The sequence below is a fragment of the Callospermophilus lateralis genome, chromosome 8 (genome assembly GCF_048772815.1).
Source record: "Callospermophilus lateralis isolate mCalLat2 chromosome 8, mCalLat2.hap1, whole genome shotgun sequence".
NCBI classification, from domain to species: Eukaryota; Metazoa; Chordata; class Mammalia; order Rodentia; family Sciuridae; genus Callospermophilus; species Callospermophilus lateralis.
Window position 1 is genome coordinate 55,015,294 of NC_135312.1, and position 72,089 is coordinate 55,087,382.

Genomic DNA, 72,089 nt, shown 5'->3' on the forward strand with positions numbered 1-72,089 from the left:
TTTACCAATATGGTATAAACATTTAAACAAAATTAGATCTCTGGTCAGTGCTGTGAATGCCAATCTGCCACAACATGTTTATTAAGAGTCATTTTTGTTATTTTTTTTAAAAAGTACACTTTTCTACCTCGAATTATCAAAAAATATTTTATGGGATTCATTTTTCATTCAACATTTGACTCTTTTAGTTCAAGGAGTATACTGAAAATGATTTGTAATTCTGTATCAATTTGTAATTACAACTGAATTTATAAGACAGAAACATAGCTGACTCACATCCACATATTATTTTTATATACATAGGAAAATTACTTAGCAAGTACATCAATAGTTTTAAAAATACTCAGACTCCATTGACACATTCATTTTACTTCTATGGATCCATTCTAAGGAAATAGTTGTAATTAGGCAGGCAATTAGCCACTAAGCTACTGCACTATTATTTGTGATAGGGAAAAATATCTGAAATTATTTATATTTACAGAATAGGAGAATGTGACCGTTATTACAATTATGTGAAAGAATATCATGCAGAAAATGTTTATGAAAAGTTTATGACAACATGAAAAATGCTTATGTTATAATTGAAAAGGGTTGAAAAGAAATTTAGATATGGAAAAATTGTACATGCAATGACAGAAACTGGGGAAAAAACAAAATTCTCGAATTATCCATTCTTCAGACAATCTACTCACAACTTAATTTTATTTCCACTGAAGCAAAAAATCAATTAAACAAGTAAATAATTAGAGAGACATTTGCCTGAACAAAGATATCTAATTTTTTTTTAAAAGAGAGAGAGAGAGAGAGAGAGAGAGAGAGAGAGAGAGAATTTTAATATTTATTTTTTTTTTAGTTATCGGTGAGCACAACATCTTTGTTTTGTATGTGGTGCTGAGGATCGAACCCGGGCCGCACGCATTCCAGGCGAGCCTGCTACCGCTTGAGCCACATCCCCAGCCCCATCTAATTGTTTTAACAGCTAATATTTCAACTAAAAATAATTAAATCATTTAGTTATAGTCTACACTTCATAAGATTGTTGGGTTGTTTTTTATTAACTTCCTGAATCAATTTCAGTTGTAAAATCATGATAATAATATCACTATTTTAATAAAGTTTTTTTTTTTTTTTTTGGTGAGAACTGAATGTGTGATTGTACCTAGACTAAATTAGTAAATATTTTGTAGTGTTGAGTCACAATACAAAGTAATAAATATATACATATGTAAACATATAGCTTCCAATCAATAGGATAAACATAGAAACATAAAGGGGAAAATAGGTAATTTACAAACAGGCAAAGTTATAAAGAAAAAAAGGTTTTAAAATAAAAATCTACACTTTATAAGGTCTAAACTATCCTCTTAATGTCGTCACAGGACCTGTTTACAGTGTGCACTTTGACAACCAACCTGGGGCTTGAGAAGATTTTCAAGGATCTTGCTTCATTGGTCACTCACTTCTTCCCGTTTAATATTTCTGTCTGAAAACTAGCGTGAGGTGACGTCAAAGGAAGCAGAGAGGGACACTGGACTCATTCTCAGAGCTTGCTGCCCCTTAAATGATGCTCCCAGTTTTCAAGCTAAAAAACTACTGTGGACACATGTCGGAGACACCCTATTCCATCCAGCATAATCCCATTAAGAGTTCACATCAAGCCCAGTGCCCAAGTGCCCCTCCCTACTGGCGATGTGACAGGGCCCATGCCTCTGTGGTTAAGCTACCAGTTGTTTTGAGTAAAGACTTTTATGATGCTACAGGCTGCTGGGCCAACATAATATGGGATCATAAAAGAGGAATGCCTTCACCGAAAATCATCTCCATACAAATGTTGTGTGAGTAGCAGAGGGGAAATGAGGGCATTTCCAGTTATTTCATTAACATCAAGTCTCAAAGTGGGAGCCAATCGGGAGAGGCAGAACCTTCCAGTCCTTTTAAATGTATAATCTCAAAGCTGAACATGTACTCCTAGGAATGCCCAGAGTTTATAATGTCTCACTCTGCCACTGGACGCACTCTGTGGTGCCACAGTTGGGATTTTAAACTCTCTCTCTCTCTCTTTGTACAGTATTTGCTGGCCTTGTGGCACATACTTTAGTGCCAAATTTGGTAGAAGAGATACAGAAAAGAAGAGATTAAGTCTGGGATCTCTTTTGTGACATGTCTATGCTGGCAAGTAGGCTTTTTCTTCCTGCCATGGGTACAAACTTGGCCTCCCTCTCCACTCCCACTGTCAGGCACCTACGATGTGCTGACCTCAGAACAGAACACCACCATACTGCACTGAGAAAGGAGCAGAGCCACATGCTTTGACACAGTCTCACACTTCATGATCTCTCCCATGAGATTTTTTGACACAAGAATCTGCATGATAACATCTTTAAATCTGGATAGACATTTGGTTGTATCTAGTGAGAATTTCTTTTCTTTTTTTTCCTCTACTGGGTCAAATATAATAGAAGCTGAGTGATGGGGCAACTTAGTCATAACATGAAAAAAAAATCAAAGGAAAGGGCTTAGTGATGTCCTGGGTACATAGTAGATACTCTCAGAACATTAACTCAATAAAAACTTTATCAATCAGGGTACTAAGATATTAGTGAAAATAGAGCCATAAGCTTACTTAGTCCCTTGGGTTGATTGATAAGTTATTACATTTACTAAAAGAGACAGCCCTTTTTGACTATTCCTACTGTTGTTCCCATTTGCAACTCTAAAAATACTCAATTTACTTTACTGTAGATTTAATGAAATTGCCAGAAAGAATGTTTTATATAAATTGCATGTTAAGAATTCTGAAATTTTTAAGAATTTATATAGTGTATACCAGGAGAAGTTTGAACTCACTGAAATGGATTCTCCTCACCATTGAGAAGGGAAGGCAGGTAATCAGGTAAACCTAACAGACTACCAGTCTGGGTTTGCTTCAGACCATAGACCTATGGGTGCCAGAGCCTATGCAGAGGGAGAAGGGATCTGCCTGGGGAGATACATAGTGAGAACTGGAGAGAGAGAAGACACCATTAACAGATAGTTTGAAGATCAGCCTCATGATGAAGCACTAAGTTTTAACAACTTAAACATTAATATTATATCTTTGTCTTTTTGACCTGTATTTTGGTGGTGGAATATAAAAGGATATATATATATATATCCTATAGACTTCATGCAGACATATAATATATGTCTGCATGAAGTCTATAGGAACCTTCCCAATTGAAGAGTATTGTAAAGAGTGACTGCACAGAATTTAAGACTCATATAAGTTAAAATAACATAGCCAGATTAAGAAGTAAAAATATTTTATAATTAAATGCCCAAGACTCCCTCTCCTGGACTGAATCACCATCCTTCTCCCTTTTAATCATTATACTGAGAGCATAGCTATCATTTCCACAAAAGGCATTATGCAGCATGTAGCCTCATTATATGCTTAACTTTTTTTTTTTTTTTTTTTTTTACAGGATGCCAGGCTTTAGTGTGTTAGAATCACTTTTTTTTTCCTTTTTCTTTGTTGGTACTGGGGATTCAACCCAGTGGTACTCTACTACTATCCAACTCTTTTTCATTTTTTTATTTTAAAATAGGTTCTCACTAAGTTGCTGAGGGTCTTGCTAAGTTGCTGAGGCTGTTCTAGAACTTGCCATCCTCCTGCCTCAGCATCCTGAGTCACTGGGATAAAGGTGTACAGCACTACTGTTTTCCAATCAGCAGATTTAAACACAAGCATCATCTCATTTCCTTCTGTCTCTGCTGTCACCACTAACATAAGAACAGTGAAGAATGGCCTGATTTGAGGCAGACCTGCGACTGACCAGCAGAACACGCCCAGCGACCCACCGGCGTGGTAGACACGTCACCCCAATTGAAGGAGGGGCAGAGCAGAGCCGCTACCCTCGCTGCAAGGTAGGCAGACCTGCAACTGACTGGAAGAACAGGCCCAGCGGCCCACCGGCATGGTAGACACATCACCCCAATTGGAGGAAGGGCCCAGCTGCTGCCCGCAAGGTAGGCAAACTGCGTGTCCCAGAGAAGGGGCCCAGCGGCCCGCCGGCCTAGTTGAAAGATCACCCCAATTGGAGAAGGGGCATGGCCGCTGCCCGCGCCTGCAAGGTAGGCAGAAGGCCCAGCGGCCCGCCATCGTGGTAGACAGATCACCCCTATTGGAGGAGGGGCCCCGCTGCCGCCCGCAAGGTAGGCAAACCGCACATCCCAGAGAAAGGGCCCAGCAGCCTGCTGGCGTGATAGACAGATCACCCCAATTGGAGGAGGAGCACAGCTGCTGCCCGCCACTGCAAGGGAGACTTTGCAACTATACAAGAGCAATATAAATATATGGGGGAAAATTCAATAACACAACAGTTTCACCAAGCAGAAAAAAATGCGAGAAGTATGAAAAGACAAGGAAAGAAAGGACCATAAGCAATGCAGGTCAACTCAACTTTAGAAGAGGTAATAGCTGCAGCAGATGGAATGTCAGATAAAGAATTCAGGATTTACATGCTTCAGATGATCTGGAGTCTCAAGGAAGACATTAGACAGCAAAATCAGACAATGAAAGATCACTTCAACAATGAATTACATAAACAAATCCAAGAAGCAAAATATCAACTATGCAGGGAGATAGAGGTTATAAAAACAAACAAACAGAAATCCTAGATATGCAGGAAGCAATAAACCAACTTAAAAACTCAAATGAGAATACTACCAGCAGAGTAGAACACTTAGAATATAGAACATCAGACAATGAAGACAAAGTATTTCAACTTGAAAAGAACATAGACAGCTCAGCAAGACTGTTAAGAAATCATGAGCAGAACATCCAAGAAATATGGGATAACATAAAGAGACCAAACTTAAAAGAGTCATTGGGATACAGGAAGGTATAGAGGTCCAAACCAAAGGAATGAGCAATCTGTTCAACAAAATAATACGAGAAAACTTCCCAGACTTGAAGAATGAGACAGAATCCTAAATCCTAGAAGCCTACAGGACACCGAATGTGCAAAATCGTAAGAGATCCACACCTAGACACATTATAATGAAGATGTGCAACATACAGAATAAGGAGAGAATTTTAAAAGCTACAAGAGAAAGGAAGCAGATTACATTTAGGGGTAAAACAATCAGGATAACAGCTGATCTTTCAACACAGACTCTGAAAGCTAGAAGATCCTGGAACAACATATTTCAAACACTGAAAGAAAATAGGTTCCAACCAAGAATTGTGTATCCAGCGAAATTAAGCTTCAGGATGGAAGAAGAAATTAAAACCTTCCACGATAAACAAAAGCTAAAAGAATTTGCAGCTAGAAAACCATCTCTTCAAAACATCCTCGGCAAAACATTACAGGAAGAGGAAATGGAAAATAACAATGAAAACCAACAGTGGGAGGTAGTACAGTAAAGGGAAAAAATAATCAAAGAGGAAAAACAAACCATGTTAACTAACATAAATAAACAAATATGGCTGGAAGAACAATCCATATCTCAATAATAACCCTAAATGTTAATGGCTTAAACTCACCAATTAAGAGACACAGGCTAGTGGAGTGGATCAAAAAAAAAAAAAAAAAAGATCCAACAATATGCTGCCTACAGGAGACGCATTTGATAGGAAAAGACATACACAGACTGAAGGTGAAAGGTTGGGAAAAATCATATCACTCATATGGACTTCGGAAACAAGCAGGAGTGTCCATACTCATATCAAATAAAATAGATTTCAAGCCAAAGTTAATCAAAAGGGATAAAGAGGGACACTACATACTGCTCAAAGGAACCATACACCAACAAGACATAATAATCATAAATATATATGCTCCAAACAATGGTGCAGCTATGTTCATCAAACAAACTCTTCTCAAGTTCCAGAGTCTAATAGACCACCATACAATAATTATGGGAGACTTCAACACACCTCTCTCACCACTGGACATATCTTCCAAACAAAAGTTGAATAAAGAAACTATAGAACTCAATAATACAATTAATAACCTAGACTTAATTGACATATATAGAATATACCACCCAACATCAAGCAGTTACACTTTTTTCTCAGCAGCACATGGATCCTTCTCAAAAATAGATCATATATTATGTCACAGGGCAACTCTTAGACATTATAAAGGAGTAGAGATAATACCATGCATCTTATCTGATCACAATGAAATGAAACTGGAAATCAACGATAAAAGAAGGAAGGAAAAATCATGCATCACTTGGAGAATGAAAATAGGTTACTGAATGATCAATTGGTTATAGACAACATCAAGGAGGAAATTAAAAAATTCTTAGAGATAAATGAAAACACAGACACAACATATCGGAATCTATGGGACACAATGAAAGCAGTTCTAAGAGGAAAATTTATTGCCTGGAGTTCATTCCTTAAAAAAAAGGAAAAACCAACAAATAAATGATCTCACACTTCATCTCAAAATCCTAGAAAAAGAAGAGCAAAACAACAGCAAAAGAAGTAGAAGGCAAGAAATAATTAAAATCAGAGCTGAAATTAATGAAATTTAAACAAAAGAAACAATTGAAAAAATTGACAAAACTAAAAGTTGGTTCTTTGAAAAAATAAATAAAATCGAGAGACCCTTAGCCATGCTAACGAAGAGAAGAAGAGAGAGAACTCAAATTACTAGCATACGGGATGAAAAAGGAAATATCACAACAGACACTTCAGAAATACAGAAGATTATCAGAAATTATTTTGAATCCTTATACTCCAATAAAATAGAAGATAGTGAAGGCATCGATAAATTTCTTAAGTCATATGATCTGCCCAGATTGAGTCAGGAGGATATAGACAACCTAAACAGACCAATATCAACTGAGGAAATAGAAGAAGCCATCAAAAGACTACCAACTAAGAAAAGCCCAGGACCGGATGGGTATACAGCAGAGTTTTACAAAACCTTTAAAGAGGAACTAATACCAATACTTTTCAAGCTATTCCAGGAAATAGAAAAAGAGGGAGAACTTCCAAATTCTTTCTACGAGGCCAACATCACCCTGATTCCTAAACCAGACAAAGATACTTCAAAGAAAGAAAACTACAGACCAATATCTCTAATGAATCTAGATACAAAAATCCTCAATAAAATTCTGGCGAATCGGATACAAAAATATCAAAAAAATTGTACACCATGATCAAGTAGGATTCATCCCTGGGATGCAAGGCTGGTTCAATATACAGAAATCAATAAATATTATTCACCACATCAATAGACTTAAAGATAAGAACCATATGATCATCTCGATAGATGCAGAAAAAGCATTTGACAAAGTACAGCATCCTTTATGTTCAAAACTCTAGAAAAAGTAGGGATAACAGGAACATACCTCAATATTGTAAAAGCTATCTATGCTAAGCCTCAGGCTAGCATCATTCTGAATGGAGAAAAATTGAAGGCATTCCCTCTAAAATCTGGAAAAAGACAGGGATGCCCTCTCTCACCACTTCTGTTCAACATAGTTCTCGAAACACTGGCCAGACCAGTTAGACGAAAGAAATTAAAGGCATAAAAATAGGAAAAGAAGAACTTAAATTATCACTATTTGCAGATGACATGATTCTATACCTAGCAGACCCAAAACGGTCTACAAAGAAACTATTAGAGCTAATAAATGAATTCAGCAAAGTGGCAGGATATAAAATCAACACGCATAAATCAAAGGCATTCCTGTATATCAGCAACAAATCCTCTGAAATGGAAATGAGGACAACCACTCCATTCACAATGTCCTCAAAAAAAAAAAAAAAAATACTTGGGAATCAACCTAACAAAGGAGGTGAAACACTTATACAATGAAAACTACAGAACCCTAAAGAGAGAAATAGAAGGTCTTAGAAGATGGAAAAATATACCCTGTTCATGGATAGGCAGAACTAACATCATCAAATGGCGATATTACCAAAAGTTCTCTATAGGTTTAATGCAATGTGAATCAAAATCCTAATGGCATTTCTTGTAGAAATAGAAAAAGCAATCATGAAATTCATATGGAAAAATAAAAGACCCAGAATAGCAAAAACAATGCTAAGCAGGAAGTGTGAATCAGGCAGTATAGCGATACCAGACTTCAAACTATACTACAGAGCAATAGTAACAAAAACAGCATGGTACTGGTACCAGGCGGGTGGACCAATGGTACAGAATAGAGGACACAGAAACCAATCCACAATATTACAACTATCTTATATTTGATAAAGGGGCTAAAAGCGTGCAATGGAGGAAGGATAGCATCTTCAACAAATGGTGTTAGGAAAACTGGAAATCTATATGCAGCAAAATGAAAATGAATCCCTTTCTCTCGCCATGCACAAAAGCTAACTCAAAATGGATCAAGGAGCTTGATATCAAATCAGAGACATGGCGTCTGATAGAAGAAAAAGGTGGCTATGATCTGCATACTGTGGGGTCGGGCTCAAATTCCTCAATAGGACACCCATAGCACAAGAGTTAATAGCTAGAATCAACAAATGGGACTTACTCAAACTAAAAAGTGTTTTTCTCAGCAAAAGAAACAATAAGAGAGGTAAATAGGGAGCCTACATCATGGGAACAAATCTTTACTCCTCACACTTCAGATAGAGCCCTAATATTCAGAGTATACAAAGAACTCAAAAAATTAAACAATAAGATAACAAATAACCCAATCAACAAATGGGCCAAGGACCTGAACAGACACTTCTTAGAGGAGGACATACAATCAATCAACAAGTACATGAAAAAATGCTCACCATCTCTAGCAGTCAGAGAAATGCAAATCAAAACCACACTAAGATTCCATCTCACTCCAGTAAGATTGGCAGCCATTAGGAAGTCAAACAACAACAAGTGCTGACGAGGATGTGGGGAAAAGGGTACACTTGTACATTGCTGGTGGGACTGCAAATTGGTGCGGCCAATTTGGAAAGCAGTATGGAGATTTCTTGGAAAGCTGGGAATGGAACCACCATTTGACCCAGCTATTCCCCTTCTCGGTCTATTCCCTAAAGACCTAAAAAGAGCATACTACAGGGACACTGCTACATCCATGTTCATAGCAGCACAATTCACAATAGCAAGACTGTGGAACCAACCTAGATGCCCTTCAATAGATGAATGGATAAAAAAAATGTGGCATTTATACACAATGGAGTATTACTCTGCATTAAAAAATGACAAAATCATAGAATTTGGAGGGAAATGGATGGCATTAGAGCAGATTATGCTAAGTGAAGCTAGCCAATCCCTAAAAAACAAATGCCAAATGTCTTCTTTGATTAAGGAGAGTAACTAAGAACAGAGTAGGGAGGAAGAGCATTAGAAGAAGATTAACATTAAACAGGGATGAGAGGTGGGAGGGAAAGGGAGAGAGAAGGGAAATTGCATGGAAATGGAAGGAGACCCTCAGGGTTATACAAAATTACATATAAGAGGAAGTGAGGGGAAAGGGGAAAAAAAACAAGGGGGAGAAATGAATTATAGTAGATGGGGTAGAGAGAGAAGAGGGAAGAGGAGGGGAGGAGAGGGGGGATAGTAGAGGATAGGAAAGGCAGCAGAATACAACAGACACTAGTATGGCAATATGTAAATCAGTGGATGTGTAACGATGTGATTCTGCAATCTGTAAACGGGGTAAAAATGGGAGTTCATAACCCACTGGAATCAAAATGTGAAATATGATATATCAAGAACTATGTAATGTTTTGAACAACCAACAATAAAAATTATTAAAAAAAAGAATGGCCTGATTTGCATAATAGGACTAAATGCTCTGTTTCATGTAATTTTTAAAAAAGTTGAGGATGCCTAGGGTTAAGTTATTTTAGGGAATCCTATGATAGGAAAGTAAAATGAAACTCAGAATTGAAGTCCCAGGGGCTGGAGTCATGTCTCAGTGGTAAAGCGTCCATCCTCAGCACCACATAAAAATGAAACAAAGGTATTTTGTACATTTACAACAACAACAACAAAAATCCCTAGTTCTCTTCCTCACAGACTAAGTTAAAAAATCATTTACCTTTCTGTAATTCATTTTGGTCACACAAAATGTTGCTTCTTAAAGCACACTAAGATAGACTTTACAACTTCCCAGATTGGCTAAACCTAAAGGACCACGGAAGTGGGTTTTGCAGCGGAGGAGACAGACTGGGTTCAACTTCAAATACAGCATGGTCAAGTAGGAATTTATGGCCAAGGAGGAGGGTCAGGGTCGGTAGATTGAAAATTAACAAAGGAAACTTCAGGAATAAGGAGCTTTCTGGCTAAACTGACCCAACATAGCTTTTGCTGGAGAAAGGCCAGGGTTAATAGACATCACCTGGGGGAATGTGAAGGTCAGGAACCCAATTAGATACTCAGAAGGATCAGAAATTTAAGATGGGTGTGGTGGTTCTTGCTAGACTGATCTAGCAGGATTCTTGGTAAAACTGGATTTCACAAGGGAGAGCACAGATGGGCCTATAATAAGGTTCAGGAGCCTGACTAAGTTTATCAAACAAAGGATGTGTTGCAGAGATGGACAACATATAGAGTCCTTCCTGACTCTAACATTGTCCTTTTGATGTGCTCTTTTCCCTCTGCCTGAATGAACAAACTCATCATCCCCATTATTAAATTTTCTTCTTTTAAAGTTCTTTTCTTGCCATTTTCTTGAAAATTCAGTGAAGATGAGAATATTTCTACACATACTTCCCAAACTATAAACTAAACTTATTTTCAAAATGCATTTGCTGGTCCATTCAGTTTGAGCAATTTGTCTTAGCCTACTTAACATTTTGTGAAATCTGTGTGTTGTCCCCAGGATTGCTACTAATGGTCTGAACATATAACACCCCTTGCTGTACAACAGAAATCAGAAAGATTAATTTGAACCTTTTATAAGGCAATTATTAACCAAGGTACCTCAAAGCCCGTAGGAGTCTACCTATAAGAAGTTGTCCCAGGAAGCCACATACAAAGACATGCACGCAAGTGAGTTTATTTATGACTTCCACTCTCATAGTTTATGTCCAGTTGAAAAAAAAGGTAATAAAAGAAACATTCCATATTTGATTTCTGCCAATTTTTAATTGGAAAGTGTGAGCAAAATCAATTGATTTTGTGTGTGTGTGTGTGTGTGTGTGTGTGTGTGTGCCAGAGAGAGAGGGAAAAGAGGGAGAGGAGATATATGTGATAGTATATAGCTAGGAGAAAATGAAATAGAATTTTCTCTAGATTAAAAATGATACATTAACATTCCATTTCTACCAGTGAATGTAAAAGGTCATGTACAAGACTCTCTGCTTAGGAATACTAGATACTTGATTACTAAAGGTTTTGTGTGTTTGACTTTTCATTCATTAAATACTACTTGCTTTACATAGTATATATTATGATCCCTGAAATTAATACATTTACTAAATTTAAAAAGAGCAACATTTATTTCTATAGACTCTAAGACTGACTGACCTGATATTTCATGCTAATGCTTATTGAATGATTAACAGGTAACAAAGGGGCATTCCAAGTGGGGCATCATCCATCCATCCTTTGGGGTAACACTTCTTTTTTGTTTTTATTTTTGTTTTAATCTTTAATTAATTTAATTTTGTTTTCATCTTTAATTAATTAATTAATTAATTTTTATGTGGTGCTGATGCTCAAACCCACTACCTCACATGTGCTAGGTGAGCACTTTACCACTGACCCACAACCCCAGCCCCTGGGGTAACACTTCTTGAGCACTAAATTCAGTTCAACAATTACTAAATGCTGCCTATGTGCCTGGCACTGCTGAGATGCCCAAAATACTCATATTAAAGTTGTGTGTGTTTGTGTGTGTGTGTGTGTGTGTGCCAGAGAGAGAGGGAGAAGAGGGAGATACATGTGATAGCATATAGCTAGGAGATCTATATCATAGGAAAGTCTCAAGTGTCCCTATAAAAATAAGAGGGAATGGGGCTGGGGATGTGGCTCAAGTGGTAATGCACTCACCTGGCATGCGCGGGGTGCTGGGTTTGATCCTCAGTACCACATAAAAATAAAATAAAGATGTGTGTCCACCGAAAACTGAAAAATAAATGTTAAAAAGTTTCTCTCTCTCTCTCTCTCTCTCTCTCTCTCTCTCTCTCTCTGTCTAAAAAAAATAAGAGGGAAAATAAATTCTAAGTAGATATTTGTATTCACAATCTCTAAGAGAAGTAAACATTATATTTTGCTAAAATATTTTTGAGCCCATTCACATTTTCTCAATCTAAAAATCATACAAAAATCTAGATATTTGTTCTTAGTACCAAAGGGAGCTGGAATTGAGTGGCGTGTTTTCCTTATTATCAATCAAATCTTGACATCTTGCTTGAATTAACATATTTATGAAGAATTGTGTTTTTTTCTCTCATCACCACTTTGTGTCTAACAGATATTTAACAATATCAAACTTCTTTTAGGTTGTTTTCCTTGAGTGCTGACAGAAATAGTATTGGAAAGTGTTGGCAGTCTCTGCCCTATGAGTCAAGCTTACTAAGATACTAGCAATATATGTGAAAAATGGCACATTGCTGAGCCAGTCTTAATTTGAGTAAATCACTTCTCAACAAGTGCAGTACACTATTTCTTCCAAATTCATGAGACTTTTCATATTTGGCTTCCAAAGTCTCATTAGAATGTCTCCTTCTGGCAACCAAATTGCTTAACAATAAACAAGTCACTAGCTTCAAGAGGCTAAGAAAAGTTTGAAAGAAATTCTGATTTAGCAAAAGTTAACAGTTTAGTTTATATAATGTATCAAAGAATTAAAAATTGGTGAAAAGTTCATATTTGTGCTTCAGAAGAAGTCTATGAATAATATAATGGCTACTCAATTACATTATTCAAAATATTTTTGGATAAAATCATCTTTTTATCCCCAACCACTGAATATGGCTTTTTAAATGTACATACATGTACTGTCTCATCAGATTAATCTCTTTAACACATATGTTAAATGTCTAAAACTTGGTCTTCCCGAGCAATAATTAGATTATATATAAAAGATCTGTGGTCTTCATAACTTTTCTGTTCAAATAGTTCTGTTACTTTCTGGGATATATTATTAGGAAAGATTATATGATACTCTTTTCTAGGACTCTTTAAGAACAGAATTTGTCTGCAGTCATTTACAACTGCTGTGAAAATAATCATGGCTGGTTTTCTCTCCCTTCCTTCCTTCCTATCTTTTTCCTTTCCTTTCCCTATCCTTCCTCTTATTTCTCCTTCTTCAAACAATTATCATATGCCTGCTGTTTGCAAGATATGCTGGATGCTGGGAATGTAAAGATGACTAAGTCATGATCTCATATTTCTGTTGTGACAGATATTATAATAAACAGATACAAAATAAGAGCGACATAATAGAATTGTAGATGATAGAAACACTGTGCAAGCACCGAAGACTATAAAACAGATGCTCCTGAAGCCTGGCATTTAATAGTAACTTTCCGATTCTAGTTATCTGATTTCCAAGAGGTTCCATTAACCCCCAAATTTGCTGGGAAATCTCACCAAGATTAATTGGTCCCTGGGGCTAGATTAGAAATCAATAGCTGCAATGCTTCTCAGATTTCATTTATAGATTTTTAACAGCCAAATCTCTCCATTCTCTTTCTCACATTACCTCCCACATTCCCACGCATTCAATCTCAACCCGGAGGCCACTGTCCTTCTTCTTTTATTCTTTTATTCTTTCTGAGCTGCACAGCAGGCATGCAGAGGAGGAAGACAGAAAACAGAAAACTTTTCAGTGTGGGCATCAAGCTGTCAGGCTGTTTCTGCCATGTCACTCTCATCCACTCCTCCCTGCTAATCCCCACCACAGCACCACTTTCCACCAAATGCCAAAAAACCGGAAAGAAAACCCGAAATACAAGATGGTCTCTCCAATTAAAAACAAAACTCTTTAATGCCCAGACAATTTACTGAGAGCACAAAGGAGAAGATTGCAGGGCAACTGCCCTAAAGGGCTCACACAATCCAGTCCTGATGGAGGAAACAAGCCTCTGTGGATAATGACTACTGCACCTGGAGTGGGTGGTACAGGCCAGCTCAGTGGACTCACAAATAACTCACTTAATCCTCCTGTTGACCTTCAAGATAGGTACACTATTGCCTCCACTTTGCAGTTAACAAAACTTTAAGCACAGAAAAATTACAGTTGCCAGAGGTACAAAACCATCTCAAGTAGCAATCTGTTTCCAGAGCCCACGTTCTTAAATCTTAGGCAGAACTCCCCGTCCACTTCAATATAATGTGGTGAATGATATTCCTGACATGTGCTCAGGCTGCTATCTAATCAAAAAGCTAGAAAATATAAGTGCTACTTCAGAAACCAATCCTTACTTCCTCTGACCTAAGAAATACTCTTTATCTCAGCCATTTAGTAACTGCTATTCCATTGCACACCTTCCAGCATTATGTCTTTTTGTATGTACTTGGCCTCTAAATATTTAGAGTTTTATTGCACCTGGCAAAATTATTTGTTCCTAAGTAGCCTTCAGTCTTTGACAATTTCATGACTCCTAAATTCCTTTCCTCTATCCAATATTCATTCCACATAGCAGCTTCCTAGGGCACCAGCAGAGTGCAAAGTGGCCCCTTGGCATTAGTTTGTATCTTTTTCTTTGTACATTTATTTCAGAAGCAAAAAATTTATAAGAATCATTATAAGTATCTGCAAGATGCCAGTGATTTTTTAAAAGAGGTAGTTAGGATATGTTGCCCTTTTGTACACAGGCAAACAGAGGAGAATGGTTAGAATCATTAACGTGATTTGATTGGATTTGATTCCAAAACTTAAGCCCAAATCTGCTAATTTGGTGTGGAAAGGGCAGATATGGGATAATAGGATACATTCATGAATGCCAATTCTTGTAGCTCTCTAACTGTCTGCAGTGATTTGGTTTGGGCTATATGGGAATTATTTCTATTGTTCACACAGAAATAAAGGAGAGAAAAACTTGATAAAGCTGTTCCTATTCTGGAAAGTTAAGAGTTAAGCTTTGGAGCAGATACTCCAGTTTGATAATGCCCTCACCACATATTTGCCTGCAAAATCTGTAGCCTCCTTCCGGAAGTTAGTTTTTCCTAGTAATACCATAATTGGTTAAGTATGCATTATGGTGTATTTAATAACCGAGCCCCTTGATTTTCAGAACAAATGGTACCCATATGCTTGCTCTGAACCTTCTGAATGGCAAATAATATATGCCAGGCTATCATAAGTCATTGGTTGTTCAAATGATTTTTCCCTCCATTTGAGATCTGTTCTTCATTAAAATATCAAAAAAATACTCATATATACACACTCTAAATCATGCAAACATTTTGAAATGCAGTGGTAAAATAGGAGGGTGGTCTCCAGTAGACTTCCTTGTCCTTACAGAGGCAAAGCTAAGTATTGTGTTCCAAAGCAAGGCTGAGGCCTGCTGTAACTGTTCTTAAAACTAGCTAATCACAAGTCAGTGGTAAAATGAAGGTAAATTAGCTACAAGTGGGAGTAAAATGGCTTTAGAATTCACAAATAATTGAAAAAATAACGAACATATCATGTTATAATTGGTATATAAAGGGTGCACATTGTAAATGTTGCCAATACCAAAAATTACCTGGTCATCCTCAGTCTTTATACTAACTTCCCAAGTATGACTATCAGAATTCATGATAAAGTCTGACTCAGCTTCAGAAAAACCATCAGGCACAAATCCTCTGGAGGATCAGAAGCAAAAGAAGTGATTTTTTTTTTCACCTACTAAATAATTAACTTTTATATTAATATAAAGTAAACATATATGCATTCAAGTTCGAATATTTTGATATAAGACAAAGACATTCCATTGAGCTTGTATCCCTTATGGGAATTTCACCTGGCTTTTTTGTATAATCACACTCAAATGTTAAGATTGCCAGTCTCCAGTGTTTTAAAGGATGAAGGAACTTAAATATTTTGGGAAGTAAAATCATGTCAAATCCTTTTAGATTTCCATGACTTTACAGTGTTTTTCCTTAAATATCTTGCCTACACCTAATTTGACATTATTTTTTAGCTGTTCCTCTTTATTTGATTATTCTAAAGCATTTAACTTAATTTTTATACAAATATTTCTCTTCTGTTTCTTATTCATATTTCATTGATTTTCACAAATATTTAGTTAAATAATAATAATAATAATAATAATAATAATAATACAGAGAGCATAAAATATTTGGAAGCAATAAAAACTAAAACTCAACTAATGGGAATTGTCATGCATAGATTTACAAAGTGTAGACTATAACCCTGAAATCCTGAGGAAGGCACAGGACTCAGAATTAGCTTTTACAGAGGAAACAAAAAAATTTTTATTATTCCATTAAATTCATTAAGTGGAAGTCAATTAATGAAATAATTTTTTTAGTAAGTAAAGCAATTGTGGGCAATAATGTGTTATACTAATACACCCCAATACATTTTAGGAGAATTTTTAAATATTAGTTACTTTTTATAATATAGATAATCCAGATTCTAAATGGGAGTTTAAAAATAATGATTCTTTCTATCTTGTAACTTAGGAGACTTCTCAACTATTTTAATAGAGAACACTTTTGTTTACAAGTGTAAAATTTTTAAAAATTCACCAAAGAGAGGCAAAACCAGAAAGGTGTTAATTAATTACTAAGTCTGGGTTTAGGTATTTCCAGAGTCTGCTCAGTAACTTCCTAACATGACGGCTCTGGATGGCAGTGATGAGATTTCCGTGTGCTTCTCAAATGCTGGTGCAACACCAGATACTTGAGTTTAATTTTTTTCATATATTGTCCATAAATATATGCCATGTCCTCTTTTTTTTCTAACATTTTAATCTATTTCTTATTTCTACAAGTTCTTTTAACTCCCCTTCTTTTTGTAGAAAGGTCATCTTCTTTTTTTATTGTTTACCACATGGAAAAATGTTACATATGTTATTTTTATTCCCTTGATGTTAACTTTTATTTTTTTAATTAATTTTTATTGTTGGTTGTTCAAAACATTACATAGTTCTTGATATATCATATTTCACACTTTGATTCAAGTGGGATATGAACTCCCATTTTTACCCCGTATACAGATTGCAGAATCACATCAGTTGCACAACCATTGATTTACATATTGCCATTCTGGTGTCTGTTGTATTCTGCTGCCTTTTCTATCCTCTACTATCCCCCCTCCCCCCTCCCCTCCCCTCTTCTCTCTCTACCCCCTCTACTGTAATTCATTTCTCCCCCTTATATTTTTCCCCCTTTCCCCTCACTTCCTCTTGTATGTAATTTTGTATACCCCTGAGGGTCTCCTTCCATTTACATGCAACTTCCCTTCTCTCTCTCTTTCCCTCCCACCTCTCATCCCTGTTTAATGTTCATCTTCTTCTCATGCTCTTCATCCCTACTCTGTTCTTAGTTACTCTCCTTATATCAAAGAAGACATTTGGCATTTGTTTTTTAGGGATTGGCTAGCTTCACTTAGCATAATCTGCTCTAATGCCATCCATTTCCCTGCAAATTCTATGATTTTGTCATTTTTTAATGCAGAGTAATACTCCATTGTGTATAAATGCCACATTTTTTTTTTATCCATTCGTCTATTGAAGGGCATCTAGGTTGGTTCCACAGTCTTGCTATTGTGAATTGTGCTGCTATGAACATGGATGTAGCAGTGTCCCTATAGTGTGCTCTTTTTAGGTCTTTAGGGAATAGACCGAGTAGGGGAATAGCTGGATCAAATGGTGGTTCCATTCCCAGCTTTCCAAGAAATCTCCATACTGCTTTCCAAATTGGCCTCACCAATTTGCAGTCCCACCAGCAATGTACAAGAGTACCCTTTTCCCCACATCCTCGCCAGCACTTGTTGTTGTTTGACTTCATAATGGCTGCCAATCTTACTGGAGTGAGATGGTATCTTAGGGTGGTTTTGATTTGCATTTCTCTGACTGCTAGAGATGGTGAGCAGTTTTTCATGTACTTGTTGATTGATTGTATGTCCTCCTCTGAGAAGTGTCTGTTCAGGTCCTTGGCCCATTTGTTGATTGGGTTATTTGTTATCTTGTTGTCTAATTTTTTGAGTTCTTTGTATATTCTGGATATTAGGGCTCTGTCTGAAGTGTGAGGAGTAAAGATTTGTTCTCAGGACGTAGGCTCCCTATTTACCTCTCTTATTGTTTCTTTTGCTGAGAAAAAACTTTTCAGTTTGAGTAAGTCCCATTTGTTGATTCTAGTTATTAACACTTGTGCTATGGGTGTCCTATTGAGGAATTTGGAGCCCGACCCCACAGTATGTAGATCATAGCCAACTTTTTCTTCTATCAGACGCCATGTCTCTGATTTGATATCAAGTTCCTTGATCCACTTTGAGTTAACTTTTGTGCATGGCGAGAGAAAGGGATTCAGTTTCATTTTTGTTGCATATGGATTTCCAGTTTTCCTAACACCATTTGTTGAAGATGCTATCCTTCCTCCATTGCATGCTTTTAGCCCCTTTATCAAATATAAGATAGTTGTAGTTTTGTGGATTGGTTTCTGTGTCCTCTATTCTGTACCATTGGTCCACCCGCCTGTTTTGGTACCAGTACCATGCTGTTTTTGTTACTATTGCTCTGTAGTATAGTTTGAAGTCTGGTATAGCTATACCACCTGATTTACACTTCCTGCTTAGCATTGTTTTTGCTATTCTGGGTCTTTTATTTTTCCATATGAATTTCATGATTGCTTTACCTATTTCTACAAGAAATGCCATTGGGATTTTGATTGGCATTGCATTAAACCTATAGAGAACTTTTGGTAATATCGCCATTTTGATGATGTTAGTTTTACCTATCCATGAACAGGGTATATTTTCCCATCTTCTAAGATCTTCTTCTATTTCTCTCTTTAGGGTTCTGTAGTTTTCATTCTATAAGCCTTTCACCTCTTTTGTTAGGTTGATTCCCAAGTATTTTTTTTTTTTTTGAGGATATTGTGAATGGGGTGGTTGTCCTCATTTCCATTTCAGAGGATTTGTCGCTGATATACAGGAATGTCTTTGATTTATGCGTGTTGATTTTATATCCTGCCACTTTGCTGAATTCATTTATTAGCTCTAATAGTTTCTTTGTAGACCCTTTTGGGTCTGCTAGGTATAGAATCATGTCATCTGCAAATAGTGATAATTTGAGTTCTTCTTTTCCTATTTTTATGCCTTTAATTTCTTTCATCTGTCTAATTACTCTGGCCAGTGATTCGAGAACTATGTTGAACGGAAGTGGTGAGAGAGGGCATCCCTGTCTTGTTCCAGATTTTAGAGGGAATGCCTTCAGTTTTTCTCCATTCAGAATGATGCTAGCCTGAGGCTTAGCATAGATAGCTTTTACAATATTGAGGTATGTTCCTGTTATCCCTAGTTTTTCTAGAGTTTTGAATATAAAGGGATGCTGTACTTTGTCGAATGCTTTTTCTGCATCTATCGAGATGATCATATGGTTCTTATTTTTAAGCCTATTGATGTGGTGAATAACATTTATTGATTTCCGTATATTGAACCAACCTTGCATCCCAGGGATAAATCCTACCTGATCATGGTGCACAATTTTTTTGATATGTTTTTGTATCCGGTTTGCCAGAAGTTTATTGAGGATTTTTGCATCTAGGTTCATTAGAGATATTGGTCTGTAGTTTTCTTTCTTTGAAGTGTCTTTGTCTGGTTTAGGAATCAGGGTGATGTTGGCCTCGTAGAATGAATTTGGAAGTTCTCCCTCTTTTTCTATTTCCTGAAATAGCTTGAAAAGTATTGATATTAGTTACTCTTTAAAGGTTTTGTAAAACTCTGCTGTATACCCATCCGGTCCTGGGCTTTTCTTAGTTGGTAGTCTTTTGATGGTTTCTTCTATTTCCTCAATTGATATTGTTTTGTTTAGGTTGTCAATATCCTCCTGACTCAATCTGGGCAGATCATATGACTTAAGAAATTTATCAATGCCTTCACTATCTTCTGTTTTATTGGAGTATAAGGATTCAAAATAATTTCTGATAATCTTCTGTATTTCTGAAGTGTCTGTTGTGATATTGCCTTTTTCATCCCGTATGCTAGTAATTTGAGTTCTCTCTCTTCTTCTCTTCATTAGCGTGGCTAACAGTCTGTCGATTTTATTTATTTTTTCAAAGAACCAACTTTTAGTTTTGTCAATTTTTTCAATTGTTTCTTTTGTTTCGATTTTATTAATTACAGCTCTGATTTTAATTATTTCTTGCCTTCTACTTCTTTTGCTGTTGTTTTGCTCTTCTTTTTCTAGGATTTTGTGTTGAAGTATTAGATCATTTATTTGTTGGTTTTTTCTTTTTTTAAGGAATGAACTCCAAGCAATGAATTTTCCTCTTAGAACTGCTTTCAATGTGTCCCATAGATTCCGATATGTTGTGTCTGTGTTTTCATTTATCTCTAAGAATTTTTTAATTTCCTCCTTGATGTCTTCTATAACCCATTGATCACTCAGTAACCTATTGTTCATTCTCCAAGTGATGCATGATTTTTCCTTACTTCTTTTATCGTTGATTTTCAATTTCATTCCATTATGATCAGATAAGATGCATGGTATTATCTCTACTCCTTTATATTGTCTAAGAGTTGCCCTGTGACATAATATATGATCTATTTTTGAGAAGGATCCATGTGCTGCTGAGAAAAAAGTGTAACTGCTTGATCTTGGGTGGTATATTCTATATATGTCAATTAAGTCTAGGTTATTAATTATGTTATTGAGTTCTATAGTTTCCTTATTCAACTTTTGTTTGGACGATCTGTCCAGTGGTGAGAGAGGTGTGTTGAAGTCTCCCATGATTATTGTATGGTGGTCTATTAGACTCTGGAACTTGAGAAGAGTTTGTTTGATGAACATAGCTGCACCATTGTTTGGGGCATATATATTTATGATTGTTATGTCTTGTTGGTGTATGGTTCCCTTGAGCAGTATGTAGTGTCCCTCTTTATCCCTTTTGATTAACTTTGGCTTGAAATCTATTTTATTTGATATGAGTATGGACACTCCTGATTGTTTCCGAAGTCCATATGAGTGATATGATTTTTCCCAACCTTTCACCTTCAGTCTATGTATGTCTTTTCTTATCAAATGTGTCTCCTGAAGGCAGAATATTGTTGGGTCTTGTTTTGTGATCCATTCTACTAGCCTGTGTCTCTTAATTGGTGAGTTTAAGCCATTAACATTTAGGGTTATTATTGAGATATGGGTTGTTCTTCCGGCCATATTTGTTTATTTATGTTACTAAACATGGTTTGTTTTCCTCTTTGATTATTCCCCCCCCCCTTTACTGTACTACCTCCCGCTGTTGGTTTTCATTAATATTTTCCATTTCCTCTTCCTGTAATATTTTGCCGAGGATGTTTTGAAGAGATGGTTTTCTAGCTGCAAATTCTTTTAACTGTTGTTTATCATGGAAGGTTTTAATTTCATCTTCCATCCTGAAGCTTAATTTCGCTGGATACACAATTCTTGGTTGGAACCCATTTTCTTTCAGTGTTTGAAATATGTTATTCCAGGATCTTCTAGCTTTCAGAGTCTGTGTTGAAAGATCAGCTGTTATCCTGATTGGTTTACCCCTAAATGTAATCTGCTTCCTTTCTCTTGTAGCTTTTAAAATTCTCTCCTTATTCTGTATGTTGGGCATCTTCATTATAATGTGTCTAGGTGTGGATCTCTTATGATTTTGCACATTCGGTGTCCTGTAGGCCTCTAGGATTTGGGATTCTGTCTCATTCTTCAAGTCTGGGAAGTTTTCTCGTATTATTTCATTGAATAGATTGCTCATTCCTTTGGTTTGGACCTCTATACCTTCCTGTATCCCAATGACTCTTAAGTTTGGTCTCTTTATGTTATCCCATATTTCTTGAATGTTCTGCTCATGGTTTCTTAACAGCTTTTCTGAGCTCTCTATGTTCTTCTCCAGTTGAAATACTTTGTCTTCATTGTCTGATGTTCTATCTTCTAAGTGTTCTTCTCTGCTGGTAGTATTCTCATTTGAGTTTTTAAGTTGGTTTATTGCTTCCTGCATTTCCAGGATTTCTGCTTGTTTGTTTTTTATAACCTCTATCTCCCTGTATAATTGATCTTTTGCTTCTTGGATTTGTTTTTGTAATTCATTGTCGAAGTGGTCGAAGTGGTCTTTCATTGTCTGATTTTGCTGTCTAATGTCTTCCTTGAGACTCCAGATCATCTGAAGCATGTATATCCTGAATTCTTTATCTGACATTCCATCTGCTGCAGATATTACCTCTTCTAAAGTTGAGTTGACCTGCATTGCTTGTGGTCCTTTCTTTCCTTGTCTTTTCATACTGCTCATGTTTCTTTCTGCTTGGTGAAACTGTTGTGTTATTGATTTTTCCCCCTATATATTTATATTGCTCTTGTATAGTAGCAAAGTCTCCCTCGCAGGCTTTGGCGGTGGTTCTGCCCCTCCTCCAATTGGGGCAATGTGCCTACCACGCCGGCAGGCCGCTGTGCCTGTACTTTCGGTGGGCCTGTTCTTTCGGTGGTCACAGGTCCGCCTACCTTGCAGGCGTGAGCAGCGGCTCTGCTCCTCTGCTGGCTGCTAGGCCTGTTCTGTCTGTCGGTTGCAGGTCTGTCTACCTAGCAGGCGCTGGTGGCGGCTCTGCCCCTCCCCCAACCGGGGCGATGTGTCTGGCGGGCCACTGGGCCTGTTTTGTCAGTGGTCACAGTTCTGCCTACCTTGCAGGCACGTGGGGCAGCTGTGCCCCTCTGCAGGTTGCTGGGCTTGGCCTGCCGGTGGGTGGCAGGTGCGCCTACCTTGCAGGCGCGGGGGTGGCTCTGCCGCTCCACGGGTTGCTGGGCCTGATCTGCTGGTGAGTCGCAGGTCTGCTTACCTTGCAGGCGCCCGGCGGCTCTGCCCCTCCCCCCACCGGGGCGATGTGTCTGGCGGGCCACTGGGCTTGTTTTGTTGGTGGTCACGGTTCCGCCTACCTTGCAGGCGCGTGGAGCAGCTGTGCCCCTCCTCAGGTTGCTGGGCCTGACCTGCCGGTGGGTGGCAGGTGCACCTACCTTGCAGTCTTGGGGGGTGGTTCTGCCGCTCCGCGGGTCGCTGGGCCTGATCTGCTGGTGAGTCGCAGGTCTGCCTACCTTGCAGGCGCCCGGCGGCTCTGCCCCTCCCCCAACCGGGGCGATGTGTCTGGCCGGCCGCTGGGCCTGTTCTGTCGGTGGTCACGGTTCCGCCTACCTAGCAGGCGTGTGGGGCAGCTGTGCCCCTCCGCAGTTTGCTGGGCCTGACCTGCCGGTGGGTCGCAGGTCTGCCTACCTTCGATGTTTTCTTTTAAACAGAATTAATATGCATATTCAGATTTTGTATTTTCTGATATCTAGAGTGTATCTATGTAAACTCTCCCAGAACATGTCAATAACTTAAAAGCTTTTACTTTCCTTATTTGTTCATTTTTAAACAATCATTACTTGAGAAAGATAAACAGTAAGTTAATATCAGTTGTTTGTGGGTTTATATTTTGAGACAGGGCCTCACTAAGTTGCCTAGGGCCTCACTAAGTTGCTGAGGCTGGCTTCAAACTTGTGATCCTCCTACCTCAGCCTCCCCAGTTGTTGAGATTACAGGCATGCACTTACAATCATTATTTATTTCTCTCATTCAATTATTTTCTCCTGGAGTCATCAAACTTTATTCTGGAGTATATTTTTTAGATTTTTAATAGCTCTCTTTTTAATGCCTGAAATATATCATTTCAATATCCTAAAAGTCTGTGAACACTCTTGACCCTAACATGCCTATGAAAATACAAAGTACTCATTACGTGTTGGTCAAATGCAAAAATGAACAATGAATGAATGCCAAGTTTTATTCTAAGTGTGTTGCATGAGTTTTTATTAAAATTATTTTAGATTCAATATTTTGTTTTTGGAGTTTTTCAAGATTGAAAAATGATGATTAGTTGAATGCACTAAGATAATCTTAGTTGAGATTGTTATTTTCAGATATTAAGCTTATTAAGATATTTTCCTTAGCTGAACATCTAGGTGTAATTTATTGTGCTAGAAACCAAACTTTGGAAATTCTAGAAATGTCGAAGTTACTATATGCTATATTTAAGTTTTGAACACAAGGGAAATCAATTTTATAAGGAGTCATTTTTTAAGTGACTACAAAGCTTAAATTTCAGTGGAAATGAAAATGGGCAAAATAGCAAAACTGCAAATTAATTGCAATATCTTTCTAGATGTTGCTATTGCAGTAAGGTCACCAAGATAAAATGGTGATTGCTGATTGCTCTCCAAAAAATCATGTTTCTGATTTTTCCCAACATATGAAGTAAAATAAATGCTGTATACATTCAATCTAGAAATAAAAAAAATCTTGTGAAACAGAAAGTAATTTATAAATATAAAAGAAGAATTTATTTGAGTTAATTGGAAAGGAAAAAGCAATATAGTAATAATTATCCCAAAGCATGTATGCTCAGGTCTATAATAATCCCAAAGTGTGTATGCTCAGGTCTATAATAAATCTACATAAAGTCATGAATTTATTGTTTCCCACTTGGTATCATTTCTAAGAGATCGTGTGTCTGTCCTGATATTTTATGTGTTTCTTGCACATGTGATATTTTAGTTAAATTTACCTTATGATTTTGCAAAAATAGAGATCACAATACTAACAACTTCCATTTAAATGCAAGATCTGCTCTTTTAACTGGAAGGCTATTTGTTAAAATAAGTGTGAGATAGGTTCCTGTGATCTGCAGTGTAGCAGTAAGGACCTCAGTTGCCAGTTCCCAGTTAGGGATCACTGTATACACATTGAAATGAACATACTTGGAAATTTGAAGAACCACTATATAGTTAGTTCCGTGACCTATAAAGAACTATCTTAGTGGTGAAGGCTAAGTGGATATATCTAAAACTGGCCTGCTCCAATAAAACTAGTACAAAAAAAAAAAAAAAAAAAAAAAAACCTAACCATGTTCTGAGAATAGTAGATAATAATTCCACATTTAACTATTTTTTAAAAGTGATAGTGGTTCCTATCATAATTCATGAGTCTGACCCTTACAATACCCAGATGGATCATGAGAGATAAAGATGGATGAATGAAAGCTTAAGCAAAGTCACTCGAATTTTGTTGTACTAAACACGGTGTCCTGATGAGAACAAATTAAAACAGCTTTAGCATATAATATCCATCCATTCATTCTTTAAATTTGCTTTATTCCAACCCTATCAGGAAAGAAGATCAGAAGTAGTTTGTGTTCATGTGAGATGAACAAGACTATGCACCTATGATTTTGCCCTAAGGCTGTACTAATTCTCTTGCCCTCTTTTTAAATATAGTCAAAAGGATCTAGTTGTCTGAACATTCTTAGAATATTATATGATCCACTTAATAATGACTACACATTAAACCAGGCATTCAAGATATATATATTTTAAAAGGTAGGCTTCATTGGTCGGTGATGTTCCCTACAAAGTAGAGAACAAATTGTCGCACCTCACTCCTCCCTCTAAAAAGAAAGTAACAAAGTGTTGGTAAGCTTGTTGACTTCATGGAATAGTTTGTTCTATATTGGAGAACACTGCTCCAGACCACTTTCTGAGTGACTGAGAAGGCTACCAGCTTTGACTAAGGCCAGACAAAAACAGAGCTGTTAGGTGTAAGCTGTGGTGTGAACATCCTGATTGTACAGGCCAAACAACGAACAGACTCTATGGTACCAGAGGTATCCTTTGTGGGAAAAGATGCTTTGTGGAACTCATAACAAGCCCCGACAGGAGAACCTCAACATAGTCCACACTCTGTTCTGTGACAATGCCATGCCATCTGCAGCAGAGAACATGATACCATTCCAAAATCAGCTTCTGGGCCATGATGGAGAGGGCGCATCTTCCCCACCCAGCACAGAAACATCAGTTTCCCCATGCATCATTTCCTTCTCTCCTCAGCTCACTGCATACTCTCTCCCTGGTTTATCGACCACCTTATCATGACTCATACTAATACCTTTGTGCCCATGATTCTGACATCTATATTTTCTGCCCCTACTTGTCCTAAGAGCTCTAAACTTGGTTAGGTACTTTATTTAATTTGATACATGATCTTCTACACAATATATGCAAAACAATTTCTAATATAAATCATATTTATGTGATTAAATGTGGACACACACACACGTGCATCCACCTCTTTTGATTAATGATAGTTGCCCAAGTAAAAGAACCTGAGAATGATCTTGAATTTTTCCATTAACCCCTTTTCCCCATGCCATAATGACCAAGGGATTTTTGCCTAAGTTCTTTCATATTCTTCCTTCTACCCCATGTGCATATCTGCTGCCTTAATTCAGCCCCTTGTCCAGTGGTGGTAGTAAATGTAAAAGTCTAACAACTATCTCTGGAAAAACAAACAAACAAACCTTGATTTGTATTATTGGCCATTTTCTTTGATGCGAATATATCCGCCATAGTTAATTTCAAGCCACTAACATGTTATCATGAAAATTTGGAATTAGGATGAGAACATCATTTAACACAATGCTGCTGTACTTCTTAGCATGCTAGAGATACAGATATAACAGATATAAATAATTGCTAAAGTATAGAAGATAATCAAATATAGTAAAATAATTAGAAAGAAGTGAATTTTTAATGCTTACCACCTTGTTTCAAAAATCTTAATTATAAGTTTATATCATTTAGTTTTTTAAATATTATGTGTTTTTAACATGATTTTAGCTTGCAAAATTACCAAAACTTTACCAATGCTTGTGAATTGGTTCTATTTGACCTGGAATCATTGGCAGGGAGGATTACGTTGCCTTCCTTACCCAAGGGATAGTCATGGCAAGTGACTATATTAAATACCTTCAGAACTGAAATGAAAAACTCTAAGGCAATTGTAAATTATGCCAATTTCTTGCACTCTGAAGAAAATAAGAGAAGTAAGGGAAAGAACCAGGTGGACAACCAGGGGAAGAGCAGGTAGCAAGCAGCAAGGTCCTGCTCTGGGCTCTACATCTGAGAGGCCCTCAGAGCAGGCAGTCCCTCTCCTCTCATTAAGCAAGGAGTCTATGGGGCAAGCAGAAGGCCAATGGCACCCACAACTACTTCTTGGAGGCTATGTTTGGTACACAGATGGCCCTGAGGATTGCCCTGCTCCCCTAGGTCAGATGGTTGTTAAGAGACCACTGGTACTTAGTGGAAAAGGTAACGATGGAGCTCGTATTTTACAAGCTAGGTGTCCAAATGCATGTATACGAGATCCTTCATAGTATGAGATAGAGACCGGGGTGGGGGGGCGGGGGCGAGAAAGGGATGAGCCAAAGACCAGTCTCTATCTGTAGTCTGGCTGGGAGCGCCAAATATTAGAGTTGAGGCTGGGAAAGAATATCACAGACAGTGATATCAGCAAGTGGAGAGGTTCCTGATGTTCCTGTTCCTGCTGTCAACACTCTCAGCAGCACCTCAGAAAACATGGTACTTTCTTCCCAGATCCCATAGATCAGCAATATTTTCTACTTCTGCGATCAATGAGGAGAAATAGTAGGATCACAACATACCCCAACCTTCCCTTACCAATCTCCTGCCACAGCTACTCTTTGAGCAGCCAATACTTAAGAAATTTTTTTTCTTTTTTTAATCAAATTTGCTACTGAGGGGACTTCTGTTCCACATATGCTCATGATTAATTAGTTGCCTCTACGGGTTCAAGTTTCCTTCATACTCCTAGTGAAGCCCAATTCCTTTGGAAATTCTCATCTTGCTTCATCCTGAGTTAGTGTCAGTGACAACCAGCATTCAGTTCCAGGGCACAGATGTACCCTGTCAATGTGCATTTTTTCACACTAAGCCTGACAGGAACCCCCAGGGGCATCAGAACTTGCTGCCACAGCCAAGAAAGAACTGATCCCAGAGTCACTATCATCCTTATGCCACTAAGAGCCACTGATGTGTCTGCCACTGCTTCAGGCAGACCATCTCCGGTTGTCTCATCACCAGGCTTAGTTCCCTCTCACCAGGTTCACCATCGCCTGGAAACAAGAAGCAGCAAGCCTTGTTGGGCTTCCCCTGCAAGATGCCTTAACTTTCATCTTAAGTTGCTAAGTCTCCCCAAATCTCATGTTTAATCTTCCTTCACTTGGAAAGCTTCACAGACTCAGAAAGGAAAGCGATTAAAAAAAAAAAGTCTAGAGAGCCATTATACTCTAACCTTAATAGTCTTTTTGAGAGTAGATGACTTCTCGTATGAAGATGTGTTTGTGTGAGTATGTGAGGGAACATATTGGAGCACAGTGGGAAAGAAAGGCATGAGATTCCAGAGGGAGAACCTTTGGGGTGAATCAGAATAAAACTCATTTGCATTCCTTCCTGACAGAGAGCTCAATGCATGAGAGTGAAAGCCATCTTCAGGAGCAGAGCTTTGAGAAGTCTTGTTCCGGGCTGGGGATGTGGCTCAAGCGGTAGCACGCTCGCCTGGCATGCGTGCGGCCCGGGTTCGATCCTCAGCACCACATACCAACAAAGATGTTGTGTCCACCGAAAAAACTAAAATAAATAAATAAATATGAAAATTAAAAAAAAAAGAAGAAGAAGTCTTGTTCCACCGCTCCCAAAATTGTCCTCCCTCTTTGGTGACCTCTTTGAAATGACGGGTGACTGTCCTCTAAAAAGACATCTTTCTCACCTAATACTTAAGAGTCAGGATCTCAGCCTGCCTTTCACTGGAGTCTTCCTTAATATCAATTCCTTGAGGAATTCATTCAGCTAAACTTCAGTATTCTGCAGGGGCAGCTGTGTCTCTTTACTATGTTCTTTAAAGCTTCTGTTTAAATAAGGGGGCTCTCCATGGGACCTTACTGTCACGAATTGCCTCTGAGTTGTAATCATCTTTGAAGGGAATCATCTAGAGCGCTTGGTTTGTTTTTCTCTGCTTTTGAACAGCATTCATCTAATCCCTCACTTATTTGGGATTGTGGTGTTGGGGTATTTTATGCTATCGTTTCTCCTGCCCCAGACAAAACTCAGTTTAATAAATAGTCAGGGTTGATTCACTTTTTTAGATTCCCATTTGTCCTGCTGATGTTGCTTGTAATTTTTTTGTGAGCAGATTGCTTATGTCTCCCTTTTTCCATTGTTTTAAAATAGACATTTCAAGTGAATAATCACCAAATTATAGCCTCTCCCTTTGTTATTCTGAAATCTAAGAAAAATTAACTTGCTCTATCTATCTACCTGCATTACTCACAATAGTTAATGAGGGTGGAAATAAAATAATGTTATCATGTTCACATTGACTGGTTTTTACTAACTATTTTAACCAAAATATTGCACCCAAAACCTCTAAACATCATGGGTTGAGGGAAAATGTGAGAAACAGGTCCCAACCAAGCCAGTCTTCTTCTTTCAACTCAGGAGTGAGACTCACACCAGGAGCAGATCTTGAGTGGAAGCGATGAGGTACTCTCTGTTGTATAAACAAAGAGGGCTCCAACTTCCAGATGGTTCCTGGAAAACTTAACTACGCCATGCCCACTTTCTACACGTGTTGGACAGCACCCTCCCACAGCAATGCCCCACTTGACGACAAGACATGCTCTGGCCAATGAACAGTACAAACTCTTTTCAAAGAGACACTTGAAAAAGATCCTTGCACATTTCTTTTTCCTCCCTTGGAAACTTGTCTCTGATATGAGAACATATCAGGGCTAGCCTTCTGGAGGGAAGTGAGAGGCATGGGGGAGGAGTCATCTTGGCCACCGCTAAACAACTAGCTTCAGCCCACGTAACAGCTAATTGGAGCTCTATGAGCAAGCCTACCTGGAATTAGTTAAACCCATTCCAGACCTTCAGAGCCCACTAGCTACCAATCCCCTGTTGGGGGAGGGTGGGATTGTTGATTGCAACCACTAAGTTTGTGTGTGTATGTTTTTTTCCCTCAAAATGGTCTACTTCACTAATCTGAAAGTTGCTAGGCAGTAGTCTCTCCCTCTCTCAGTCTCTACTTCTGCCCCTTGGACAAATGTTCCAGAATAATTTTGGAGACTTTTGGTCAAGTTTTCCTCTTTTTTTCCCCTTATACTCCAACCCACCGTTCTCTGTTTGGTTTTCCTGTTATAAGGTCTATATCTTTTAATCTTATCTCCAAGGCAATTCTCATTTTAGTTTTTTAATAGATCTTGATGGCACATTATAACCAAACCCAAATAATTAACTGCTCAGAAGCTGTCTTTCCTTGAAGACAGAGACAACTTAATTTTCAAATGTTCCAAGCAGCGGGTGTGGCTCAGTTGGTAGAGTGTGCCCAGCATGTATGAGGCCCATATTTGAGCAGAGGTGGTAGAAATATTTTCCTCCCTACTTCTGTCTCGCATCCAGACACATGTGTACTGCCAAAGAAGACCTTTATGTTGTCCCAAGGACAAGGTTTTGCTTAAAGTCCCTCTTTCCCTAAGTCTCATAAAAGGGTCCATGACATTGTACCAAGTGATAAATATTTACAACAGGTATCTTGCTGTCATCTGCATGCCCATTTTGTCCCATTATCCTCTTTCTGTCAGTCAGCTTCTTCCCATGATAATCAAGTCATACAAATAGATCCCTTTAGACCACCCACTATATTAGTTCATTAAGCTTTCTTGTGTTTGCATGAATCCCAGTGGTAGATGCAACTTGAGTTTGAGGAGGACTAGGAATCTCCCTCCCCGTTACATTGCCTTAGGAGGGTTCTACTACACTGCTACTGTTGACATCACACCAGTACTGTTCTTTCATCTTCAGTCTTTCACCAAATGATCAGATCATCATAGAAGTGGATAGGTCTGAATGGTTTCCAATATCTCATTAAAACTTTTAGTCATCAGCCCTCTAGGCTTAAACTGGGAAGGGATAAAGGAACTCAAATAACCTCCCACATATCCAATCCCCAACAAACCTACCATGTCTGCACAGTATCTGGCAAGTGGAAAGTGCATAATGATGAAGGAAGGAATGTGCAAACACCTACCTACCTTTTTACAAGTTCACATTTGAGGATAACTAAAGCATCAGAAGTGGAAAAAAGAAAAGAAAAGGGAAAAGGAAAGACACACACACACACACACACACACACACACACACACACAGAGAGAGAAATAATGGTTTGCAGAATAGCTAGCTCAAGTTACAAAGTGTCCAGAAACTTTGCACACTTCCAAATACAAAGAGGACATGATTGTTGCAAAAGTAGAGCCAGAAGGCCATTCCTCTCTTCTGCACCTTAAGCTCTGTATTTCCCTCTGTTCAAACAGCAATTGCTTTGGGGGAAGGTGTCTAACCAGTAATTGCAACAAGACTTGCTCTTGTCCTATTTCCAAATTTTTATTCTATTATACTTTGTTTAGTCTTTATTCTCAACATAATCCATCTCACCCTAGTATTTATGTGTATATTATTTTTAATAGCCAATGGTAAAACCATCTTAACAGAGGGAATTAGGAAACATTTCTTTGCTATAGCTCAAAATGATGTACTGCAGAGCAAAACGACCCATTACATCTTCATACAATATAAATATTTAACTTTTTGTTAAAGTATTAGCTGAGGTCTTACAAAAAAAAAATATCAAGAGTAACTAGGTCTTGGACATAATAACAAAGCTGCTCAGGCAGCCAGGCCAGGGAACATCCTTCTGCTTCCTTTGAGATAGCCCAAATCTGTCAAAACCAGATTTACGAAAGAAAGTTCATATGGCTTCTAGCCAAGAACTCTTGAAACCCAAATCATCTTGAATATTTTTATAACCTTAAAGAGCATATTCCAAAAGGTTTTAGTTGAAAGACCTAGTTCAAGGCTACATACCTGCTTCAGATTTATAGTTTTGTGTTTGTGGATTGGATGCAAAATATCTTCATTTTCACTGTAGGAGTTAAAAAGCTGTGTCATCCTGTGTGAGACCTTGGTTAACTTAAATTGTTGTTTAGGCCATATACATATCAAAGAATCAAAGAACCTAACTATAAGCATACAATGCTCTGTGGTCAATTCTAAAGAGTTTGCGAAGCTAGTTTTGGGGGGACACTCCAAGGAGCTTGCTTTGCCAAGCCTAGGATTTCCTTTGCTTTTTATGGAAAACATTCTCTCCTCCTGTACTGTCTAATGCCTGAAACTCACTCATGCTTTCAAATCACACACTCATAATTTTGACTGGTCTGTATTTCAGGCATGGCAGCTTTCTTCATTATTTCTAAGTATACAGATCTTTATCTCATGACAACATTATGTCCTAGCTACATTAGAGAAGTAGCTCTTCTCAATTTATAGCTCCTGCTTTCTTTCTTCCTTTTTTTTTTTTTTTTTTGGTACTAAGGATAAATCCAGGGTCCCTTAACTACAGAGCCACATTCCCAGCCTCTTTTTATTCTTTATTTTGAGACAGGGTCTCACTGAGTATCTGAGGCTGTCCTTGAACTTATAATCCTCCTCCCTCCATTTCCCAAGTCACTGGGATTATAAGCATGTGCACCACATTCTTCAGCCCTCTCTCTTTCAATCTTTTACTCTCAGAAATCTGAGAAGCTGGGGTCAAAAATAAAAGAAAGGACACTTAAAAAGACAGTGTCAAAGTATTTGGAGACAAAAAATGTCTTTAATAAATATTTCAGTTCCACTGCTTCAATTTACATTGAAAACCCAAGACTCTAAATGATTAAATGACTTGTGCAGGTTATACCTAAAAAGAGAATCCATTCAATCAAACAATATGATCTTTAAGAATCCTAAATCTGTATCTTTTAATTTTTTTTGCTTATAATAATTTTTTTTATTTATTTCTTACATACATGACAATAGTGGAATGCATTACATTCATAATAATCCATTCACAGCACGATTTTTCATAACTCTGTATATAAAGTATGTTCATGACAAATTATGCCATAACTAAATCTGTATCTTTTAAACTAACTTCAGTTACCTAATCATCTGACTTAACAAATCACACTTTTCAGGTATTTCCAGAACCTCTTAGAGCAAAAAAATAAATATAAAGTAACACCTACTTGTCTATATGCTTCTTCTCATCACAACCTTGAAAATCTGAATCATATATTCTCAAAAAAACCAATGAAAAGTCAAACAAGACCTTAATGATATTCAAATAACAATTAAAAACTAATATGCATTGAAGTCTCTCTGCATCTTCTATGCCAGATATTTTTATATAAATTGTTTATGGATCCATAATATTGTTTTTTAAATTTATATATAACCACAGAATGCATTACAATTCTTATTACATATATAGAGCACAATTTTCATATCTCTGGTTAATATTTTTAAAACACAAATATATTATCTCTTTGTCTTGGTCAATTCAGGCTTCTATAACAAATACCATAAATTGGGCAGCTTACAAATTATAGTAGTTTCTTGAAGTTCTAGGTGCTGAGAAGTCCAAGATCAAGGTACCAAGCCTGTTTCCTGGTTCATAGATGGATTCTTCTAGCTGTGTTCTCAGATGGTGGAAAGGGTAAGGGTTTCTCTGGAGTCTCTTTTATAAGGGTACTAATCCCATTCATGACAACTTAATCACCTCCCTATAGCCTCCAACACCTAATACCATTATCTTAGGAGTTTGGATTTCAACATAAGAACTTGATGGGAAAACAAATATTTAGACCATACCACACCTCCATTTCACACATAAGGAAATTGAGGATTAGAGATTGAGGCTAACCAACTTGTTTAAGGTCACACTGTCCTTCAGTGCTAGTGATTGTGTGATTGATTCTAGTATTATTGATCTTGGCCTAGACTCATAATCACTCTGCAGGTAGTTTGTTTATAGGACTCTATGACATCATCACTCAGGAGTTTCTGACTTAGAGAGGTTTGTGCACATTATTTTTTGGTTGAGAAAAGATTAGGAATGTCAAAAGTAAGAGTTAGAAGCCTGTACCATGCTAATAGAAGTAAGAATGAGCTGCAAGAGAAGATTCTGTGAAGGTAGTAGTTGTAGTTGGGGTGACTTTTTTTTTTTTTTTAATAAAAAGGAAAAAGAAGTTTTATTGCTTTGCTAGCCAAGGAGAAACACAGGGGACTCCTATCCCAGAGATGTGATTATGCCTATTAGGGGTAACAGGTGATTTCTAAAGAGGTGATTCAAAGGCTGCATTTCATGTGTTCTCTGACAAAGTTGTAATTCACTTGTTAATTTGGGAGATAGTCATTTCTGAGATCTTCGTGTATCACCCCTGAAGTCTGAATTACTTCATTTCTGTGGTGGGTGTGTGCTCAAGGATAGATAATTCTGCCTAGGATGGAGTTGGGGTGATTTTGAATCTGTGAAAATATCCCCATAAAATATATAAGGCAACTTGATTGCCAAACCAAAAGTGGATGACATCTACCACAAAATTAGGGACAAGTTATCCTCCCATGAGTTCAAAGAGATAAAGTGCTGCCTGAACTGCTTGGTATCAGCATGTATGTAAAAAAGAATGGGGTGCATGGAGCAGTGAATAAGGCATATGATGTCAAAGAGACAGGAGAATCCTCAAACCAACAAAAACACAGGGGGACATTCCTCAGGACAGTGGCAGAGACAGGAAGGGGTTCTATAGGCTTTAATTCCTGGGTTAGTGCAAGGGGACTCCGTTATAACAGAAGTCTATACAGAACAGAAACTTGTTCTTTGATAAAAACCAACCACAGGAAAGGAACCTCTAGATCCATTAGCTAAGGAAGCTAACTGCTGTCATTTGAAATATTAGAAACTTGATTCCCAATATTACCACATTAAGACAGGAAACCTTGAAGAGATATCAGGCCATGAGGGTTCCATCCTCAAGATGGTTCAATTCCATTATCTTAAAAGTGGGTTTGCTGTTGTGTGAATTATTTATAAAAGGATTAGTTTGGCAGCCTTCTGTATCTTTCCCTCTCTTTGTCCTTCCACCATGGGATGATGCAGCCAGAAGGCCCTTGACAGATGCTGGCACCTCTAGTTTGGACGTTCCAGCCTCCAGAAGAACCATGAGCCAATACATTTCTGTTCATTATAAATTACCTGTTTTGTGTAATGTGTTATAGCAGCACAAAACAGACTAAGACATTACACTAGGTCACTCTCCTGTGGATTCAGAAAACTTCACCTAAAATTAAAAGGATTGCATCATATTCAAAACAAAAGTATAACAACAAAAATAAATAGATGATAGAAATAGTATCCCTACTGACAATAAAAACACAACAAGAAGACATGACAATAAGACATGTATTTGTAGCACTGTTTTTTGAAACAATTTCTTACAGAAACAAAATGATAAGCATGATAAACAAAATAAATATGAATCAGGAAAACTCATAAATGAGGCAACTAAAGAGAAGAAAGATTTAAAGAGAACTGACACACTCAGTAAAGCATTATGAATGATAAAAAATTTCAGAAATAAAGACTAAATTAGGTAGAAAATAAGAGTAAATAAACACAATGGCAGATAACTTAAGAAATCAGTAAGAAGAAAAAGCTACTTAAGCAGAATGTGTGAATTAAGATAAAAGATAAATAAAATTTGACAATGCACACACAAATTATAATTGAAAGAATATAACAAATACAACAGATACTAAAAACTATAAATCAAGAAAATATTTCTGATCCAACAATAAATCTTATTTAAAGTTTTATTTGAATATAGTTTCTGGGAAAACATAGTTTCTGGAAAACCAGCGCCCCCCCCCCCCCAATTAATATAAAAATATATTCTCTTAAAACTACTGGACTTTCATGGGAAAGATAAGCACTTTGAACTTCCAGCATCAAAGAAAAGATACACATAAAGGTAAAAAAATGATCATAAATGTATTATTAGTAGAAATTCTTTCTGCCAGAAAACACTAGCATGTAAATTTTCTAGGAAAGGAGATGTGAGTAAAGGACTCCATACCAATTGAAACTGATGTTCAAATATAAAAGCCAAAAAGCTTTTAAGAATATGCAAGAAATCAGGGAATATTATTACCATGAACCCTTCCTGAGGAATCTATAGAGAATAAGCTTCAGACTCAATAATTATATAAAGAGTAAATTTAAAAAAAGAATAGTGTTACCTTAGATTAGGTAAAGGGAAGTGAAAGGAGGGGAAGGCAGGGATGTGGGGATAAGAAAGATAGTAGAATGAAACAGACATTATTACTTTATGTATGTATGTGACTGAATGACCAATGTGATTCTACAATATGTACACTCAGAAAAATGAGAAATTATATCCCATCTGTGTATGATATATCAAGTATATAAGTGAATTCTACTGTCATGTATAGCTAATTAAAACAAATAAAAAATTTTAAAAAAGTAAATACATTATAAAGTGGTATATGTGCTAAACATATAAATTCACCATAATTATCAGAAATTGTGGGAGAATGGGAAAGCAGATGAAAAGCAGAATAAGCTCACTGATTTTATTATAGCAAATGAGTTATTCTGTTAATGCAATTGAGGACTAGGATTTCTGATGTGGGAGAAATAGGATGCTTAAGATTAATAAGGCCAGTAAAAACCCTAAACCCCTGGATGGGCTGAATGCTTATGCTTCTTTCCATTCATCTACTGATGCTCTAACAACCCAATGTTATGGTATTTAGAGATGGTGCCTTTGGGAGATAATTAGGGTTAGATTAGATAACAAGAATGGATTCCTATGATAGAATCCAAGCCCTTATAAGAAGAAGAAGACAGATATCTCTTCTTCCCCAAACTCCCATTTCCCCAAACACTAAGGGGAATCCATATGAGAACATAACAAGAAGGTGGCTGTCTGCAGGTATTTAGCAATTACTAAATAATTTTTTATTAATAATTTGAAAACAGCAAACAAAAATGAGCATCTATTGTATGCTAGGCACTGAGCTAAATGTGGTTTTAAACAAATATTCCCACACTGAATTCTCTTGAAGCCCTCTAAAACAGTAACTAGTATCGGTTTCACTTTACAGTCTAGGAAACTGGGGCATCTCTGTATGCAGTAACCCACTCTAGATGGTTGAACTGATGTTGAAAACTAGCTTGGAGGTCAGGCCAATAGACTTCACAATCTGTGCTCTTCATTACATGTTTTATCACTTTTTATAACAAATGTTATTAACGTTTTCCAAGCAAAAAGACAACATCATATTTTTACTTCACATTTTCTATAATACAACACCTGTTCAATGTACTTGAATTAGTCTCAACTCTCATAATCATTCCCTTGTGCTCTGGCCCAAGCAAGAAACTGTGACTGCTTCTGTCCCACAATAGTGGAGTTGAAAGCCAAGGGACTTCCAAAACAAAACTTTTAACAAACTAGTAAAAAGATCAGAATAATTAGTCGAAATGGTTGTTAGAGGGAAAAGGTGTATTTAATTAAGAGCTAAAGTAGGTTTTCATCTCATTGACTATTTCTGTGTGGTAAAATAGTTCCATTCTTCAACAGGTATTGATTGAAATTCTTTATAATAAGCATAACATTAGGAGTTGAAGTAAAGATAGAATGGAGTGCCTGCTTCAAATAGCCTTCAGCATTTACAGAAATATGTTATATGTCTGTGTCTGCCTTCCCCTTCACCAGGGTCAAGGTCAAGAAGCAAGGAAGTATATTTGGTTTATAAAATATGTTATGGAGTATGGTGTGAATGTTCTGTCCCCTGCAAATTCATATTTTGAAATCCTAACTCACAATGTGCTGGTATGAGGAGGTGGAACCTTTGAGAGGTGATTAGGTTATAAAGGCAGCACCATCGTGAATGGAATTATTGTCCTTACAAAATCGACCCCAGAAAGATCCCTTTACTCTTTGGCAATGTGAGGACACAATGAGATGGTACCACCTATGAACCAGGAAATAAACCTTCACTGACAATGTGTTGGCACCTTGACCTTGGGCTTCCCAGTCTCTAGGAACAAATTTCTGTTGTTTATAAGCCACCCAGTTTAAGGCATTTTTGTTATAGCAGCCCAAACAGGCCAAGACAGTTAAGTAACTCGTTGTTGTTATTATTCAGTACTGCCAATAGCTGAAACAGAACCAACTATACTTTTGGAGAACAGAGCAGACAATAATTTTTAAAGGCCATCCTCCCAGTAGGTGGAGCTATAATGCTTGCAGACCGGGATAGGCAGAATTATGACTCTGTTTCCTCTTTCTTAATCCTAGCACAGTAATTGAAGTGCAAGGTTCAGACTAAAGATGTCTTGCCCTGAATTTTACTTGATACATTTGTTCTCTCACTGTGCATCAAGATTGTGTATGTTGTTTTTTTAAAGTTTTAAATACTTGGGGGCATGCCTAGAAAAATGGGTATTTTTAAAAAGTAGACTCCAGTGGTTCTATTTTACACCCAGAGCTGAGAACCACTGGCGTGGCAGAGGAAAGAAAACACATTTCAGGGAGTAAGAAAATAAAGGTGCAGTAATATGATTAAAGCCTGTAGTTATTAAAAGCCTTTAGGAGTCTCAGCATTTAATCCAATAACACAAAACTTAATGAACTGCAAACAGTATTTCTCACTTATAAAAACATGCTTCTTTCTTGCTTAATTTTTGGAAAATAAGATATTTTATTTTTATTTTGTAAATGTTTATCCCTGCCTCATAGTGCCATTTAAAAAAATTTATTTGTTTTTTTTGTTTTAATTAGTTATACCTGACAGTAGAATGCATTTATGCACTTTGATATATCATACATAGATGGGATATAATTTCTCATTTTTCTGAGTGTACATGTTGCAGAATCATATTGATCACACAGTCACATATATACATAGAGTATTATGTCTGTTTCATTCTGATATCTTTCCTATTCCCACATCTCCTCCCTTTCCCTCTCATCACTTCCCTATACCTAGTACCCGCATATTAGAGAAAATATTCTGCCTTTGGTTTTGTGGGATTGGCTTATTTCGCTTAGCATGATATTTTCCCTCCAGCCACTTACTGGAAAATGCCATAATTTTACTCTTCTTTAAAGCTGAGTAATATTTCATTGAGTATATATACCACATTTTCTTTTTTTATATATACATTTATTTATTTATTTATTTTACATGAACTCTCATTATTATTATTATTATTAGCATTATAATTATTAATACACCTTCATACCACAATTTATCATATCTCTGATTGTATATAAGGTATGTTGACATTTTCTTTATCCATATCCATGTGGTAGATAATATGTTATTATAGTCTCTCTATTGCTCCTCAGCCTTTTCCAATAAGTTTCAGTTTGCCAAAAGCAGCAAATGACTACTGACTTTTCTGGAAGCTGTTTTCAGTTGTCTAACAAGAAGACTTCTTATTTTCGTTGATTGTTAAAAGATCATTTCCAGAGACGGTAGATCTTACTGTAAGTGCGTAGGAAGAGCAAGGGTTGGAGCCACATGTATTACTCTCAGTTTGCCACTTAATCTATGCTTATAATGGTTGTGTTAGAGCACTCAAAGTGTCATTCCCATCATGACATTGCCAGCAGAGGCTTATTTTCTATGAAGTTGATAAAATTCATCCTTCTAGGCCTCTTATTTGCACAGCCCATTCTGAGACTCCACAAGGGGCTCTAGAAACTTGTTTTAAAAGAAGATTGCAAAGTCGCAAAATGTAAGATATTTTCATTGCAATTTGCTAAGACTACGGACTCTTTCCACTCCAGCTTCTCTTCTTTCACCCTTTATCTCATGTTGGGTGGTGTTGGAAAAGTTAGGAACATTTGGAAATATGGCTAAGGAAGATTGGAAGACAGTGTTAGTTTGTTCTAGTGGCATATGTGCCCTTGGTTTGCTGTCATTTCCATGCATACTTAAGTACTGGCAGTAAGGTTCCATGTGGTAGTAGTGGCAGAGTGAGGACTCACACTACCTTGCTTGTCTAATGATTGTTAAGACTTCCACTAGCCAGATCTGCATTTGCTTAGTGATGCATCAGCAGACCTTTTTAGGATCATCTGTCCTCAGTCTCTGCCAGCTTGTGGTAGCTTTTCCCTTCTGTCTCCAAAGCTTTTGTTTTCGTTTTTCCTTTGGGTCCTCTCCTTTAAACCTGCATGCTGTACCCTACACAATCTGCACTCCTTACCTCTGTTGAAAAACACCTTTGCTCATTATTCTCTTCTCTTGATCAATGATATTATACTGATTCTTATTAAATTGGTCATTGATTTGACACAAAATCTTGATGTTGACAAAGACAACACAAAACCTATGTCACTGAAATGAGGTTTTCATTGACACATTAGTTAATAAGTATCACCAATTTAAATAGTATTTAGTCAGTCTACACAGCATGTATTTGATATGACACTCTAGAAACAGAGTATGAACTACAGTTTGGTAAAATAAATTACAGAGAAAGTATTTGAAAGTTAATATGGGTAGCTAAAAAAAGGGAAAAGAAGTTTCTGGTTTTAAAAATATCAGGAGAGAGAGAGAGAGAGAGAGAGAGAGAGAGAGAGCGCGCGCACTCTGGAGAACATAATAGGCCAGAAAGGATATTTGAAAAGAGAAAGAAGAAACTTACATGAAGACAAAGGTTCATGGCCATCTGAAAAAAATGCTAATTAAATACAGAACCCCAACAGATGTTGGATTTCGAGCAATACTGGTTTTGATTATAAAGGAAAAATGAATTTGAGGAGTAAAAGGGTTTTATTTATTAGAAGCACAAAGATATACTAAAAACCATTCCCCCCTCATTTGCCTTCTCAGACTTATTTTCTGCAGCTTGGAGTCTTTACCAGTCAAATATGATGATCTCTAAAACAAGCTCTTATGCCTTCCTTGAGTATGAAAATAAGATTAACTCTTGAAAATAAAACTCTTAAGAACAAGTGTGAAAGGAATGGCCAAAGAACGGAAGAGAGGAAAGAAGGAAGGAAGATGAAAGGGAGAAATGAAAATGAGCAAGGGAGGAAGGGATTGAGAAAGGAAGGGAGAAAAGAAGGAAAAAGAAAAGATGCCTGATGTAAGATAAGAATTCTGACAGATGAACAGACTACCTTAGAATATTGTCAAACATCAGTAATATGTCAAAACCCTCAAGCAAACTTGGGTTTGGGAAGTTCAATCTATGGCCTCAGTTCCAGAGTCTCAGGTCCTCAAGCAGAGGAGCACATCTGAGACCTGGGTGGCAGCATCTGACCCAGTAAGTTCAGGGCAAGGTCTTAGCAGTCTTGTGTCTCCTCACTTACTACAGCCTTATGAATGGCCCACCCCAGTTGACCTCTGCCAGGCAGGACAAACTCATTCAAAACACTCTAGACATGATGCATTCTTTATTATTATTATTATTATTATTATTATTATTATTATTATTATTTATACATGAGAGCGGAATGCATTACAATTCTTATTACACACATAGAGCACAATATACAAAGTATATTCACATCTATTCATGTCTTCATACATGTACTTTGGGTAATAATGACCCTCACATTCCACCAACATTTCTAACCCCATACCCTCTCCCTTTCCCTCCAACCCCTCTGTCGTATCTAGAGTTCATCTATTCCTCCCATGCTCCCTCTCCCTATCCAACCATGAATCAGCCTCCTTATATCAGAGAAAACATTCGGCATTTGGTTTTTTGGGATTGGCTAACTTCCTTTAGGTTTATCTTCTCTAACTCCATCCATTTACCTACAAATGCCATGATTTTATTTTCTGAGTAATATTCCATTGTGTATATATGCCACATTTTTTTTTATCCATTCATCTATTGAAGGGCATTTAGGTTGATACCACAGTTTAGCTACTGTGAATTGTGCTGCTATAAACCTTTGGGTATAGACCGAGGAGAGGAATAGTTGGGTCAAATGGTGGTTCCATTCCCAATTTCCAGGAAATCTCCATACTGCTTTCCTATTGGCTGCACCAATTTGAAGTCCCATGAGCAGGTATGAGTGTACCTTTTTCCCCACATCCTCACCAACACTTATTGTTGTTTGTTTTTGTAATAGTTGCCATTCTGACTGAAGTGAGATAAAATCTTAGAGTGGCTTTGATTTGCATTTCTCCAATCGCTAGCAATGACTAACATTTTTTCATATAGTTGTAGACATGACACATACTCCAAGATGGGAACCAATAGCTCATTTTCACTGTTTTGGTTAGACACTAATTAACCATTTTTGGTTGGCAGCCTTCAACTCAATTCTGCTGAACAGAGTGCTCTAAAGTCAACATTTGGATAAAACATGTCAACAGGGTGATTTGTCTTGGTACTGACATATACTGTCTTCTACTTCCTTCTTTCTCCAGGTTTTTTTGGCTTTGTTATGAAATTGCTACTCTTGGGTCAGTGTCCTAAAAAGCAACCCAGGAACTTGAAAACTTTAATACAGCTTCCAAAAATGGTCCACATTCACAAAATCATGTAGATTTTCAGAAGATAGCAATATGTACCTTCTCTACAATTTATAGTGGGTAAATATAATTGTCTATGTGTTTAAGAGTATGTTTTCTAGTCAATGAATATTTAGAAAATGCAAAAGTTCCAGTAATTAGTGTTCCAACAGAAAAAAAAAACGTGAGTCCTAAAGAAACAAAAATTAAAGCAGTGACCTCCAAAGTCATCATGAAGGTATAAAAACTAGAATCTGAATTGAGATTACTCTTGCTTGGTCTTCAGAGCCCAGGTGCTCATTACATGAAATATATGGAGCAGTCCCTGTTGGGCATAAAATGTATGGCCAAATTTTACTCTAGATTTTGCCAGTGATATATTAGAAAGTCATTTTCACTTTTCTCCCAGCTTCATAACCATCTTTATTATTATTCCAACTTTGTGCATTTCGGTGCTTGTAATTTTTTTTTTTTTAAGGAGACTGAGAAGTGTTGAATTCATGACTAGCAGTTTATTTCTTTAATGTCTAAAGACAGGAAATGCATAAATACTTAGCAGTTCTCCCACCCATTGAATTCCTTTCTAAGAAAAGACTAAGAAGGAAAGTGTAAACCTGCTGGAGGATGGATGGGAGCTGTTGTTGGATCCTGTCTGATGAAGCATTCAAGGGGTTAGAGAAAGACTTAGAAGGAGCTGGACATGGTGGCACCTGCCTAGTGGCTCAGGGGGCAGAGGCAGGAGGATTGCAAGTTTGAGGGCAACCTTAGCAATTTAGTGAGAACTTAAGCAACTTAGTGAGACCCTGTCTCAAAATAAAAAATAAAAATGGACTAAGCACTCATGGGTTCAACTCCCTGTACGAGAGAGAGAGAGAGAGAGAGAGAGAGAGAGAGAGAGAGAGACAACCTTGGTATGGTCCAAGTAGCCCTAGAAAAGAAGACTCCTCTCCTGAAAATCAGACAAGAAAGTCCAAGCCTGTTGCAGATGCCTGTGTGGCCAGTTAGTCAACCCAAATAAGATATCAAGTAAGAAGAGAAAAGTAACCCATTTGGTCTACTAGACATTGGAGGAAACATGCTCAATTGGTTTGGATGGTAGGAATGGAGACCTTGAATTAGTAGAAGAAAGTCAGATTTGAAAAGCCTTCTTATTCTTAGAACCACCAAAATTTATACATAGCCATATATCTTTCCTAGCAATCAGAGGCCCTGGAAACTTGGAATCTGTGGTTCTGGTTTCAGGACTGTGAAGTGATATTAAGGATACCTTATGGAGAAGAAAAAAATGGTTTGTAGAATCTTATTCTTTCCCTTAACCCTTTTCTAGTCCTTCCCCATTTTTCTTTTCTTTTGATTCTGGTGCAAAGAAGGCTCAAACCAAAGTGGACAGATTGTTTAAGTGACCTACATTGGTAGGGTAGTATGCTTTAAAAGAGCCATAGGATAAAATCAGTTGTAAAATCTGAAGGAGGAAATGAAGCTCAGACTTTTAAGCAAGTTAGCTTAAATTTCCTGAGCAATTTCCCAAGAACACAGGGTAGTTGCCCCAGCTTTTACTTTATCCCATGGTGCTGTGGGTCCAGTGGAGCCCTAGTGGCTTAAGGCTAACATCCTTGAGCTAATGGAATGAATGACACCTTTATTAGCAAGTTAATCCATTTTTGCATCACAGTCTTCTTTGAGAATATCATGACAACTTCTGCTCCTCAATCCGCCCCACACACACACTTTATATTCAAAATTGTCCATACATTCTCCTTAAGTTCAATAAACTTTATGAAGTGCTATAGACATAATAGTGCAAAGACGAGTGAAAGCAAATAAAAAATTAAGAAATAAACAACAACCCAGTTGAAACAGGAGTATTAACTATTACTATTATCATGAAAAAGCCATCAGGTGATACCTAAGTTGTCTTCCCATCTGCTGGCAGGAAGGGGCAGCCATGGCAAAATTTTTACTGCGGAGTCTCTTGGCTCTGAAGAGAGATGGTTTGACTTATACGCCTATAATTTCCCACAACATCTGATCATGTGAAGGCCAGAAAGTTAATGAGGATGGGCTCTTGCTGTTTGGTAATTAGAACCAACACAATCCACTGTCAGCTTGCACAAGGCCACTTTGTCCCTGGCCAGGATCCCTAATAAGGACCATAAATACAGTAACAAAGCAGAGGGTTGAATCCCAAGCTGGAGAGTAAATTTCTTCCATAATTCCCATTGGCCTTATGGAACATGAAACACTGATGGAAAGGGAGGAAAATTTCTGCTTTTCAATCCCGTCTGTGTGGAAATCTGAAATCCCCCATTATCTGAGAAGGAAAGCCACTTGGGCTCATCACTCCCTCCGGACCATGTTCTTACAAGTAGTTCAACTTTCCCATTTATGGTCTTATTTTGGTTTAATTTGGAATAGGAAGACTAGAATATTTTTGTCCAAATGATAAAATATATGTAGACATTTGGTTTAAAATGTCAGTTGACATGAAGATTTACAGTTATCCTTGTAAGAAAAGTAGAACTTTCCATCAGATGATGCAAGGATCACAGAGAAGTGAGCATCATTTCTTGCCTTTTCTTTTGGGACAAACTTCAGGATAGACAACTCATATGTGCTGTGGGGGAAGTGGCTCCTGGGATGGGGAAGCATCTGTAATTTTAGTAGATTTTTCTTTTCTGAGGGAAAAAAATTGATTTCACTTTCTGGTTTTATTTTTTCATTAGTCAAGAAAAAAATAAGACCTAGAAGAGCTCAAATCCTTCCCTAATCCCTCCACAAACAGCAAACCATTTTTAAAGAGTTTGATATTTTTCTGTTTGAGTGTTGGGCCATATTAGCTTGAAATTTAAATATAGGAGCAGACACTGTAAGTCACACTCACTCAGATGTCCTCCAACCTAAATTCTGTAAAAATGGAAATTTCCTAGATGTGTTAGTAATTACCACATTTGAGACAAATTAGTAGAAATTCTTGCATGTATAAAATAATTATCTTTTGCCAGCAAAGACCTTGACTAGTTTTCAAGTGTTATAATTGCATTTTTCATAAGTATGGCATTGGATTTTTTTTTCCAAACTGCTTTAGCATACATGATTCTCAGGATGTGCTAATAAGCAGGTAAGGCAGTTCATGTCCTATTTTAGTAGTGGAAAATGGAAATCTAATGAAAGTCTAAGATTTCTCCTCCTTAAGCTTGAAGACATTATAGCAGTACACTAATTCTCGATTTAATATTCAAGTGTAATCGCAATGTCCCTATACCCACTTGTTGCTACTTTATATCTTCACAGCTATATGAAAAGTATTTGGTTTCTTCTCTCCATGCCCTGGTATGTATATCCCTTTTAGACTTAAAAATGCACCAGAAAAGATTTTTCCTAACTTCAGGTTATGTGTTCCCTACTTCCCATGTGAAAAAAAAAAATAGTTATACTAAATTTGACAAATTATACTGTAGCAAAATTTAAAACAGCACATATCCCCAACACAGAGCAGATTAATATCTTTGGTTTCATTGAAAGTCATGTAATTAATGAATTTCCAAGGCAGAAATCAGAATTTGCTATTTTTACTTTTTTGATAAACAAGGAATATTTTCGGCCACCAACATTTTTTTCTTTCAAACTACTGCTTCTAAACTGTCTGACATCTTCTTTACTCATTTCTTCAATGAGTAAAGATTTTCTAAAATTTAATGATCTTTAAAATTTTTTATTTGCGTCATTTTCTTATTCTAAACCGTCCAATGACTATCCATTACACTTAGAAAATTATCCAACTTTTAAAAAAATTATTTATTTATTATATTGCTATACATGACCGCAGAATGCATTTCAATTCACAGTACACATATAGGAGCACACTTTTTCATGTCTCTGGTTGTATACAATGTAGAGTCACACCATTTGTGTCTTCATACATGTGCTTAGGGTAATGATGTGCATCTCATTCCACCAATTTCTTACCCCCATGCACCCTTCCCCTCCCTCCCCTTTGCCCTAAAGTTCCTCCATTTCTCTCATGCTCGACCCCCACTCCCATCCCCACTATGGATCAGTATCCACATATCAGAGTAAACATTACACATTTGTTTTTTGGGGGATTGGCTGACTTCACTTAGCATAATAGTCACTGTTGAGGGCCACAGCCGAGTGGGAATGATGCATGGCATTTTTGCCAGAAGTAGTGGTTGAGAGGTGACGCCAGCAAGCCATTAAGATGATGACTTTTGAGTTCTCACGGAGTTCCCATTGAGTTCCGGTTGAGCTCTTGCGGGGATTCCTGAAGAGTTCTCATTGGTTGGGGAAGTGCCAGAGGAGGGATTTCCGGTTGGTGGCTCCTGGAGGAGCCGCGTGGCATTCGGGAGAGTTCCCGGGGAGCGTGTGTGGAGTGTGCTGGTGGAGTTCAGAAATAAAGTTTGTTCCTGCTTCAGTGGCTTGTGATTTGTGCCCAGCCAGACTGTGGCAAGTCACCAACTCCATCCATTTACCTGCAAATGCCATGATTTTATTCTCTTTTAATGCTGAGTAATATTCCATTGTGTATATATACCAAATTTTCCCTATCCATTCATCAACTGAGGAACATCTAGATTGGTTCCACAATTTACCTACTGTGAATTGTGCTGCTATAAACACTGATGTGGCTGCATCACTGTAGTATGCTGTTTTTGTTGTTGTTGTTGTTAATGTTTTCACACTACTTTATTTTGTTTCATTTTACTTTTTATGGTGCTGGGGATTGAAACCAGGGCCTTGTACATGCAAGGCAAGCACTCTACCGATGGAGCTTTACATCCAGCACCTAGTATGCTGTTTTTAAGTCCTTTGGGTATATACTGAGGAGTGTAATAGCTGGGTCAGATAGTGGTTCCATTCCAAATTTTCCAAGAAATCTCCATACTGCTTTCTATATTGGTTGCACCAATTTGCAGTCCTACCAGCAATGTAAGAGTGTGACTTTTTCCTCACATCCTCACCAACACTTATTGTTGTTTGTATTCTTAATAGCTGTCATTCTTGACTGGAGTGAGATGAAATCTTAGAGTAGTTTTGATTTGCATTTCTCTAATTTCTAGAGATGTTGAATATTTTTTCATATATTTGTTGATTGATTATATATCCTCTTCCAAGAAGTGTCTCTTCAGTTCCTTGGCCCATGTATTGATTGGGTTGTTTGTTTTTTTGGTGTTGAAATTTTTGAGCTATTTATACATCCTAGAGATTAGTGCTCCATATGATGTGCATGTGGTAAAAATTTGATCCTAAAATGTAGGCTCCCTATTCACCTCACTAATTGTTTCTTTTGCCAAGAAGAAGCTTTTTAGTTTGAATCCATCCCATTTATTGATTCTTGATTTTATGTCTTGCACTATAGGAGCCTTATTAAAGAAGTTGGGGCCTAATCCAACATGATGAAGATTTTGGGCCTACTTTTTCTTCTATTAGACACAGGGTCTCTGATTTAATTCCTAGGTCCTTGATACACTTTGAGTTGAGTTTGGTACATAGTGAGAGATAGGGACTTAATTTCATTTTGCTGCATATGGATTTCCAGTTTTCCCAGCAGCATTTGTTGAAAAGGCTATCTTTTTCTCCAATATATGTTTTTGGTATCTTTCTCTAATGTGAGATAACTGTATTTATGTGGGGTTCTCTCTGTGTCTTCTATTCTGTACCATTGATCTACAAGTCTATTTTGGTGCCAATACCATGCCATTTTTGTTACTACTGTTCTGTAGTATAGTTTATGGTCAGGTATCATGATGCCACCTGCTTACTCTTCTTGCTAAGGATTGCTTTAGCTATTCTGGGTCTCTTATTTTTCCAGATGAATTTCATGACTGCTTTTTCTATTTCTATGAGGAATGTCATTGGGATTTTGATTGGAATTGCATTAAATCTGTATAGTGCTTTTGGTAGTATAGTCATTTTGACAATATTAATTCTGCCTATCCAAGAGCAAGGGAGATCTTTCCATCTTCCAAGGTCTTCTTTAATTTCTTTCTTTAGTGTTCTGTAGTTTTCTGTAGTTCATTGTAGAGGTCTTTCACCTCTTTTGTTAAGTTGATTCCCCAGTATTTTTTTAGGCTATTGTAAATAGGGTAGTTTTCCTAGTTTCTCTTTCAGAGGATTTGTCACTGATGTACAGAAATAAAACTTCAGACCAACATGTCTAATGAACATAGATGCAAAAATTCTCAACAAAATTCTGGCAAATTGAATACAAAGACATATTAAAAAGATAGTGCACCTGGGGCTCATCCCAGAGATGCAAGGTTGGTTCAACATACAGAACTCAATAAATGTAATTCATCACATCAATAGACTTAAAGATAAAAATCATATATGATTATCTCAATAGATGTAGAAAAAGCACTTGACAAAATACAGCACCCATTCATGTTCAAAACACTAGAAAAACTAGGGATAACAAGAACATATCTCAATATTGTAGAAGCCACCTATGCTAAGTCCAAGGCCAACATCATTCTAAATGGAGAAAAATTGAAAGCATTCCCTCTAAAAACTGGAACAAGACAGGGATGTCCTCTTTCACCACTTCTACTTAACATAGTTCTTGAAACTCCATACAGAGCAATCAGACAGATGAAAGAAATTAAAGGGATACAGATAGGAAAAGAAAGACTCAAACTATCACTATTTGCTGATGATATGATTCTATGCATAGAAGATTCAAAAAATTCCACCAGAAAACTTCTAGAACTAATAAATGAATTCAGCAAAGTAGCAGGATATAAAATCAATACCCATAAATTATCCAACTTTTTAAAAAGGTCCCCCAAATTTTAAATGATCAGATTTCTACATTGATTAAACACTGGCACAATAATGTTGCATTTAAGAGCCTGCAAACCTAAGGATTTGAATGACAGATCTGTGAGTTGCTACGTGGATTTGCTCCAGACAGCTAGTCCTGGGGCACAAATGCTCAGGCTGCAGTGGATCTGAAGGTTTTTCCTACTTGCACGCCTCCTCCTTCTTACTATACTGTATCTGTATAACTATAATGTGACAAGCCTCTTAAAGCTTCCTGTCAGAGCCAGCACCCTGTCACCTCCACCCACATACCATCAGCCAAAGATGATCATTTGGATAATCTCAAATCAAGGAGCAAGAGACACATTTTGCCCTTAATAAGGCAGTGAGAATTTAATTTAATTTTATAATGCTATCTGCTATTTCAATCCCTTCTATCCATACTGGATTTTTTGTTTGTTTGTTTGTTTTTATTTTTTGGCTTTCATTGCTCCCTGAGCATGGAAGACTTATTCCAACTTCAGGGCACTGGCTCATACTGTCTTTCATTCTGGAAAAGGGTTCTGCCAGCTATTCTGTGGTTCATTCTCTCAGTGTATCTAGACACCTTCCAAATGGCAACTCCTCAGGAAGTTCTTTTCTGACTGGCAAATATACAATAGTTGCCACACCTACACTCACCTGCACATCCCATCATTATTATCACATGCACATCCCATTGTTCTATGATCCTGCTTTAATGTTTGTTGGAAAGTCAACCAAAGCATTTTTTAAAAAGTATGTGATTTGTTTATAATCCGTCTCTGGCCTCTATAGCAAGTTTACTGATGGATATTCTTTGTCTTTATTATTCACCATTGTATTCCCGGCATCTAGGATGGTGTCTGGTACATAGCATTGTCTGAATGAGGAATTAAAGGCCATTACTATTTGTTTCAGGCAGCTCTTTCATTACTGTATCCAAGACCTGACAAGAACAATTAGAGGAGGAAAAGTTTATTTGGGACTTAAGGTTTCAGAGGTCTCACTCTAGAGAGAGCCAATTCCATTGCTCTGGATGAGGCAGGCCCAGGATGGAAGGTTGTGGAGAAGGAAAGCAGCTCAGGCTATGGTGATCAGAAAGAGAGAGAGAGATCCACTCACCAGGGACAAAATATAAACCCCAAAGGCACACCCCCAGTGACCTGCCTCCTTCAACCACACCCTACCCACCTGCAGTTACCACCCACTTAATCCATATCAGTGGATCCATACACTGATTAGGTTAAGGCTCTCAGAACCAAGTCATGTCACTTCTAAACTTTCTTTCATTGTCTCACACAAAATGCTTCATATCTAAACCATAACTTTATTAGAGTTGGAAACACCTTTCAAAAGTGAGTCTATTCATCAGGTGATCGGATCACCAAGCCTAAGGAACAGATAGTCCTTCATAAATTTTTCACTCCGGAAAGATACAGATACATTTCAGGTCCTATGAAGAATTCTATATCCTATAGAGGCTTATTTGTCCATAAAATGGCATTGTTAATTAAGGAATCACAGATGATTATACCAAAGAGCAGCTAAATGGACGCTGCATGCAGAAAACCTCTTTTGGTCCTGCCAGTAAAGGCCCTCCATCCGGCTGTTAATTCTCCAGGCAGGCTAGCACGGTTTGATATTTCTTCATCACTAACAGAATCAAGACAGAGAAACAAGATGTGAATTTTACCTGGACCCAGTAAAGGCCTCAAACAGCACAGTCTGGGGAACCATGCCAGCTCGAATGAGGCATTTCTGGACTCTAAGAAACTATGTGGACCTTCAGCGTCTCCAGATCACACTAATGGGCCTCACAAGACCATGTTTGGCTTCAAGGAAGCTATTAATGAAGTTCAGATTGAACCTGTGTAGCTTTAGTTTTAAAATGTTTCCTTAAAGTTTTACGGGGAGCTTAGTTCTTATGACATTTTCAGAAACGGGAGCCAAGCTTTTGTTTGAAAACATAGTGAGATGCCTGCAATAATAATAATGGTAATGGCCATAGGAATAATAAGAATAATTGGAAGTCAAAAGATATGAAGCCAGAGGCTTCACTGGGTTAATTTGGGTATTTTTTAAATAACATTTAAGGGCTGCTAAAGCACAATAATGATCAAATCTCTTGGAATGTGCAGCATATTCTCTGTGGGATTTTTATTTCTTGGGAATGGAAAGGAAGGGAAGGCAGGAGAATTCTGAAAGTTTCCATTGTTGCTTTCTTCTTCTGATTCAGCACAGGTTTTGCAAAAGCCCAAGTTACAACAAAAATACACATGCCAGCATATTCTTCAAAGAAAAGGAATGCCCTGCTCTGTCTCCCTGTTCGCACTTGTACATGGGGCAGATCCAGCAGGAAATATGAACACCAAAGTCTTGATAAAAATAAATTCTTTCCCTTTTACTTTTCTGAAACATACTTCATGCAACAGGAGGTACCAATATGGAATACAACCATAAATAGATATACATTTGATCTCAAACTTTCCAAATATTTGACTTTAAGCAGAACTTGACTATTTATATTTCCAGATTTGGCTGTGTAGAAAGGTAGTAGGGATAGTGGAGGTTAGAACTAAGAAAGAGTAAATAGAAAAAGTCATAAAAATTTTTGGATATTGTTCTACTCTTATAAAATAACATCGTGTTGAGATATATGCAAATGCATCAGAAACATATAGATTAAATACACATTAAAACACAAATCAGAAATTAAGAGGGAGATGTTCTGAATACATTTCATTTTAGGAAATATTTTAAATAAAAGAGTTTGGGAAAAATTCTTCAGGGATCTATATGTTGAATCCAATACCTGGACATAGTGTTCTTATTATTTTGCATTATTAGGAAGAGGGAAATATCAATGCTGTTTTTCAGATTGGGGGTGGTTTGCAGCAGAACATGCAAACAGACACAAGAGCATGGGTTATAAATAAGGTAATAATCCAAGGAATGGTCTCTACATACACAACATGAACTCTTTAAATTAAGCAGTTCTTTGATGTTTCTATTCTAGCATTAAGCAACTGCATGGAAAGTGCATACAATATTTGATGGATTAGTGAGTAAATGAATGAATCAGTGAATAAAGACTAAAAGAATGTTCTCAAAATAATTCTGCATAAAGCATGTATTAGTTTTCACAATTATGTGTGGTAACGTTTAGCTGGTAACGTCTCTGGAGTACATGCAGAATTCCATATATGAAAAGAACAAAACCCTTGAGTAGTTATCATCAAAGTTTATGTTTGGACCATGTACAATGAAAAGGGCCTTGGTCCATACAACCAGGGAGCTTTCATTCTTTTAAAAATTATTTTTAAATTGACAGGTAAAATTGAATGAATTTACCATGCATGGAATATTGTTTTGAAATATGTATGTTGTAGAATGACTAATTCTAGTTAACTAACATATACATTATATAATTATTATTTTTTGTTGTGAGAACACTTTACACCCAGTATCATAATGTTTTACTTAGATTTTTTACTGCTATGACTAAAAGACCCAACCAGATCAATTATACATGAGGAAAAGTTTATTTGAGGGCTCACAGTTTCAGTGACTCAGCCCATAGAAGTCAGACTTCATTCCTTTGGGCTCCAGGAGAGGCTAAACATCACAGTGGAAGAGTGTGGCAGAGGGAAGTGACTCACAGGAAGATCAGGAAGCAGAGCGACTCCACTTGTCGGATACAAATATATATCCCAAAGCTACTACCTCCTCCAGCCATATCCCACCTGCCTTCATTTACCACTCAATTAATCCCATCAGGTGAACAATTCACTGATTAGATTAAGGCTCTCCCAATCCAATTATTTCCCCTCTGAACCCTCTTGCATTGTCTCACATGTGAGTTTTTTGGGAACACCTGACATCTAAACCATAATACACAGCATTTAAAACAAATTAATATATTGTCAACTATAGTCACCATATTGCATAATAGAACTCTTAAGCGTATTTGTCCTATGTAACTGGAATTTTATAGCCTTTGACTAACATCTCCCAACCTCCTTTCCCTACCTCTAACCACTCAGCCTTTGGTAGCCACCATTCTTCCCTTTATTGCTATTAGATCAACCTTTTTAGATTCTACATAAGCTCAGACAGACAGGAGACCCACAAAATGTCAGAACACCACACATCTTTTCTCTAGAGTTCTTCATTTTCTCTAGTAAAAAAGGCTTTTTTTTCCTAAGGATGAGATTTCTGATTACTGTCTTTCTGCCCATTCCATCTGAAGTCTTGTGGTGATGCAGTCATGGGTTTGGATGACCTTCCCATGGTTTCAACCAATTGTCTTATCACTACTCCCAACACTGGCTTCCTATCTGGTTCAAGAGTTTTATTGTTCAATATGGTGACTACAGTTGACAAGATATTGAATTCTTGAAAATGCTGTGATATTCGGTGTAGAAAGTGTTGTCACCACAAAAATGATGATTATGTGAGGTAATGGGTATGTTAATTAGCTAGAATTAGTCATTTGTGAGAGTCCACACTTTTACATCTGTAAACCTGTGATGGGTGTGGTCTAGTCTATTTCAGAGATGACTTCAAACATCTTTCCCATTTTTTGAAGTACAAAGTACTTCTTTTTAATGGCACTTATCTTTTTTAGCAACAACACCCTCCATGGCCATATGTTTCTTTTGTGGCCAAATAGCAAGTGTTTCCAATATTTCCCCTAGCCTTTTGCTCCCAACTCTCATTGTAAATCTGGATAAGAGCAACCCAGAAATATCCATGCCACAGTCTAATACCATACCACCATGAAATTTTCTCTGTCAGATGAATTAATCAGTCACCCTTAAACTCAGTCTCACACAAAGTCTCAGGGAATGGACAAATTTTAGACAAATTCTTTGTGAGAATATGACAGAAATGACCTCTAGACAGATTTCCAACAGAGTCTTCATTTTCTTCTGAAACCTCATAAGTACAGTCTTCACTGTCCACCTTCTTATCAGTATTCTGGTCTTCTGAGTCCTGACTAGAATTTGCCAGTAAATTCTATTTACAATATTCTAGGGCTTCTCCAGCTTGCATCTCCAAACTTTTCCAAACACTTTGTACAAATCAATGTCAAAGGCTTCTGAATCACATCCTCAGGTATAGTCACAACAACCACTCCACTTCTTGGTACCAATTTTCTGTGTGATTGGTGTGATAAAATACCTGAGATAAACAATCTAAAAGAAGGAAAGACTTATTTTGGCTCATGGTTTCAGAAGTTTCAGTCTTTGGTTACTTAACTCTGTTGTTTCTGTGTTGAGGCTGAAAATCATTGCAGAAAGTATACATAATAAAGCAAAGCTGCTTACTTTATGGCATGTGGGAAGCAGAGAAAGATGGGGTGAGAGGTAGGTACTGAGAGGAAGAACAAGAACAAAATAAACTTTCAAGGGCCTGCTTCCAGTGACCTACTTCTTCCAACTAGGTTCCACCTTCTCAAGTTTCTACCACCTCCCAATGGCCCACTAAATTATGAATCCATAAATAGATCACTTTGTTGATGAGGTCGGAGCCCTCATGACCTAATAGCCTTTCAAAAGCTTCACCTCTCAACATTTCTGCTTTGGGGAACAAGCCTTTAATGCATGATGTTTTGAAGGTCATTTAAGATACAACCCATAACATTTGCTTTTCCAATCTGGATCTTTATGGTTCTTTAGTTATTATATATTTATTATTTTATCTTTTTATCATCTCTATACATATACTATCTATATATTCTGGATATTTAGATAATAGATGAATAGATGATAGATGAGTGATAGATAATCTTTCTAATGCTCTTAATTTCTTTTCTGGAACAACAGTTGTCATATCTATAATGTTTTTGGAGCAACGTGAAGAAGCAAAGGGTACAGAAAAGTTCACATTAACTTTTAGAAAGCATTGGTTTTTAATGTCATTCTTCTGCTTATAATGGAATTCAAGTATAGTGTGGATGAGCAAAAACTTTTGCTAAGTAAAAGCATTAGAAAATAGAGTATTTACACTCAGTGGGTTACTATCCAGCCTTAAAAAAAAGAATTCCTATCATTTGCAACAACATGAGTATACCTCCAGGACATTACTTTGTAATAATACAGGCACAGAATGACATAGACTACATACTCACACAACCTGTGCAATCTAAAAACACAAATTATAGAATCAGAGATCAGAAGAGTGATAATCAAGAGATGAAGGACTGAGGAGAATGGAAAGATGTTGGTTAAAGGGTACAAAATTTCAGTTAGGAGGATTTAGTTCTGGAGACCAATTATACAGCAAGGTAATAATAATAAAGAATGTATATTTAAAAATTGCTGAAAGAGTTGCTTGTAAATGTTCTCACCATAACAAAAAGTATGTGAGGTGACTGATATACTAATTAGTCTATTTAATCATTCTGCAGTGTGTACATATATGAAACATAGTGTTTTATTCCATATTACTTACAAAAAATATATTTTAGAACCTCCTAGAGTATCAAAAACTCTGTAGCGTTTCTGGGTGCTACTAGAGAAGTTCTTCTTTTGTATGAATCAGGAAATTGTTTCATTATGAGAGGGTCAAGTCTTTATCTCTTCAAGGCCAGGGACTGGCTAACTGACCTCTTAATTTTTTTAATATGGTGACTTCTGAGAGCTCAAAAGACATGTACCAAAACTGAGCTGAATGTGAATAAATGTCCTGACAATGTTTTGTTCTAGAATATAAAGTAGCAAGAACAACTTATAGCAGAAAATTTCTACCTTATTTTAATACCTGCCTGCTTCCCCTTCATTTCATCTTATTTCTTTGAGCCATAAATATTCTTAACTTGTCATTATATATCCATTGTAAATTTCAAATGACTGTCCTTTAAAAGCAATCAGTAAAGTATTATTAGATTTTGTTTTTAGTTTTGGAAATTTATTTCTGTCTATGGAAACAAAGTATAAAATTTTACCCTAAAAAATGTTGATGTGTGTTTTCTATTAACTATGTATGTTCACAATGCAAAATTTAATGAGCCAAATCTCAAAAACGTGCCTGTGAAACATTGCCTAACATATTGTTCCTTTTTAATGGAGAACTCATTAAACAGAATATTTAAACATCTCTGAAACAATTTATCTCACATGTGGTTCAAAGCTATTATCAAAAATTAGAAAATAGTAACAAGTTCAAAAGTTTTCATATAATTATACTATCTTCTAGATATTTTAATATGATTTATAATATAATTATTTATTAATAATCTTTTAGTTATACTGTGTGTAATATTATGTGTTATAATAAATTAATAACATTGATTTTTGCTGCCACATATTTGCCTTTGTATTAAAAATGTGAAAAATAGAGATCTGAATAAAACATATAAACAAAGTATGCTTTCCAAAAAAAATGGAATCACGTTCTTTTATAACTTTCTTCATTTGCCAATGTGTTATTAACACAGTTCATTTTTATGTCAATGGATACAGATATGCATTGTTATTCCCAGCAACTGGATGGATTTTGCTATAAGGATACATTATTTAGCCTATATCTTAATGTCAAACATATATATTATTTTCAATTTGCAACTAGTACAAACATAAGAATTAGTCTCCTTGTGCATATATCTTTGAGTATATGTATTTTTACTTTTTTGGGTACATTGACCAATTGTGAAATTGTTGGGTCAAAAGATTTGTATACTTCAAAGACTTTTGATGTACATGTATCTAACTTATCCTTAGGAAAATTGGTTCTAGTTTACATTCCACCAGTAGTTATGAAAATACCCTTTCATCCTCATCTTTTACAATCCTGGGTTTTATTCTTTTTAATCATTGCCAATCTGTTGGTCAAGAAGTATTTAACTTGCATTTCTTTGCTTATTATTGAGCTTGAAGTTTATTTCCCCTATTTATTGTGTTTTCCTTGTGAAATACTTGTTTGTGCTTATTGTTAAACTATTATTAGAGTGTAAAAACTTGTAAGAAAGTTTTGACTTTCTCATTATGAACAACACTTCAATTTCTTACAACTTTGGATTTTAAACTAACTTTTGGCAACTTATGAACATTCATATGCAGAAGACTATTGTTTTGCATTCACAAAATTGCCAATGAAAAACTGTTAACTTAGTCTCACGAAAACCTCTTTTTTTATAATGCTGACATGTTATATTTTGTTTGCCATAAAAATAGAGGTAAGGGTTCTATTGAAAATTGTGATGCTGACTTAAAATTTTATTTCTTCATGATAATACTCATTTGAAAGCTCATAATTTTAAAATGGATTATCTCAGCTGCCCCCAAAATCCTTTCTCCCTACCTAGTTATTCAAACACATAACCACGTTTCCCCCAATTATTAGCTTTTATTTGTCTTAAACTCTTCTGAAATTGGAATATTTGCTAAACTTTGGTAGCAAATGTTGGCACAGACAGCAGTTTATAATGTTCATCTTCCTAGAGGTAATTTTTCTCCTTTAATCTTTCCCTCACTCTCTCCTCCTTATTTTTTTCTTAGTTGATTTAAATGATGTGGGTTCACCATGATCACAAAAAAAGCACACTGACTTAAAACTACAAGACAGCATTATACTGGGTTGAATACAGGTTCCAGAAGATGTGTCCTTGTCAAATTCCCTGAACATGTAAATGTGACCTTATTTAGAAAAAAGAAAAAAAAGTCTTTGCAAATGTGACAAGTTTAGGATCTTGAAATCATCACAGATTATCTGGACTCTAAAAGCAGTCAAAAGAGTCTTCAGGAGATATAGCAGAAGGTAGACACACAGAAGATATAGCAGAAGGTAAGGGGCAGTGTGACCACAGAGGAAGAGATTGAAGCAATACTAATGGCCATCATGTGCCGGAAAAGATAAAGGACTGAAATTTCCACTACAGCCTCTGGGAATTGTGACCTGTGAATTCATGTGTTCAGCTTCCAGAACTGTGAGAGAATACATTTTTGTTGTTTTAAGTCACCGGTCTTATGAAAAATTGTTACAACAGCCAGAGGAAACTAATACAAACACTGAAAATCTCAACAGCTCTGATGGATTCCTCCTATTTCTGGAAACATCATTCTATAATTTAGTGACTTCTTTCTGGGCAATGTATATTATCCAATACAGTGTTAATAGAACAGACTATGGAGTCCAGCTGCCTTAAGTACTACCTCTTACTAGTTGGGTGACTTAGAATAACAGTATTGGCCTTTCTGAGACTCAGTTTCCTCATCAAAGAAAGGTAATTGTGACAGTACCTACCTAATAGGGGTTGATGTAAAGATTACATGACATATTATATGTAAATTACTTAGATCATCCTAATGACCTGGCATGTAGACATGACTAAGAGTTAGCTCTAATAATAGTATGTCTATTCTCAGGAACAACTCCATATAACCAGCATGAGTTTTCTAGGGCTGCTGTAACAAAGTAACCAAAATGAGTGGCTTAAAAACAGAAAGATACTGACTAACAGTTCAGAAGGCCTGGAGTCTATATTTAGTCAGCAGAGTTAGTTCTATCAGAAAGTGATAAGAGAGAGATTTGTTCTAGCTTTCTCTCCTTGGCACATGTATGATCATCTTCTCCCTGTATCTCTTTATATCTCTATTCATTTCCATCTCTGTCTTCAAATTTCCCCTTTGTGTAAGGACACAAGTCATATTGGATTAGAGCACACCCTAAAGACCTTGTTTTAACTTGATTATCTTCAAAGACCAATAACAATCATATTCTGAGGTACTAGGGATTAGAATTCTGACTTTTTTGTGGGGGAATAGAATATAGCCCATACTATAATACCACAATCTTACTCCAGAATATGCTCTTTTCTTTGGCTTCCATTGCCTTATATCTTTACCATGCAGAAACTAATGGCATAAGTTTTAGAAATAAGGAAGCTTGAATTGAAAAAAAAAGTGACATATGTTTATGTGGGAGGAAGGTGAGACAATTATATGAATGAGTTGATGGAAATTGGGTCAATCAAGGAGTTAAATAAGTTTTCAATTAACCTTATTCATTCATGTTTACTTTTTTCTTTGAAAAGAATAGCAAAAATAGGGGCTGGGGCTGTAGCTCAGTGGTACAGCATTTGCCTAGCATGTTTGAGACACTGGGTTTGATCCCTAGTATCACATAAAAATAAGCAAATAAAATAAAGGCATTCTGTCCATCAATAACTACAATTTTTTTTAACAGAATAGCAAAAGTAGAACTCATCCATGATTATTTTACTCTTACCACTTTAAGAAAAATTTTTGTTTAATAGTATCCATAAAAAACAGTTTTGACATCATTCTAAGTGGAGGAAAATTGAAAGCATTCTCTCTAAAAACTAGAACAAGACAGGGATGCCCTCCTTCACCTCACCTATTCAACACAGCCCTTGGAAACTCTAGCCAGAACAATTAGACAAAGGAAAGAAAATAAAGGGATATGAATAGGAAAAGAAGAGCTCAAAATATCCCAAATTGCCAACATGATTCTATATTTAGAAGACAAAAAAATTCTATCAGAAAGCTTATAGAACTCATAAATGAATTCAGCAAAGTAGTAGAATATAAAATTAACACCTGTAAATCAGTTGTATTCCTCTACATCAATGACTAATCAGCTGAAAGAGAAATCAGGAAAACTATGCTCTTTATAATAGCCTCAAAAAAAGAAAAAAGAAAAAGAATTTGGGGAATCAATCTAACATAAGAGGTGAAATACCTCTACAATGAAAACTACAGAACACTAAAGAAAGAAATTGAAGAAGACCTTAGAAGAGGAAATACCTCCCATGTTCTTGAATAGGCATAATTAATATGGTCAAAATGGCCATACTGCCAAAAGCACTATACATATTTAATGCAATGTCTATTTAAATTTAAATGATGTTCTTCATAGGAATAGAAAAAGTATTCATGAAATTAATTTGGAAAAATAAGAAGTCCAGAATATCCAAAGCAATACTTAATGGAGAAAATGACATAGAAGCATCACAATATCAGATCTTAAATTATACTACAGAGCTATAGCAACAAAACAGCATAGTATTGGCACCAAAACAGACATGAAGACCACTGGCACATATTAGAAGACACAGAGTCATACCAACATAAATATAATTATCTCGTACTAGACAAAGGCACCATAAATATACATTGGAGAAAAAAACAGCCTCTTCAACAAATGGTGCTAGGAAAACTGGAAATCCATATGTAGTAGAATAAAATTGACCTTCTATATCTCATCCTGAACAAAACTCAACTCAACGTGGATCAAGGACTTGGGCATTAGACCAGAGACTATGAACATACTAGAAGAAAAAGTAGACCCAACTCCACCATGTTGGCTTAGGAACCAACTTCCTCAATAAGACTCTGAAAGCTCAAGAAGTAAAATGAAGAATCAATAAATGGGGTAGATTCAAACTAAAAAGGTTCTTCATAGCAAAGGAAATAATCAAGAATGTGAAGAGAGAGCCTAAGAAAGGGAGAAAATCTTTGCCACCAGTACCTCAGACAGAGCATTTATCTCTAGGATATACAAAGAGCACAAAAAAACTTAATACCAAAACAAACAAACAAACAAAAACCCCAAAGCAAATAATACAATTAATAAAAGGGCTAAGGAAAAAAAAACAAGCACTTCACAGAATAAGAAACACAAATGGTCAACAAATATATTTAAAAAACCGTTTAACATCTCTAGCAATTAGAGAAATGCAAATCAAAACTAAACTGAGATTCTACCTCACCCCAATCAGAAGGGCAATTATCAAGAATAAAAACAATAATAAAATTTGGGGAGACTGTGGATAAAAGAGATTCACTCATACATTACTGATGGCATTGCTAATTGGTACAACCACTCTGGAAATCAGTATGGAGATTCCACAGAAAACATGGAATGGAACCACCATTTGTCCCAGTTATCCCACTCCTAAGGACTTAAAAACAGCATACTACAGTAACATAGCCACATCAATTCTCATATAACCAAACTGTGGAACCAACCTAGGTGTCCTTCAATAGATGAATGGATAAAGAAAATGTGATATATATACACAATGCAATATTACTTAGCCATAAAGAAGAATGAAATTGTGGTATTTACCAGTAAATGGATGAAACTGGAGGCTATCATGCTAAGTGAAATAAGCCAATCACCCAAAACCAAAGGCAGAGTGTTCTCCCTGATATGTGGATGCTAACCCACAACAAGGGAGGGGAAGATTAGAAGTTCATTGGACCAGACAAAAGGGAATGAAGCAAAGGGATGGGGGATAGGAATAGGATGAATTGGACCTATCTTTCCTATTCTCATTTGTAAATACCTGACCAATGTAACTCCACAGTATGTACAACCACAGTAGTGGGATCCTAATTGGAACAAGTTATACTTATTCTATGTGTGTATAATATTTCAAAATATACACTACTGTCATGTAAAAAAAGAAAAACAATTTTGAAACATGTTTTTTAGGTAAAACTTATTTTTCATATCCTGAATCCTATAAGCAATAAAAAAAAAAACAAGTGATATCTGTTTGTTTCCACTCAATGTGCAAAAGACTATATTTTAGACTGATAAAATAGCCTTTTTCAATGTGTATAGATGATTTATGAGGCATATAAAGAACAATTTCTGGGAAAGAAAGATACAGTGAAATGCTTTTCTGTCAAACTCCGATTAAAAAAGAACTCTTCTTCATTCCAAGAAAATTTGGGAAATTATTAAAGAAACATTTAGCAGAATTAATTCACCTATGTTAATGATAAGACATGTTAAAGTTTGAACCAAAATAATTTTTCTCTTTTAATCTTGATTCATGAATATAGCTTGTATTTACAGCATAGATGTTGAGATAAATAAAGAAATGTCGGGATCTCCATACAGCATTTCCCTCAACAAATATCTCTGTTGTGTTTCCGCTGGAATTACAAAACCTTGTGACTACACATCAAGGTATATTCTTTTAACAAATATTTATTGTTAAATTATGTTGAGCACCTACTGCATGTGTCTCCATGTAATCTGAAAAATTCTTTACTTTTTCTACAAGTAAATAAAATGCTTATTTCTTGAACCTTGGGTAGAATATCCAGCCTCAATAATTTACTTAGCAAATTAGAAAGCACATGGGAAAAAGAAAAATAATCTGAGGCTCATAGAACTGGAGCAGGAGATAGCTGCTTAAAGTTATTTTACTCTAGCTTCTCATGTCTTTGTGTTGGATGTCTACACAGTAGAGTCCCTTTCTCCAGAATGCTATACTCACTGGACAGCACTATGAAAACTATTTGTTGAATTTTTGTGTGTTCTAAAATCTTCCATGATTTATAAAAATTCATGACATGTGAGAAGCATTGGACATATAAGAGAAAATCAACAGGGATTCAGTGAGAATAAGTAATACTAAAATACTTTGATATTTTGTATTGTTCATCATATTTATAGACTGGAGAACTCAAAAATATTACACATACTAATTTAAGAAAAACATTGGGAAAATGTTCTAATAAGGCAAAAATGGGAAAAATAGGTCTCTGTATTAGATTATAGAATTGGTTGAACTAGCTAACATGTGTAGACAAAGACAGTTAATTACTGGAATGAGGTTAGTCATGGTGTAGGGAAAAAAGCCTTTGATGATATCTGTTAGATTCTTCTCTAAGCGTGTTCTTGTCAAATTATTTTTATTAATGTCTTTGAAGTAATTGATAACATGTAACTCAAACTGGAAGATAACAAATAGCATGGAAAGATAGTTAATAATCAATAAAACAGAATAAACACCCCCCAATACAGTCATATATCTCTTAATGAGAAATGCATTATTAGGCAATTTCATCATTTTGTAATATTATAGAATGTATTTGCACAAACCAATAGCTATAACTTCAATAGGCAATATAATCTTATATGTCATCTATTGTCCCAAACATCCATATGCTTCATATTAATGTATGTCAAACTAAAAATGAAAAGAAGAATATCAAATATAATTTAATGTAAATAAGTAATAAAGTCTGTATTTCAATTCAAGAAATCAACTATACAGTTCTAGGATGAAAGATGACAATAAAATCATCTTAAATATTTATAGCTAAATAAGTTGAATGGAATAAAATATGTGCAATGAGTAAGTTTGTTGTTATTGGACAGGTAAATAAATGAATAACATCTTACACTGCATCAATAAGACAATAGTATGCAAAGTAAGGTAAGTAGTACTGGCTTTTTTCCTATGTTCTGCTTGTACCACATCTGTGATATTGGATGCTGTTCTAGGTACCACACTTCAGGGGTATGTTGAGAACAGGAACACGTGGACATGGCTTTCTCCAGTGGTGTATAAATAGAATGGACACTAAGTTGCTAAACAGGCCAATAGAAAATATAATATCAATCTATCTTTATAAATTTGAAGAACTTACGTAGATTAGGCAGGTGGTTCTTTCTTAATGGATCCTGAAGACAGAATTACAAATAGACTTCAATTAGATATATGGAAGAGCTTTCTAAGTGTCAAATTTATCACCTCTCATGTCTTGTTCAGCTCAGTATGTCCAATGTCTACAAAATGCCTGGTACATGGGAAGTGCGCAGTAAATATTTCTTGAAGGAAATTTGGCAATTTCTGCATCTCTAGGATCTGAAGTGTATATTTAAAGACCTCCTGGCAGGACATTTGTGCATTAGATTTATAAGTGGCAGAACAACTGTTTTCAAATTTTTATTTTTTTGTTACTTTTTAGCAGCTGACTTCTTTCTCACAAGAATCCTTAAGTGAACATTCAATGTATAAAATAAGTGAAATCAGATAAGATCTGTCAAACTGGGTGGCAGGAACCTAGATCCACAACTGCCACAACTTTCCCTTTGCCCTTGTAGCATTTCCATGGAAACAAGCCCTCAGTCTTAAAATTCTAAGATTCTAGGAACTCCAACTACTAGTTCTGGTGCCAATAAGGCTTAACTTCTTTTTTTTTTTTTTTTAAGGCTTAACTTCTTAACATCAAAATGTTATGTAAACTTTCTTTATTCAATTCCTTCATATATAGACTGGAATGAGATTAGTTTATGATTGATTTTCTTTACAGATCTAAAAACCCATGATCCAAATAAATATTTAAAATACAGTGAATGTGAAATGTCAAAGGAAAAGTAGAAAAGTAGAAAGCAAATGTTCAATGTGTGCAACTTCATGCTAGCTTCAATTTTTTTTTTTTTTTTTTTTTTTTTTGTGCTGGGGCTGAATGGAGGGCCTCACATGTGCTAAGCAGCAGCTCTGCCATAAGACTGCATCCTTAGCTCCTTATACTGGTTTATATTCAATAATTAGAGGATTTCAATTTAGGGAAAAAAATAATAACTTGTGAATGGGCTAACAGAGAAGAGTTCTCAGAGGAGATGGAATCAGAATTAAACCTAGAAAGGTTTCAATAAGTAGAAAACAGAATATTCCAGGCAAAAAGCTTAATTTTTTTTTAAAAAAATAGGGTTGCAATAAATTCATTGTAAAGAAATGCAAAATATCTACCATGCCATTATGTTTTAACCATTTAGAACCATTCTGTGAGTATCTAGGAAAAAAATATTAAAAACAAATACCATATCACCAGCAATGAGAAAAATCAACAGCATCTGTCTAATTTGATAACTGTAATTAGTTATTAAAGAATGTCCTTGTTTTTAGGATTTGCACTGAAATATTTATGGATAAGCAGGTACCATGTCTGCATCTTACTCTCACCTGCTTCAAAACAAAATTTACAGACATTCCGAAATATAAAACAAATGTAACAAATGTTACAATTAGGGAAACTTGATGAAGTATAAATAGGAATTCTTTCTACTATTCTTGTAACATTTCTGCAGACTTTAAATTTCTGCCAAAATTTAAAAAAAAAAGCAAAAAAGAAAAAGCAAAGATGAAAATAAAATAACATTTCTGTATATAAAGGAAAGGAAATTCACTGATTCTTTTCTCTCTTCTAGCATTGTGCTGGGAGGAAACACATCAATTCCGTTAAAATAATAATTGTGAAGAATGTTTAACAAAATGGAAACTCATAATGGAGTTAAGTAGAATACAAACTCTCTCTATATAGTGTGAATGCATGTTTTGTAAATATACTTATATTTACTTATAAAATATATTTATAATTACTTATGTTTGTGTATGTACAAAATGGAAATAAAATACATGTGCATATGCAAAAGAAAAGCACTGGGGAAAAAAGGAGAAAGAAAAGTACTGACAACCAATAAATCAATATAACAAAAACAGTAGTTATCCCTAGTTAGGATAGGACTGATTTTTGGTATTAAATTATATTATTTTTTTTCTGTAATTTTCTGAAATTGCCACAACATATGTATGTTATTTTTATCATCTCAGTTATTTAAATAGTAACTTAAAATTTGCCAGAGCACAGAATGTGGAAACAAAGGGTGATATGAGATTATGCCCAATCATAGAATTTGATTTCTGGAAAAGTCATCTAGTCCAACACGCTCATTTTACAGATGAGAGAATTGAGACACAATTAGGGTTGAGTGATTCCCCTGAAATTCATCTAGATGGATAATGACAGAACCTGAAGAAAAACTCAAATTTCTTGGTTCCTTCCCCAATGTGCTCTTTACCATACTGTTACTGCCAAGAATTCCATAAGGAAGTCACAAAACAATCTCAAAAAGCAATAGGGCAAATTTTTTTTAAAAAATAATAAATTGTCAAAATAAAAATAATGGCCAAATAACTCTGATCAGTCATCACTACAAAAAGAAAATCATATTCTAAGCTATCAGGCACACATCTCCCCTTCTTAAATAAATATTTAGACCGAATTAGATTCTCAGTTAACTGATGGCAGACTAGACACAGTAAGATTTTGACATGAGCTGATCTATAGCTAAAAATCTATAGATTTTTCTCAGTTAACTGATGGCAGACTAGACGCAGTAAGATTTTGACATGAGCTGATCTTTTCACTCTCTTTTTGGGAGAGTGAAAAGGTGGTAAAGGCTGCTTCATTGGCTGATGAATGGAACTCCACCTGCGGCTGCTGTCACTCTTACCACACCAGAGCACCTTATGCTCTCTTTTCATACCCACTTACATATGTGGCTGTGCAGGGCATTACACCTGTAGCCAGACACAGCATAGATGTTTAGAAGTCCTTATAAAGGTATAAATGGAGAATAAAAGTTAAAAATCAATAGTCAACTGTCCTTACAGCAGAGTTTTACCTGGTTAGCAATTTAGACTTTGTGTGGGGGAAAATGGAGAGTTTGAGGGTGAAAAAAAACATAGAAACCATAAAAATTATCTCCAAACATTTAGAGGATTCTGTGTTTATACATATATTCTCTGTTGCTTCCAACTCTATGAAAGTTTTCCAGAAACAAGCAAACAAACAAACAGTAAACAACAAGATGCACATTTACTTCCATCTATTTGTTGTTTCTTGCCTGGTTTAATATTCAGCCATTAGAAATAATGGAATTTCTGCCCTAAAACTTTCCAGGGAACTGACATATGATAATAAGGGATTAATACAAAACCTCTCATGTAGTTCCAGAACTTCCAAGGAGATTCTCAATCTTAGGACTATGATCAAGTCTGGAATATATGATGCTTTTCGGGAAATATGAAGCAACGAGCAACTTGAGATACCTCAAAAGAACCCACTGTATCATTAGTAAGGAGGAAGCCTATTGCTTGGCTACTTAATCCTAAACATCAAACTAGGTTATGATTCTCTTGTGGTGTTGAACAAAAACTGAACTAATTGACCTGTGTTAAGAAGAGTATGTCTTCACCCAAAAGCCAACAAAAGAATAAACAATCATTTCAAGGGATGATAGGGGTGTTTCCAGGGACTGTGGAGTGAATGAGCGATCCAAAGGAGAAGAGAAACTTGGTCAGCAGATCAGCTGCTTGGAGAGTTCCTGGCTAGAAAAAGAGAATGGGAAATTCCCATACCTTCATGGGTGGTATAACTCCACTGCATCTCACCCTCTCTGGTTCCAAATTAATATAGAGAAAGGGAAGTGATTTGATGTGTCATTGAGTACATATGCAATTAGCAATTGAAATGAGCCATCTTTCCATTATATCTCTATGTGTGCACACTTTTATGTACAAGTAGGTGGACTGAAATTATTAAAACTCATTTAGAAACTTATTTGATTTCTATTGATATTTTACTACAAGTACAAATGTATGCATTTAAATAAATATATATTTTCAAAATAGATTTATACTGGCTGGCATTCTCTTATCATTATGAAATTAACTAGCTGCACATTTGCCTCAGGTGTCTAAGATACCTTCCAAGTAGGTAGATGAGCCCTTGACTGAAAAATGGGGGTCTCAGATTCCTGAAGCTGCCTTTACAAATAAATAACAGAGTCAGCTATAATTCTAGGAAACACAAATAAGGTCTACTCTGCCCTTTCTAGAGCCTTCATCAGGACACTCTTGGTTCAACAGAATTCTAGCATCTAACATCAACCAGTCTGAGATGGTTCCTGAGATGCTACTGGTTGTTGCTCAAGTAGAACAGGCAGACCCCAGATTACGCTGATCTGTCTGGGCCAACAAAGACTTGTATAAAGTGTTTCAGGTTGAGAAAACTCTTGATGTCTTCTTAGGGAAGATTCTTATCTATACAGGATAGTTGAGGTGTGGTCTTGCCTTGAGATAAAAGTGAAGTCTCTCTAAATCATCAGCTTTTAAGGTTTGGAATACTGCCAAGTCAATTTCTTCTGAATGGTTCTACTTGTTTCATTCATGCTTTCCGAACCATGGGAGATTAATTTACCACCCAGTTTCTAGTATGTTGTTTGGGGATTGTTTTTCATTTATCCCTACTATCCATATCCCAGATTCTGATACCAAGCCTCAGCATGTAAATCCCTTTTATATAAACTTGCACTGCTTCCTTTTCTGCCAATCATTTCTCTGGGATATTTCACTGAATCTCCATCCCTTTCAATGCTGAGTTTAAATCAATTTTATTGCTTTCAGTATTTTTCATCAAATTATTATGAGTCACCTAATTGAATTTCTTGTTCTTCTATTTGCTTGGGGAAAAATGTCTTATATTCCTTGCCCCTCAGTCTTTTTATTTGTAATTCAAGGATGGAGTAGAGAATAATATAATAACTAGTTCTTCCAAACTCCAAAGACCTTCAGGAAGACCAAACAAGAAAATATATAAGTAATTACATTGTAAAATGTGATATAACCTTGAAATAATACTATATTGTCTCTATTCTATCTGTATGGGCAGGAAAATTCGGCTTTTTATATGATCTGAATACCATACTTTTTCTTCCCTTTGTTCTTTTTTAATTGAAATTTCTTCCCTTTCTAAATCCTCTGATTATATTTCAGCCAGACTGATTCCACCAAACCTTCCTTTTTCCAACACTTAGTACCTATGTGGCTTTGGGCCAGTGCCTTGGGCAAGAAATACTTATTGAGTGAGGGTTCAGGGTTTAGAGAGAGAAACTGATGTGCATAACACAGTAAACCGTAGATCCAGAATAAAGCACACATCTGTTTTAGAGACCAGCCACCTGCTGTCCTATCCTGCTTCTCTAGAGTTACTTCGAGGAATTCAAATATTGTTGCCAACCTAAACAAAGTCTTAACTCCCTTGGTTTATTGTGTTGAATGTGTCCATAGTTTCCTCCTAGAATTTGTATGATGACATCACATTTTTTTTTCAATTGACAAAAGCCTCATTTTTCAGCCTGTCAATAAAAAGCAAGTATTTTTTCCTATTTTAATGATCTATATCTGTGTTAGTCAGCTTTGCATTTCTGTGACCAAAATACCTGACAAAAACAACATAGAGGAAGAAAAGCGCATTTTGGGCTCATGATTTTAAAAGTCTTAGTCCATGGTCAGCTGACTTCATTGCTCCAGGCCTGAGATGAAGCAGAATATCATGGTGGAAGCATATGGTAGAGGAAAGCTGCTCAGTTTATGACTGCCAGGAGAGAGAGAGAGAGAGAGAGAAAGAGAGAGAGAGAGAGAGAGAGAGGGAGAGAGAGAGAGGGAGGCGCCATAAACTATCAAATAGATTAATCCGATGATGAGGTCAGAGCCCTCATGATACAATCATTTTTTTAAAACTTCACCTCTGAACCTTGCAGCTTTGGGGACCAGGTCATTGGGAACATGAGCTTTTGGGGGACATTCCAGATCCAAACCATAACAATACTGAACACTAAAATATTTTGGTGCTGTCTCCAAGTTTAAAGTTTTTTTTAATCTATTTGAAATATTTTCCTAATTTTATTAATGGCTCCTTTATATAATTTCTTGTCTGCATTTTTTCATATTACTTCCTTAGGGTATGTATTTTTTACATAATACTTAATACTCCCAGAAATATGAATACTTGTCTCACCACATTTTTTTTTCTTTCTTTTTTTTTACACAGAGGACTCCTGTCCCTGAGGCTGTGATTCTGTAAACACTAGTACTTTTGCCAATTTTTAAACTATTTGATTTTCATCTCCCCAATTTCTACTTCTGTAAGAAGAACCAGTTCTTATTCTTCTAGTTCAATTGTCCAATTTTCTACCTGGATAAGACTTTTCATTTAGATTTTTTTCGGCTTAAGAGGTATTATCAGTATTATTCTATTTTACATTTATTTATGGTTATACTCAATTTGTCCTGCTTTTTTTCCCTGTAAACACCTGTCATCTATGAGCTGGCTCTTCACCCATTCTTCGGATCCAAATATCATCTTATCCTTGTGTTTGGCACAGGGTAATGCTTAACAGACATGCTTTGGAGTCTGACAGATTGGAGTTTGAGTTCTGCTCTGTCACCTACTGGCTGTTTGCCTGGGCATGTTCGCTGGTCTTGCCAAGTCTCAGTTTCTTCTTCTACAACATGTGTTCGGTGTTCACTAAGTATGAACTCATTAACAAAAGCAATGGGTGTTTTTTTTTTTTTTTCCCTCAGTATTCTTTAAAGGAGCCTCAAGTTCACTCTTTACCTCTGATTCTGTTTTTTCTGCCATGAAATTATGGTTCTTTTTGTGATTTTTTTTGTTTTTTGTATTTTAATTCAGTGATTATTCAGTTCGTTCCTCTCATCTTGCATTCTAACTTGTCTTTTCAATGTAATCTGCTTTCAAAGTGATAATGTTTTCTTGGTTATTTCTTCAGAGATACCAAGCAGAAACTTCTACAGGTTTCTTGTCTTTCCTGTGGTCAGTCTTTCCCAGAGTGTGATGTTTACAGCTCTAAGGTCCTTGTCACTGTTTTACATGGCAGAATATTTCCCTGTGTCCTATGTTTTTGCTCATGGGCAGTGCTACAGTCACTTTAAAAAAAAATCTTAATTTTAACTCAAAAACTAGAAATGTTCTGCCAGGAAGTTAAATGGAACTCGGTTTCTAGTCTGCTTGAGGCAAGACACTTGTGGTAGAAATGGGGAGAAATGAATGGCTTTTCTCTACTTCTCTGTACTCAACCTCCACCCTGCCTAGATTACTAACCTTTTTTGGATGCTTTCAGGGTGAAATAGGAAAATAAAGAAGTTTTAAGGGATAAATAAGGTCTTATTTGAACAGAAATTCTTACATGTTGCTATCAGGTTTCCTGAAACTAGCACATATTTGAAACAGTTTTGTTCAGTGTTTCTTGTTATTGCTGTTTGATTTTGAGGGCCTTTTGGTGATTTTCATTGCTCAGGGTCCCTTTCCTGCAGTTCTCCTGATGCAGGCAAATGGATGTCTGTTCAGGTAGTACCTATCAACTCCTTCTGCAGCTCTTAGGATTCAAGGTTTACCTGGAGCTTCTCACAGCAGGTGGTTCCACTGGACAGATGCTTTCACCCTTGGTCTCTCTCCTGTCTGGCCTTCATCTGTTCCACAGCACAGCTCACTCCTTGGTTTGTACTGATAAACTGGCCACAGGATGCTTTCAGTTGTGAGTCAGGTACCAGTTCTTTGTGAATGCCTTCTACAAGTTTTCAGAGAGTTCTTGTAGCATCTTTCCTCAGGATGCTTGAGGAGAAGAAACTCTTTTTAATCTTTACACCTCTTATCCCCCGTTTCTGAGGGATCCAAAATTTATAGAACTAGTGAGCAACAATTTCCTTTGTTGTTTATTCCTGTTTTTAAAAATTGTCTGTATTTTATGTGCTTGAACAAGATCTTGGAGAATCTTACTGATCTGAAAGAGACTGATCTCTCCAGGGCTTGCTATTTATGAAAACAGGAAACAACTCCCTTGGTAGCATGTCTTTCATATGCAAACTAAGCAGAGCCCACACCCGTACTATCTCTTAATTCAACTCACACACCAAGCCAGTAATTACCCTGCACTAAAGGATCCAGAACCAGGAACCAGATAACTAGCGACCACTTCTATATAACAGTCTGCTGACATGAGATGAAGCAAAATAGCCTAATCCCTTTCCCTTGTCTACCCCTGTTTTCTCATGAAAACCCTAATTCAGTCCTAAACTTTCAACTCACACTTCCTCTGCCTCCTGACCAAAATTTGGTGTGTCCCTTGTGGCCCTGCAGGGCAAAGAATGTCCCCTTCTCTCAGGAAATGTAAATGATAAAAATTTCTTTCAGCATCATTTGGCCTCTCTGTGCCATCACAGTTACACCTCTATAAAGTATTTCCAGGGTATATTTTTATTTTTTTTTATTTTTTTTTAAAGAAAGAGTGAGAGAGAGGAGAGAGAGGGAGAGAGAATTTCAACATTTATTTTTTAGTTTTCGGCGGACACAACATCTTTGTTTGTATGTGGTGCTAAGGATCGAACCCAGGCCGCACGCATGCCAGGCGAGCGCCCTACCGCTTGAGCCACATCTCCAGCCCCCAGGGTATATTTTTAATACAATTGTCATATTGCAGATGAAGTTCTGTTTCA